Source organism: Oncorhynchus mykiss, chromosome 5 (genome assembly GCF_057628025.1).
Source record: "Oncorhynchus mykiss isolate SJ-2025 chromosome 5, ASM5762802v1, whole genome shotgun sequence".
NCBI lineage: Eukaryota > Metazoa > Chordata > Actinopteri > Salmoniformes > Salmonidae > Oncorhynchus > Oncorhynchus mykiss.
Window position 1 is genome coordinate 80,641,607 of NC_143026.1, and position 60,948 is coordinate 80,702,554.

Here is a 60,948-nt window from a genome sequence, read left to right on the forward strand (position 1 = left end):
TGGCCCGTCATGTCCCCAGGGAGCCCAGTGAGATGAGGATCCTCAACCCTTACTTCATCCAGGAGGCTGCCTTCAGGTTCATCGGCCTGCCTCACAACAACGGACAGATGGGGAGAGGGGTGAGAGAATGGGAATCTCACTGCTGTTTTCCGTCATAGGAAATTATGGCGGAATCATTATGTTTAAAAAAATTACGATCAGCATAGAAAAACACACAAAACAGGTCAGGAGCCCGTAAAATGGCTGCTATCCATATCTGCATCCTAAAACAAGAAGAAGTACATAATACAAGAAAGTATAAAGACTTCTTGCTTGAACGATTTCAGTTACATATTTGATATTTCATGATATTAAGAAAACATGATGTTCAGTCTGCCTTCGAGTCAAAAGGGGCCTATGTTAAACAATAAATATGTTAATATGTTTTCACTATGGCTTGAAAACATACCTAAATTCAGGGATGGAAGGTGTCGCTGTACTCCTAATTATCCCATTATCGAAGCCGCGAAATAGAGAAGATTGAAATACTGCTCGTTTTTCATTAAACTGCCTTTTTTCATCAGCATGCTAGGCTAGCTAATGCTAAAGCATCCCATTAAATTCTACAACACTTCCAGCAGGAACTTTAGATTAGGATTGGCTGTGTCAGGTAGGAAACCTGAGCCAACTCCTCGTGCTTACTGTGGGGAGCGTGTAACTGGTCAGGCACCGTGTTATGTAGAGACGCGCACGGTGTCTCCAGTGCGCTATTCTAGCCTGGAGCGCTCTATTCCAGCTCCTCGCATTTGCCGGGCTAGAATGGGGCATCCAGCCAGGACACATTGTGCCAGCTCTATGTTCTGGATCTCCAATGCATCTCCACGGTCCAGTTTATCCTGCGCCTCCTCCCCGCACTCGCCCTAAGGTGTGTGTCACCAGCCCAGTACCACCAGTGCCAACACCACGCACCAGGCTTCCCGTGCTCCTCCAGAGCCCAGTACGCCCTGTTCCTGCTCCTCGCACTTGCCCTGAGGTGCGTGTCCCCAGCCCGGTACCACCAGTGTCGGCACCACACACCAGGCCTACAGTGCGCCTCGACAGTACCCAGTCCCGAGCGTCCGGCGACAGTACCCAGTCCAGAGCGTCCGGCTACAGTACCCAGTCCCGAGCGTCCGGCGACAGTACCCAGTCCAGAGCGTCCAGCTACAGTACCCAGTCCCGAGCGTCCGGCGACAGTACCCAGTCCAGAGCGTCCGGCGACAGTTCACAGACCGGAACCTCAAACGACGGGCCACAGTCCAGAACCTCAAACGACAGGCCACAGTCCGGAACCTCAAACGACAGGCCACAGTCTGGAACCTCAAACGACGGGCCATAGTCCGGAACCTCAAACGACAGGCCACAGTCCGGAACCTCAAACGACGGGCCACAGTCCGGAACCTCAAACGACAGGCCACAGTCCGGAACCTCAAACGACGGGCCATAGTCCGGAACCTCAAACGATGGTCCCCAGTCCGGGGTCTCCAGTGACGGTCCCCAGTCCAGAACATCCGGCGATGATCCACGCAGCGAGGGTACCCAGCCCGGGGCCTACGGCGAGGATCTGCAGTCCAGAACCTCCGACGATGATCCACGGGTCGGTGCTACAAGAGCGGCTCAGAGCCGCCACCGAGGTTAGATGCCCACCCAGACCCGCCACCGAGGCGGGATGCCCACCCAGACACGCCACAGAGCCGCCACCGAGGTTAGATACCCACCCAGATACGCCACAGAGCTGCCACCGAGGTTAGATGCCCACCCAGATACGCCACAGAGCTGCCACCAAGGTTAGATGCCCACCCAGATACGCCACAGATCTGCCACCAAGGTTAGATGCCCAACCAGACCCTCCCATATAGGTTTAGGTTTGCGGCCCCCACCTTTGGGGGGGGGGGGTGTACTGTCACGCCCTGACCTTAGTTATCTTTGTGTTCCTTATTATTTTGTTTAGGTCAGGGTGTGACGAGGGTGATATATGTGTTTTCCACCTGTCTATGGTTTTTGTATGTTTATGTGGTTTATCCAGTCTAGGTGTTTTTATGTCTATGGTTGCCTTGGTTGGTTCTCAATCAGAGGCAGCTGTTTATCGTTGTCTCTGATTGGGGACCATATTTTGGCAGCCATATGCCTTGGATAGTTTGTGGGTTATTGTCTGTGTAGTTGCCTGTGTCTGCACTCGTTGTTCATAGTTTCACGTTCGTTTTGGTTAGTTTGTTTAAGTGTTCTTCCTTCATTAAAAGAAGAATGTATTCTAATCACGCTGCGCTTTCTTCTCCTCTTTACGACGAACATGACAAATCACTCATTACATTTTTTAAAATAATATTATGAGTTTACAATAACTCCTTTACAACAGGTTTATAAGTACATTATTAATAATTTACAAATTGTGAACATTCTATGATCAAACACCTTATTAATGATCTTATAAATACTTGAAAATAGTGTTCTAAATGTGTATTTAGAGATTGCTTATTGACATTTACAAATGTAGGAATAATTATTAATAAATTGTAAGTAAACTCTTTACAAACTGTTTTGAAATTGTTTATTTTAAGGGACCTTAATATAAAGTGTTACCAGTCCAAGTAACAGATTGGAATAGTTTCTATGTTATTTATATGTGACCCACCACTTGGATTCGTTTCTATGTAGCAACATTTGAAATTCTATTTTTTACATTGGATAAAAGTAGAGACTGCAATTGAGGAACAATGGGAAAGTAATTCTGCTTTGAAAGTTGATAAACTTGTAACCCCACTTATGTGAAAATGGACGTGAATGTTTTGATACATGTACTGGAGAGCTCTTCTTTGTCAACACCCGTTCAGCATTGTTCACACCCACTTAAGCCTTAGCCCCACCCATCTCTTTAATCACAGTGTAGTAAACAACCAAAGATTTCAAGACTAAAAGTGGTGAAAGTTGTTGTAAAAATACACTTTACCTAGACCTTGGCCTATATCCTAATCTGACTGGTGCACGTCATGTTGTACTTCACATTTCCGTCTCTGGTAAACACACACTATATCCAATAAAATCAAAGTTTATTTGTTACTTGCATAGTGGCGTCTTTTGTTTAGACATGTAGCTAGCTAGGTAGCTAAACAATAAACCATAATCCCAACTCTAATGCCCCGTTCAATACAACTGGGAACTCTGAAAAGAACTAGCTCTGGCTGGGAAAAATTGATTTGAACAGTTATCCAACTCAAGGAATTCCACTCGGGCTTCTTTCTAGAACTCTGACTTTCTGACCTGAAGATCACTGTCACGATTTGACCTCGTATTTTGCAGAGTTCCTAATTGTTTTGAACGCAGCAATAATACCATGCTTGAATCTGCTGGTAGCTAAAGCTAACCAACTAGGTTCAATGTTACCTAGCTAATATAAAGCTATAACTAGCAATGCAAATGGCTTTCTGAGCTACGAATAATATTACTACACAGATCATTCATGTAACCTTAGCTAGCGAGCCAGCCAGCTAACTTTAGCTAGCTAGCTAACAGTACGCTTTAACTTGCAATGAAAACGACTTTCTGACCAAATTAGAAATGTATAATATCTGAAAATGTAGCTAGACTCTTACTCGTATACATGGATGAACGCTTCTCCCTACTTGTCTTGGATACCATGGTTGCCCTTAGTTTGAAGATGTCATCCAGAGACAGGTGTTTTATACAACAGCCTCCTGTTCTCTTTTGGACTCTCTCCTTATTTGGCAATCACCTCTCTGCTTCCACCGGGCATTCAACTGATTTCAAAACTCGGTCAACTTCTTCCATGACAACGACACCGTTATCAGAGGACTACAATTTCTGGTTCAATGAAAATGTTTTTACCTAAATCAGGGATTTCCTCATTGTCTGATTCATTTTCAGAGTCAGAGAGAGTCAGCATGGCACGATCATCCTCCAGAAAGTAGTCCATCATAGCTTTTCCCCACTGATAGCGCTATTAACTTCAGGGCAGCAATGTTGAGCGGAGTAGCAAAACCTTTTCCGTTTTTTTAAAACAAAGGTTGAAAGGATTATCCACACATACTGAGCAGCTCATGTTATAGACTGCTACATGGCAAACCCAATCCGAAATCATCTCTCGGCATGTCCAGCCCATCCATTATCTCAGCCAATCATGGCTAGTGGGAAGGTTCCTGTATTTTTCTGTGGCTTAACCAACTAGGCTCATAATTTAACAATGTTATTCGTATTTACAGATGGCATACACATTTCTTATTAAGGCACACATGTTCCAGAAGGCATTTCTGCCAAGAAACACATTTTGATTAAAAAAAGAAAACGTTCAAATGCCTCTCCTGTGAGGTAGTGACATACGCCTGCCTACCTTCTTGAAACGGGTCACATATTTGAGTAGCATAAGATTAATTAATTGATCAATGTACCTGCAAATACATAGATATTGAAACAAACAATTCAGAAGATCAACCTGTATTAGAGCATGTTGGGAAATATGATAATGATGGGCGTGGTTTTCGGTTCAACTCTGATAACTTAACACCAACATTGGGGTTATTTTACACCACTGAGTGTTAATTTAACTCTTCAATCAACACTAGAAATGTTACACTGAAAAATCAGCACAAGTAACACTGACCAGTTTGCTGTGTGCTATGAAAGGGACCCATCTGCAAGCTTCCATACATTCAAGAACCTTTTAGAATTCTGTAGAACCGTAGATGCCACGTCAAGAACACCCCACTGAACTGAAAGGTTCTTTATCGTGCAAGAGTTCTCCAAGAGCTCAGGAATAACCATTTCAGAACCAGAACCCTTCTGTCCTGTTTTTAGTGTACCCTAACACACTACAGACATACAACAGCCCCTCCAGGTGCCTTAGTTGGCTCTGCTCTGCTCTGGGCGCTCCAGATGTCTCAGCAGCAATGAGTCAGAACACAAACTAATACTGTTTACTGTTAAAGTCCCGTTTGGATGTCAGCACTACTGGAACTAATATGGACCAATGCCATGCCTCCAATCTCAGGAATTCAAAGATAATGTACACAAATTGTGTTCATTGATGTCCTTAAATCTTTAAGAGCTATGCTGCAAGGGGGCATCAAAATCAAGCTCAGAATTGTGTAGTTTGTGATACCCCCTCCTGACGGAATGTTGTGAATTGAGGCATTAATAATCAAGACGCGAATACTAGTGAACAGCAGAACAGTGTGTACACAATACAGTCCTGTTCATCCACACCCAGTAGAGAGACGTGGCTGAGAGCCGTGGAGAGAGCAAGGACTTGAGAAGCATCGACCTGAGCTGGAGATGTACTGTAGAGGCTAGAGCTAGTTGGACCTTTTTATCAACCAGTAGCTTTTCAATAGCTGCTAGAGAAGATACCCTTCCTTGTTGTAACATCCACACCTATAGAGGGCCATGGAGGGAGCATGGACCTAGGCTGGAGATGTACTGTAGAGACTAGAGGTGGTTGGTTTTAATCAGCCACCATGCAGTACGCCCACTGCTATGCTAGCAGGATTAGCCATGTCTGTCATACACAGAGCTACACTGATAAGCCTTTCGGTAGTAGCCTGCCTGGCCACAGGGCTGTTGCCTACAGTCTGGAACAGGGTCTGCCACAGTGTGTCTGTCAGAGGGAGAGTGGAGACCTTCAGCACCACAGATACACCTGCAGCAACTCCCTCAAACACCCAGACAGCTGATAAGTTCACTTCGTTCCTACCGGGATGTCCAGCTATCTCAAGCAGCAGAAGTTCAAGCAGCACAGAGAGCAGGAGAGAGGGGGAGAGTGAGAGAGTGACGGGGGAAGAGAGAGAGGACGTTTTCCTTTATCTCACCAGCTCTGTTAACAAAATAAATTGCCATTGTTTCCTTAATCTAAATGTGCCATGACTAGGTCTTTCAAAGTTCCATTCCATGTGTTCTGTTTTAGTAACCTTTTACATTTCCCTTTAGTTACCCCATGTTCTATTCCTCCAATAGTTCTACTGTCATTCTGTCCTGTTTCAGGGAATATTTGTCTTCTCTTCTGTGTTTTCCAGAATATTCCGACCCTGGGGACGGTTGCCATAACAATGGCCCTCCATAACTGTGATGAGGTAGCCGTGGCTGGATTTGGCTATGACATGAGCACCCCTCACGCCCCCCTACACTACTACGAGAAGATCAGGATGGCGGCCATCAAAGAGGTACCACTGACGCCAGCCATTTACCACTCTTAAGGTTCAGATTGGGGCCTTGACACACATCATGGAACAAAAATGTCATGTAAATTGTAAAACAATGCCTTCATCTGACCATGAGGTCACACTGATCTAAAGCAGAAGGTTTGTTTAGGTTTTTAGCAGAGCCCTGTTCAAATAATGGAAGCTGAAAGAGGGGCATGTGTACTGTATGCTGTCAGTCTGATGGGTAACTATGGATGAGGTTTGTGTCATCCTTACCCAGCAACTCACCGCTCACCTACATGTTCACACACACGCGCACACACACACACTCCATACTGCATCAAAGTGAGAAGAACTGATGGCTTCGTTTGGTGCCAATGTCAAAATAACTCCATTAAGAGAAGTGTTTATAAACGTCTTGTAAAACAGGAGGGACATTTAGAGACAAACTGAACTGAATATTTGAACCATGCACTGTAATTCTAAACTATTTCCAATGAAACCCGAGTCATTCTTTCTAGAGACTTTACTGTGTAGTGAACAGGTGTCGGATGGATGCTTGGCTATATCTAGAGAGACTCAGATCTGCTTTAAGTCCCCTCACTCAGACATAGACTTGTGTGAGGTGAGGTGTTAGTCTCTGTGAAAGGGGTAGGTTGACCTGAAAGATACAGAAAAGACAACCTTGTAGGGAATCACAGTTGTTCATGTCATGAATACTATAAAGATCTTTATCTCATCCTTGGTTGCAGTGATTCATTCCTGAAGTGAGTCATTCAATCCCTCATTCCAGAAGGCTATCCTACTAAGTTTGTGAAAGCGTTATGACAAGTTTAGATTTTGAAAGGGTTAAGTTGTGAAAGGGATGGTTTATGAAAGAGTTAGGTTGATCTGAAGGAGACACAGACAACCTTGTATGTCACCTGACTGTGTGTTGCCGTGGTATCGTCTGTTCTCTGAACCCTTAGTTACTGGAACAGAACAGGAACATCCATCCATCCATCCGCCCACTCAAAGTCAACAGCTATGAACCATACAGCCAGGGCTCTGTTGGTATGTTAGCATTCCCTGCTAAGCGTGTGTCTCTGTCTCCCTTTAAACTGTCTACCAACATCCTCTCTGTTTAGCTTGGCTAGTTTACTTCTCTGCAGGGGAAGTTTACACTGACCTTTCTCTCCTTATTTAATACCCTTCTCCAAGAGTCCTGTGGTTTCTCTCTAATGTTCATCGTGTTACTTCCCAGTTCCCACCACCACACGGGAGGCGAGATGTGGAGTAGGATGTGGAGTAGCATGTGGAGTAGCGTGTGGAGTAGGATGTGGAGTACCGTGTGGAGTAGGATGTGGAGTAGGGTGTGGAGTAGGATGTGCAGTAGAGTGTTGAGTAGGATGTGGAGTAGGGTGTTGAGTAGAATGTGGAGTAGGGTGTTGAGTAGGGTGTTGAGTAGTGTGTGGAGTAGGATGTGGAGTAGGATGTGGAGTAGGATGTGGAGTAGGGTGTTGAGTAGGATGTGGAGTAAGATGTGGAGTAGGGTGTGGAGTAGGGTGTGGAGTAAGATGTGGAGTAAGATGTGGAGTAAGATGGGTAGTGTGTGGAGTGAGATGTGGAGTAAGATGGGTAGTGTGTGGAGTAAGATGTGGAGTAGGATGTGGAGTAAGATGTGGAGTAGGGTGTGGGGTAAGATGTGGAGTAAGATGTGTAGTATGTGGAGTAAGATGTGGAGTAAGATGGGTAGTGTGTTGAGTAAGATGTGGAGTAGGATGTGGAGTAAGATGTGGAGAAGGGTGTGGAGTAAGATGTGTAGTGTGTGGAGTAAGAGGTGGAGTAAGATGGGTAGTTTGTGGAGTAAAATGTGGAGTAAGATGGGTAGTGTGTGGAGTAAGATGTGGAGTAAGATGTGGAGTAGGGTGTGGAGTAAGATGTGGAGTAAGATGTGGAGTAAGATGGGTAGTGTGTGGAGTAAGATGTGGAGTAGGATGTGGAGTAAGATGTGGAGTAGGGTGTGGAGTAAGATGTGGAGTAAGATGTGGAGTAGGGTGTGGAGTAGTGTGTGGAGTAAGATGTGGAGTAAGATGTGGAGTAGGGTGTGGAGTAGGGTGTGGAGTAAGATGTGGAGTAAGATGTGGAGTAAGATGGGTAGTGTGTGGAGTAGGATGTGGAGTAAGATGTGGAGTAGGGTGTGGAGTAAGATGTGGAGTAAGATGTGTAGTGTGTGGAGTAAGATGTGGAGTAGGATGTGGAGTAAGATGTGGAGTAGGGTGTGGAGTAAGATGGGTAGTGTGTGGAGTAAGATGTGGAGTAGGATGTGGAGTAAGATGTGGAGTAAGATAGGTAGTGTGTGGAGTAAGATGTGGAGTAGGATGTGGAGTAAGATGTGGAGTAGGGTGTGGAGTAAGATGTGTAGTGTGTGGAGTAAGAGGTGGAGTAACATGGGTAGTGTGTGGAGTAAGATGTGGAGTAAGATGGGTAGTGTGTGGAGTAAGATGTGGAGTAGGGTGTGGATTAAGATGTGGAGTAAGATGTGAAGTAAGATGGGTAGTGTGTGGAGTAAGATGTGGAGTAGGATGTGGAGTAGGGTGTGGAGTAAGATGTGGAGTAAGATGTGTAGTGTGTGGAGTAAGATGTGGAGTAAGATGTGGAGTAAGATAGGTAGTGTGTGGAGTAAGATGTGGAGTAGGATGTGGAGTAAGATGTGGAGTAGGGTGTGGAGTAAGATGTGTAGTGTGTGGAGTAAGAGGTGGAGTAACATGGGTAGTGTGTGGAGTAAGATGTGGAGTAAGATGGGTAGTGTGTGGAGTAAGATGTGGAGTAGGGTGTGGATTAAGATGTGGAGTAAGATGTGAAGTAAGATGGGTAGTGTGTGGAGTAAGATGTGGAGTAGGATGTGGAGTAGGGTGTGGAGTAAGATGTGGAGTAAGATGTGTAGTGTGTGGAGTAAGATGTGGAGTAAGATGTGGAGTAAGATAGGTAGTGTGTGGAGTAAGATGTGGAGTAGGATGTGGAGTAAGATGTGGAGTAGGGTGTGGAGTAAGATGTGTAGTGTGTGGAGTAAGAGGTGGAGTAACATGGGTAGTGTGTGGAGTAAGATGTGGAGTAAGATGTGGAGTAGGGTGTGGAGTAAGATGTGGAGTAGGGTGTGGATTAAGATGTGGAGTAAGATGTGAAGTAAGATGGGTAGTGTGTGGAGTAAGATGTGGAGTAGGGTGTGGAGTAAGATGTGGAGTAAGATGTGTAGTGTGTGGAGTAAGATGTGGAGTAAGATGGGTAGTGTATGGAGTAAGATGTGGAGTAGGATGTGGAGTAAGATGTGGAGTAGGGTGTGGAGTAAGATGTGTAGTGTGTGGAGTAAGAGGTGGAGTAAGATGGGTAGTGTGTGGAGTAAGATGGGTAGTGTGTGGAGTAAGATGTGGAGTAAGATGTGGAGTAGGGTGTGGAGTAAGATGTGGAATAAGATGTGTAGTGTGTGGAGTAAGATGTAGAGTAAGATGGGTAGTGTGTGGAGTAAGATGTGGAGTAGGGTGTGGAGTAAAATGTGTAGTGTGTAGAGTAAGAGGTTGAGTAAGATGGGTAGTGTGTGGAGTAAGTGGTGGAGTAAGATGGGTAGTGTGTGGAGTAAGATGAGGAGGTAGATGGGTAACGGAAGTCTGTTGTAGTGGAGCCTGTGGGTGCTGGTGTTTGAAGAGGGGGCAGGACCACAAGCACAATAGCAAGTGTGTCCCAAGTGGCACCCTATTCCCTACAGTACACTACTTTTTACCAGACCCCTAAGGGCCCTGCTCAAAAGTAGTGCACTATATTGGGAATTTAGTGCCACTTGGGACACAGACACTTGTCCCAGTGTCTGGAAGGTCCATCTGATCCCTTCATTATGTACACAGCACTCTGCCTGGTCATAAATCACTCTTTACTAAGGTATGTCAGAGCCCAGAAGGGCTGGTCTGGTCCCTCCATGGCTGACATGTGATCACCCCCAGCACATACACATGACTCCCCAACCAGGTGTCAGTGTGCGCTCTCTTCCATTTGCAGTGACACAAACCTGTCTCAGCCCCTCCTCCAACCCCCTTGCATGCATAATTGAGAGCTGTGGTAGTACAGTATTCTCTCTCTGGGTGACCCAGTCCAGGGCCAGTGTGAAGCTGTCAATCCAAGACGACCGCTGGGCCTCACACTCAAAGACCTTTGGGTCTGTGCCTGTAGAACGGCTCGGTCCAGCAGGCTAAGCTCCCTCTGAATGGATCACACACAGCCATGTCCTGAACAGATACAATTGTTCAATCATCTATCACTGTAGTCTCCTCATAATGATACCAGCATTAGTCACTAAGACCAAATGAAGCAAGACTGAACAAATATCCTATAGATATTATTGAGAAATCAAGTGCCTGGAATCCTGCATTCTTCTAACATATTATGCTTAGGTGTGTTTTGTTCCGTCTGTCTAATCTCTGCCTGAAGGATTTCCTAACTCTTTAGAGGGAAGCCCTGGGTGGGGAGGAGGGAGTGTGAAGCGCTGAGAGAGAGAGAGAGAGAGAGAGAGAGAGAGAGGGTGGGGAGGAGGGAGTGTGAAGCGCTGAGAGAGCGAGAGAGAGAGAGAGAGAGAGAGAGAGAGGGTGGGGAGGAGGGAGTGTGAAGCGCTGAGAGAGCGAGAGAGAGAGAGAGAGAGAGAAAGGGTGGGGAGGAGGTAGTGTGAAGCGCTGAGAGAGCGAGAGAGAGAGAGAGAGAGAGAAAGGGTGGGGAGGAGGTAGTGTGAAGCGCTGAGAGAGAGAGAGAGAGAGAGAGAGAGAGAGGGGGTGGGGAGGAGGGAGTGTGAAGCGCTGAGAGATAGAAAGAGAGAGAGTCAGAGGAGCAGGTGAAAGCATGTGGAGCCCTAGTCAATCCCCTCCTCGCTCTTCTGAGCTGTCAGTCACTCAGCTGTCCCTACAGGCTCCAAACATGAACCAACTCTACAGGAGATAGCCAGTCTAGCCTACAGCACTCTCTTTTAAGCATGGTTCTACAGATAACGTGACCTGTAAACAATGGAACACGTATGGCAGTTATATAGGATAGTAAGGTAAAGGGTGGGGTTTGAGACCAGACACGCTATAGATATTGCCTTTGAACTGCATGACAACAGCTCTTAGGGATGGGTCGCTCCTGTAAAGCAGTGGTCGTGGTTGATACTACAGGTGTTTTGAACAAGTCTGTAATGACACTAGTTTCCCCACCATAAATTTCTGTCATATACAGGCATCCCCAACCTCAGATCTTTGACCACAGACGTTGCTATTTTGAGCGGTGAATGGTTTTCACATTTTGCTTGTAAAGCCATGACAAGAAAGCAGTTATCTCTTTCTGTCTCTTATCTTTTGTATCCAACAGCCCACAATAAAGTGGTTTACACCCCACGTTTAGTGTCCCACTTTGTACAGTCAGTCGTCTGGTATTGTCTGTCCCTCTCATCCCCTGTATTTAAGGGGCAACTCCGTAAGTGAAGAAAGCTCCTTTAAAAAGACAATAGTTTCACTGTCAACCTCAATAGTCTGTTTACTTTAGGTCTTCTTTTATGTTACTATTGTACCTCTGGCATTTACCTCCACTGATCTCTGTGATCAAAAGTTGAAAGTAAAGAAATGTGGACGCAACAGCTTTGACATCCTCCCTGCCTCCCTTCCCAAAGAATGTGACTTTTTACCTGCATCTCCTGTAAAGTACCTACCGTTTTCCTCTGTTCCTCTGTCCACTCCCACTCCTGTTATTCTGCATCTCCTCTCCTCTACCATTCTCTCCTTTGTACTCCTCTATCCTCCCTCCATCCCCCTCTCTCCACACCTCTCCTCCCTGTCTGTCTCCTATTCACAGTCCTGGACTCACAACATTTCTAAGGAGAAGGAGTTCCTGATTAAGCTGGTGAAGGCTGGGGTTATACAGGACTTGACCAATGGGATCTGTGGCTCAGGATGCTGATGACATCATCCAGCCAATCCTAGGTCACAGAGAGAGAGATAGAGGAGAAACACGGAAGCAGCATTGTGAAGTCCTGCTCTGTTCCCCCAACCTAACCCTAAACCTGGCTGAGCCAAAACTGTATTCAGGAAAGAAGGCTGGTGATGGGTTCTGAAGGGTTTCTCGCTCTGACAGAGGAGAACTGTGGTAAATGGCATAATCCCTGCACTACACTGGAGAGATAGGACTACAACATTCTAGAATTCTCTAGAAAACCGAGAGCTAGAACTCTCTAGAACACTGAGAGCTACACACTATTCTGTTTCAGGGTTTGCTGCAGTGTGACATTACAGTTTGATGAAAAGATGGACTGACAATCTGGACATAATGGGTTGTGCCAAGAATACCTCTGGAGAAGGATAGAGGACATGCCTCTACTCATACTTCTACAGTATACCTGAATGTATTCTGTCACCACGTACGCATCACTGTTATATATTTATTTTCATCTCTTGTAATGGCAGCATTGCCCTCTATCTGGGCTCAGTCGAATAGGTTTCCAGACAGGTAGCAAATAATGCACATACATATTCTGCTTCTAATGTATCTGGAAGTGGACGGAAGGGCCGGTGCTCATGGTTTAGAAGCCCTCCACACCTTCCTTCCCCCCTTTAAGATATGTTTTTAAATGATTTACCTTGAGAGATTACTTTGTTCCCCTCTGTCTTTTTTAAAATGCAAAGAACAAAGGAAAAAAATGGGGGGTGAGGAGTGACCGACCCCCCCTCACTGGATAAACATGTTTTATTTTCACAGAAGCACTGGGCTTTGTGTCGTCTTCAGTTCATCAGTGTGCTTCCCAAACACTCATCTGTCCTGGATCACGTTTCAGACTGTTACTCTGGTCTTAATGCTGTTGTATTTGTCTATAGGGCTCTGGTCAAACATTGTGCACTATATAGGGAATAGGGTGCCATTTGGGGTGCATACTTTATTTCAAGTCTGCATGGCCTGCAAACATAATCAGTGTTACTACTTACTACTGTCAGTTGTTGTTTAAACAATTGAGGTTTATCCATTTTAAATGTCTTGTTTTATTTCTTTGTTCATTTTTGCCAAAATGGATTGTATTTTGTTAAGCAATAATATATGGTGTCTTAATTGCCGTTCTCTGTTCAGCCACATATTATCTTATTTTCTACTCATATGCACAAGCCAAAGCACTTGAATTTCTCATCGCTCATACACAGCAGTGGAGGCTGCTGAGGGGAGGACGGCTCATAGTAATGACTGAATTGAGTCAATGGAATTGTTTCAACCACATGGAAACCATATGCCTGATACAATTCCATTGACTCAATTCAGTCATTACTATGAGCCGTCCTCCCCTCAGCAGCCTCCACTGATACACAGTCACTACACTATGGAGCGTTGTGCATCAAGATGGTTTGACAAATGAAATAAAGCAGATTATAACTCTGTCCCTTGTCATTTTATGAAATGCAAACAACTGGAGAGAGGTAATGAAATGTGTTTATATATTCCTGTTTTTTATGTTTAATTGAATATTATATCTACTGTTGTCTTCCCTAAACTTTTTTTTGTTGCATTTAAAAAGCATCTATTTCATATTGCAACACAGCAATGTCTAACAGTGTTGTTGTCTAATGCCATGTTGTTTAGATACAGTATATGTTTGTGTTTTCCACCCACCCATCCATGTATTCCAGTAGTGGATACACCTTATCAGAAAGATCATCTCAGCTTTTCTTGTCCTACTAAGTGGCATCAACAAACAGTCAGTGTTTATGAGAGAGTGCTGGTAAACATGGTCAATGTAACTGGTGGGGCTGAGTCATCATTGTGTTGTGAGCTGGGTTCAAATACTATTAGAAATCGTTCAGTCTATCAGCGTTTGCTCTAGCTTCCCTGGAGTGCCAGTTCGGTAGGTTTTGCAGATTTTTTGACTATTCTATTGGTCCATTAAGTCAGGGAAGATCAATCAAGCATGATAAAATAGTTGAGATGGTTTCGAATAGCATCTGAACCCAGGTCTGCTGCTTTCTTGTGTGGGTTCTTGCAGGATTTTTTATGGGGAAAAGGTCAAGGACAGGGAATGTTCTATGTTCCACACGTTGGAGACTGCCAACAACAGAACAGTATCCTGGGAACAGATTACTGACCATCTTAACTCTTTGAGACTAACCACTGGTGTGTGTGTGTGTGTGTGTGTGTGTGTGTGTGTGTGTGTGTGTGTGTGTGTGTGTGTGTGTGTGTGTGTGTGTGTGTGTGTGTGTGTGTGTGTGTGTGTGTGCAAGCGGAAATTTGTTTTGCCATGGTTACTATTGCGTTGTAACTATAGCTTTTTTGTAATGAGTCAGAGGTGTTACCAAGCTTGTATTGCCTTCAGCCAGGAGGGAGAGTCCAACCCAACCATTTGGTCTGCAAGTTAGATCAGGTTAGTTAGAGAGAGCTGTGGCTCAGACAGGTTAGACAGCTGTGGCACCATAACACCAGTCCAACAGGGACTCAATTTATCTCACCTCTGTAGAGAGAAACAGGAGAAGCCGGGAGAGGCTGAAGTCTGCTGAAAGCTGGAGTTTGCTATTCCAAAAGGAATGTCTGTTCACTTCTGTTGGACTTAATGGCTGCCTTAATGGCTAAAATAGTTATCGAGGGCCACCCTTACACAACACTAGGGCTGCGTCCCAAATGGCACCCTTTTCCTTATATAGTGCACTGCTTTTGACCAGAGCCTATGGGTGCCGTTTGAGACAGAGACGACTTCAGTTTATTAAAGTGATTTCACCTCGTATGACATTCTTCTGCTGTGAGTCATGAAAGAGAGACTTCAAAGATTTCAAATGGATAGAGAAATCAATGTAGTGTGTGGCTGTTTATCTCATTACAGACTTGGCTCTAAGGCTATGGTTGTAGTTTGAGTCCACGCTTAGAAGACTGTCAAAGGTGCAAGGTGACTGGGGTCAATGTCAGGATTATTGTAGCTCTGGTCCAGAGCGTTACATGCGTCTTAAAGAAGGCATGTAAACGCCCTGGACCAAAGCTAGGGATATTGCTGCTAGTAAAAAGGTTGTTTTGGGTCCAAGCCTGAGCTACAGTATATGGATAAGATCAGGGATAGGTGTTACATATACAGTGCATCCGGAAAGTATTCAGACCCCTTGACTTGTTCTATATTTTGTTACATTACAGCCTTATTCTAAAATGTATTAAATAGTTTTTTTCCCCCCTCATCAATCTACACATAATACCCCATAATGACAAAGCAAAAACAGGTTTTTAGAAATGTGCACAAATATCACATTTACATAAGTATTCAGACCCTTTACTCAGTACTTTGTTGAAGCACCTTTGGCAGCGATTACAGCCTCGAGTCTTCTTGGGTATGACGCTACAAGCTTGACACACCTTTATTTGGGGAGTTTCTCCCAATCTTCTCTGCAGATCCTCTCAAGCTCTGTCAGATTGGATGAGGAGAGTAGGAGCACATCTATTTTCAGGTCTCTTCAGAGATGTTAGCTGCTTTGGGGATCCATAATAAATTAAAATATAAAGGACATACAGAGACTTGTCCCAAAGCCCCTCCTGCGTTGTCTTGGCTGTGTGCTCTGGGTCATTTTCCTGTTGGAAAGTGAACCTTCGCCCCAGTCTGAGGTCCTAAGTGCTCTGGAGCAGGTTTTCATCAAGGATCTCTCTGTTCTTTGCTCCGTTCCTCTTTCCCTCGATCCTGACTAGTCTCCCGGTCCCTGCCGCTGAAAAACATCCCCACAGCATGATGCTGCCACCAAATGTATTTATATAGCCCTTCATACATCAGCTGATATCTCAAAGTGCTGTACAGAAACCCAGCCTAAAACCCCAAACAGCAAGCAATGCAGGTGTAGAAGCACGGTGGCTAGGAAAAACTCCCTAGAAAGGCCAAAACCTAGGAAGAAACCTAGAGAGGAACCAGGCTATGTGGGGTGGCCAGTCCTCTTCTGGCTGTGCCTGCTTCAACGTAGGGATGGTGCCAGGTTTTCTCTAGACGTGACGCTTGACATTTAGACCAAAGAGTTCAACTTGGTTTCATCAGACCAGAGAATCTTGTTTCTCATGGTCTGAGTCGTTTAGATGCCTTTTGGCTAACTCTAAGCGAGCTGTCATGTGCCTTTTACTGAGGAGTGGCTTCTGTCTGGCCACTCTACCATAATGGCCTGATTGGTAGAGTGCTACAGAGATGGTTGTCCGATCTGGAAGATTCTCTCATCTCCACAGAGGAACTCTGGAGTTCAGTCAGAGGGACCATCTGGTTCTTGGTCACCTCCCTGACCAAGGCCCTTCACCCCGATAGCTCAGTTTGGCCCAGCAGCCAGCTCTAGGAAGAGTCTTAAGTGTTCCAAACATTCCATTTAAGAATGATGGAGGCCACTGTGTTTGTGGGGACCTTCAATGCTGCAGAAATGTTTTGGTACCCTTCCCCAGATCTGTGCCTTGACATAATCCTGTCTTGGAGCTCTAAGGACAATTCCTTCTAAATCATGGCTTGGTTTTTGTTCTGACATGCACTGTCAACTGTGGGAGCTTATATAGACAGGTGTGTGTTTTCCAAATCATGTCCAACCAATTGAATTTACCACATGTGTACTCCAATCAGGTTGTAGAAACATCTTAAGGATGATCAAGGGAAACAGGATGCACCTCAGCTCAATTTACAGTATCATAGCAAAGGGTCTGAATACTGTAAATAAGGTATTTCTGTTTTTTATTTTAATACATTTGCAAAAATGTCCAAAAACCTGTTTTCACTTTGTCATTATTTTAGAATAAGGCTGTAATGTAACAAAATGTGGAAAAAGTCAAGGGGTCTGAATACTTTCCGAATGCACTGTATACTGAACAAAAATGTAAACGCAACATACAACAATTTGATAGATTTTTACCGAGTTACAGTTCATATGAGGAAATCAGACAATTGAAATAAATTCATTAGGCCCTAATCTATGGATTTTATATGACTGGGAATACAGATATGCATCTGTTGGTCAGAGATACCATTACAAAAATGGGCCTCACAATGGGCCTCGGGCACATTTTAGAGTGGCCTTTTATTGTTAACAGCACAAGGTGCACCTGTGCAATGGTCATTATGTTTAATATGCTTCTTGATATGCCACACCTGTCAGGTGTATGGATTACCTTGGTAATGGAGAAATGCAAACTAACAGGGGTGTAAACACATTTGTGCACAACATTTTAGAGAAATAAGCTTTTTGTGCATATGGAACATTTCTGGGATCTTTTATTTCAGCTCATGAAACACTTTACATGTTGCGTTTATATTTTTGTTCAGTATAGTTATGGCTGAGATTTGTATTCTTGTCTTGTCTTGGATGCAGTCCCTATGGTTGTGTCCCAAATGGCACCCTGTTCCCTATATAGTGCACTATTTTTGACCAATACCCTATAGGCCCTGGTCAACAGTAGTGCACTACATACAGTCTATAAGGAATAGGTTGTCATTTGTGATGCAGGCTATAAGTATGCTTTCATGAGATTATTTGGAGCCTGCTACAGTATAAATTGGCTTGTTAACAGTGTGCACCATGTAATGGACACTGTTTGGCTGAAGGATCCTAGCGCCAACATATCACAATTATTCTGCTAATAAATGTTATGAGATCTTAAAAACATTGCACTCTACTTCAGAACATGTTACAAGCTGTGTTTAGTGGACCACATTTGTGTTTTCTTCTCTTTTACTTTGAAGTAGAATGGATGTCCTAGATCAGTACTCTCCAACTCTGTGCCTGGAGAGCCCACCCTCCTGTAGGTGTTTACTCCAACCCTGTTCCTGGAGAGCCCACCCTCCTGTAGGTTTTTACTCCAGCCCTGTTCCTGGAGAGCCCACCCTCCTGTAGGTGTTTACTCCAACCCTGTTCCTGGAGAGCCCACCCTCCTGTAGGTTTTTACTCCAACCCTGTTCCCAGAGAGCCCACCCTCCTGTAGGTTTTTACTCCAACCCTGTTCCTGGAGAGCTCACCCTCCTGTATGTTTTTATTCCAACCCTGTTCCTGGGGAGCCCACCCTCCTGTAGGTTTTTACTCCAACCCTGTTCCTGGAGAGACCACCCTCCTGTAGGTTTTTACTCCAAAACTGTTCCTGGAGAGCCCACCCTCCTGTAGGTTTTTACTCCAACCCTGTTCCTGGAGAGCCCACCCTCCTGTAGGTTTTTACTCCAAAACTGTTGCTGGAGAGCCCACCCTCCTGTAGGTTTTTACTCCAGCCCTGTTCCTGGAGAGCCCACCCTCGTGTAAGGTTTTTACTCCAACCCTGTTCCTGGAGAGCCCACCCTCGTGTAGGTTTTTACTCCAACCCTGTTCCTGGAGAGCCCACCCTCCTGTAGGTTTTTACTCCAACCCTGTTCCTGGAGAGCCCACCCTCCTGTAGGTTTTTACTCCAACCCTGTTCCTGGAGAGCCCACCCTCCTGTAGGTATTTACTCCAACCCTGTTCCTGGAGAGCCCACCCTCAAGTAGGTTTTTACTCCAACCCTGTTCCTGGAGAGCCCACCCTCCTGTAGGTTTTTACTCCAAAACTGTTGCTGGAGAGCCCACCCTCCTGTAGGTTTTTACTCCAGCCCTGTTCCTGGAGAGCCCACCCTCCTGTAGGTTTTTACTCCAACCCTGTTCCTGGAGAGCCCACCCTCCTGTAGGTTTTTACTCCAGCCCTGTTCCTGGAGAGCCCACCCTCCTGTAGGTTTTTACTCCAGCCCTGTTCCTGGAGAGCCCACCCTCCTGTAGGTTTTTACTCCAACCCTGTTCCTGGAGAGCCCACCCTCCTGTAGGTTTTTACTCCAGCCCTGTTCCTGGAGAGCCCACCCTCCTGTAGGTTTTTACTCCAACCCTGTTCCTGGAGAGCCCACCCTCCTGTAGGTTTTTACTCCAACCCTGTTCCTGGAGAGCCCACCCTCCTGTAGGTTTTTACTCCAACCCTGTTCCTGGAGAGCCCACCCTCCTGTAGGTTTTTACTCCAACCTTGTTCCTGGAGAGCCCACCCTCCTGTAGGTTTTTACTCCAGCCCTGTCCCCTGAGAGCCAACCCTCCTGTAGGTTTTTACTCTAGCCCTGTTCCCGGAGAACTACCGTCCTGTAGGTTTTCACTCCAGCCCTGTTCCCGGAGAGCCCACCCTCCTGTAGGTTTTTACTCTAGCCCTGTCCCCTGAGAGCCCACCCTCCTGTAGGTTTTTACTCTAGCCCTGTTCCCGGAGAGCTACCATCCTGTAGGTTTTCACTCCAGCCCTGTTCCTGGAGAACTACCGTCCTGAAGGTTTTTACTCCAGCCCTGTTCCCGGAGAGCCCACCCTCCTGTAGGTTTTAATGACAATCCTGTTCCCGGAGAGCCCACCCTCCTGTAGGTTTTCACTCCAACCCTGTTCTTAGAGTGCTACCCTCCTGTAAGTTTTCACTCCCACCCTGTACCTGGAGAGCTACCCTCCAGTAGATTTTCACTCTAACCCTGTTCCTGGAGAGTGAACCTCCAGAAGGTTTTAACGCCAACCCTGTTCCGAGAGAACCCACCCTCTTGTAGGTTTTAACTCCAACCCTGTTCCAGGAGAGCCCACCCTCCTGTAGGTTTTAACTCCAACCCTGTTCCAGGAGAGCCACCCGGTTCCTGTAGGTTTTAACTCCAACCCTGTTTCTGGAGAGCCACCCTCCTGTAGGTTTTAATGCCAACCCTGTTCCTGGAGAGCAACCCTCCTTTAGGTTTTAACACCAATCCTGTTCCTGGAGAGCAACCCTCCTGTAGGTTTTAACACCAATCCTGTTCCTGGAGAGCCCACCCTCCTGTAGGTTTTAACACCAATCCTGTTCCTGGAGAGCCCACCCTCCTGTAGGTTTTAACACCAATCCTGTTCCTGGAGAGCCCACCCTCCTGTAGGTTTTCACTCCAACCCTGTTCTTGGAGAGCCCACCCTCCTGTAGGTTTTAACACCAATCCTGTTCCTGGAGAGCCCACCCTCCTGTAGGTTTTAATGCCAACCCTGTTCCTGGAGAGGCACCCTCATGCATAACCTAAAGGAGGGTAGCTCTCCAGGAACAGGGTTGGAGAGCCCTGTCCTAGACAGTAGATGATCAGATAAATCACACACAAGGTCTGCTGTGTTGTTTTCTATTCAGAAACACCATGGTAACTACAGTAATAAAATATACGATTTCTCGTTAGTGGTTTACTGTAATGGTCATAAAAGAAGACTAGTGATCTTAGATTGGAATAGATTAGATATATTTAGATGTGATGATCTACACACCAATATACTGCAGATTTATCTTGAAAATATATGGATTCAATATAGACAACCAAAAAACTCAACTAGAATCCAAACCAGCAGCTACAGTACTAGACAACAACCCAACAACAGCATGCAACTCTCTAAGAATGCTGGCAGCCAGATCTTCCAATGGTTTTAATATGCTTGTAGCATCTGCTGTAAATAGTACCCAGATTTAGAAAGTGTGTGAGATCACAGACAGCTCTGCTATGGACACAACAGGCAGGTGTACACTATTTAAAGAGCTGGATCCTTGACCTGGACATGGTCTGTCACTGTGTGCGTGCGTGCATGTGTGTGCACATGTGTTCTGGGGTGGGGTGCTGGGGCTTGGTAGAGTGCACACAGACAGGTGGTCTGCTCTTCTCTACTCTATGTAGGTGGCCTCTGGTCTGAGCTGGGGGGGGACACCGGGGGACAGCTCTCACATACCACCAGCAGGCCAGACGGGGTTCTGTTGCTGCTCCCAAGCCTTTTGATCTTCTTTTGATTCCTTCTTCTGTCTGACCTGAAATACGAGCCCTGGTTCTTGTCGGTGGTTCCCATCATTTTGTTTTAATTAGACCCTGCGTGAGGCAGGGTTTTGGTCTGCCCCTGCACTGTTTTCCAGTGGAGTGTGTCTGTGCAGTCTCAGGTTCCACACCCTTTTATTTTAACTGACACTGCATCTGCACTGGATATGCCCATGGCTGCTGCAACGCTGACCAAAAAAACAGTTTACTCAAAAATGGGAGACGTGGGAACACTTGCGATGGAAAACATGTTGCTCCTTTTTCCTTTTCTCTGCCTCCCTCCATCTCCCTCCTCTCTCTTTCTCTCCATAACGATCTCTCTCTGTCCCCGATGCATGCATGGGAAATGTCTGGGACTGAGGCTGGGATGCTGGAGAGGTTTATTTTCTAGTCCCCTTCTTTGTCATTTCACAGCTGTGGTTTTTCATGTCATCTTGGGTCTCCTTGTCCCTTCTACAGCCTAAGGGGAGGCGTGCTCCTTCTCACTCCCCAGGTACAATGTTTATTGAATTAATGTTATTACACATTTTACTCTGTGAAACATCGGCATCCCAAAGCCAGCACTCACTCAGTTGTGTTCCAGAGAAGAGTGTTTACGTTAGCAGACCCAGCAGGCCCACAGCAAACCACAAGGGGATTTTAAGAGACCCATGAGCACACATACCCAGTTCACATCTGCAATAGAGACAGAAGACAGACAGAGAAACAGGTGGTCTGGTCACTACACGTCTGTACTCCCATTGCTGTTATATAGCCGCCATGAGAAATAACATTCTGTTTTCTGATTATAATTTGTATTATACTTCAGGAACTGACAGAATAGATTCTAGAACATGATGTGTTCTAGAACAAATGATGCATGTAATCACTGAATGAAGATCTGATAGAAACTCATTAGTGGTGTATGTGTAATGTGGACCATGTTTGTTCAGCGATCCTCTTTTGCCACGCTGATCTACTGCTTGTTTTCTCAGGTTGCCAGGTGCTTTAGAGATATCTTCACATTTAGTATGCTCTCCAGAAATAGACGGAGTGGTTCACTGTGTGCCTAGCTCAGTGGAGTGGAATCACTACGCTACATCTAGGAGAGAGAGAGTTCCTGTCCATCATGCCTATTCACAAAGACTTCTCTCACGCTCCTCTTTCTCTCTCCCTCACTCCAGCAATGTGAGTAATAGGCATACAGTGTGTTTGTTTGTGCTTTCTGGGTTCTGTACTTAACCCACAGTATTTTACAAGGGCATGCTGTTATAATACAAGCAATGTGAAACGGTATATATGAATAACGAACAGGCTCGCAACCACCCATGCCTGGGAGAAATCCTCTGATCACCAACCCCTTCACAAGACCAGGATGCTGTGAATCAGCAGGAGAGCTGAAGAACCTGGAAGCTTTAGCAGCAGGAGATCCAGGGGGCCATGCCTGGCCACCCAGACACTCTGACCCCTGACCTCTAACCCCACCTCACCACAGGAACAGGCCAAGAGGCCACATTAGATTAAGCTCTAAATGTAGTCCTCCAATGCCATTGTGAGCCTTACTCAGATGCCAAAATTACAAGTTTCCTCATAGAGAGAAACCATGCTGGTATATGTGGATGGACACACATGCTTGGCACTGCAGGGGGCTTGACACTAAGGACCTTAGCCACAGGTTAATTCCAGTGTCATGTTGTGTTTTAGATGCAAAGAGTGTGGTCATTTTGGAGTGGAGGGATGATCAGTAAATATCAAGCTTTGTTAGATTAGATACAGTGCCTTGCGAAAGTATTCGGCCCCCTTGAACTTTGCGACCTTTTGCCACATTTCAGGCTTCAAACATAAAGATATAAAACTGTATTTTTTTGTGAAGAATCAACAACAAGTGGGACACAATCATGAAGTGGAACGACATTTATTGGATATTTCAAACTTTTTTAACAAATCAAAAACTGAAAAATTGGGCGTGCAAAATTATTCAGCCCCCTTAAGTTAATACTTTGTAGCGCCACCTTTTGCTGCGATTACAGCTGTAAGTCGCTTGGGGTATGTCTCTATCAGTTTTGCACATCGAGAGACTGAAATTTTTTCCCATTCCTCCTTGCAAAACAGCTCGAGCTCAGTGAGGTTGGATGGAGAGCATTTGTGAACAGCAGTTTTCAGTTCTTTCCACAGATTCTCGATTGGATTCAGGTCTGGACTTTGACTTGGCCATTCTAACACCTGGATATGTTTATTTTTGAACCATTCCATTGTAGATTTTGCTTTATGTTTTGGATCATTGTCTTGTTGGAAGACAAATCTCCGTCCCAGTCTCAGGTCTTTTGCAGACTCCATCAGGTTTTCTTCCAGAATGGTCCTGTATTTGGCTCCATCCATCTACCCATCAATTTTAACCATCTTCCCTGTCCCTGCTGAAGAAAAGCAGGCCCAAACCATGATGCTGCCACCACCATGTTTGACAGTGGGGATGGTGTGTTCAGCTGTGTTGCTTTTACGCCAAACATAACGTTTTGCATTGTTGCCAAAAAGTTCAATTTTGGTTTCATCTGACCAGAGCACCTTCTTCCACATGTTTGGTGTGTCTCCCAGGTGGCTTGTGGCAAACTTTAAACAACACTTTTTATGGATATCTTTAAGAAATGTCTTTCTTCTTGCCCCTCTTCCATAAAGGCCAGATTTGTGCAATACACGACTGATTGTTGTCCTATGGACAGAGTCTCCCACCTCAGCTGTAGATCTCTGCAGTTCATCCAGAGTGATCATGGGCCTCTTGGCTGCATCTCTGATCAGTCTTCTCCTTGTATGAGCTGAAAGTTTAGAGGGATGGCCAGGTCTTGGTAGATTTGCAGTGGTCTGATACTCCTTCCATTTCAATATTATCGCTTGCACAGTGCTCCTTGGGATGTTTAAAGCTTGGGAAATCTTTTTGTATCCAAATCCGGCTTTAAACTTCTTCACAACAGTATCTCGGACCTGCCTGGTGTGTTCCTTGTTCTTCATGATGCTCTCTGCGCTTTTGACGGACCTCTGAGACTATCACAGTGCAGGTGCATTTATACGGAGACTTGATTACACACAGGTGGATTATATTTATCATCATTAGTCATTTAGGTCAACATTGGATCATTCAGAGATCCTCACTGAACTTCTGGAGAGAGTTTGCTGCACTGAAAGTAAAGGGGCTGAATAATTTTGCACGCCCAATTTTTCAGTTTTTGATTTGTTAAAAAAGTTTGAAATATCCAATAAATGTCGTTCCACTTCATGATTGTGTCCCACTTGTTGTTGATTCTTCACAAAAAAATACAGTTTTATATCTTTATGTTTGAAGCCTGAAATGTGGCAAAAGGTCGCAAAGTTCAAGGGGGCCGAATACTTTCGCAAGGCACTGTATGTGTCATCAACCTATTAATACTGCTACTGTGACCTCTCTATCAGGATACAAAATCATTCTCTTCTCCTCAGTTTTAATTGGCCATGCCTAAAGATACATGTGTGGGTTAGCAGTGTGGCACTGTGCTCAACATGCTCGAAACAAACAGTCCCTGATTCGAGATTCATGAACACGTACCACGCTGCACCTTGGTCTCATTCCGACAACGATCGTTACAGAGATCAATATGTCTCTGCTGTTTTGTAATAGTTCCCTTGGTCTTAAAAGGAATGAAAAAGCATGCTGGATTAGGATTGGGGAAAGGTCTAAAAACAAACAACAACAAAATATTAAAAGAAAACTAGCTTTAAAAGAAAAGGACATCAAATAACTATCTCCCCATTTAAATACAAACCCAGGTCTCGGTTTGTGCACACACACCCGGTCGGGATCCTATTCCCCTCCTGCTATCCATCCAGAGTCAGTGAGTATATCCCAAATGGCACCCTATTTCCAGTATAGTGCACTACTTTTGACTAGGGCTTGGTCAAAAATAGGGCACTATGTAGGGAATATGGTTCCATTTGGGACAGTCTATGAGCTCTGTGTTGTTCCAGCTGAATTCCATACGCCTGAAAATACATCACTCTGACAGAGGCCAAATTGAGTTTAAATGGCTATTTGGAATAAAATTATTTCGGTCATCAATTTCTTTTGAAGGGTTCAGCCATAATTTCTGTAGAGAGGGAGGGAAGGTTAATTGTATCCATAGGGAAGTCCACTTGTGTTTTATGGCCTGGAAAGCACTGAGAACATTAATTAATGGTCATTGGTCCGTGTTAGAACATGTGAATTTAATCAGCAGGTTGCTCTTACAGTAGGAGGCTATAGGAGCAGAGAGAGGCTTGGGAAATGTTGGGAGGGAGATCTGAACTTCTGATGGAGGTGGATGGGAGGTGGGCTAGCTGAATGTCTGAAACTCCAGAGACGGAGCAGGTGGGCCCATGTTTGCTTAGTGCCTGGGCCAGGCCAGAGCAGGGAGGGCCTTTGTGGGCTGGGCAGGACCAGGCTCCCTGCTATGGGTCAGTGCAAGGCAGTATGGCCTCCTGGGTGCCTGGCTGGCTTTTAGGACTTTTAGGAGTGTCATCATTGCTGGAGGCCATCATTAATTTTCTCCCTATGAGCAGAGGTCAACTAGGTTCTCACACCTCTAAACCACTACCCAAGAACAATCCAGAGGTCAACTAGGTCCTCACACCTCTAAACCACTATACAAGTACAGTCCAGAGGTTAACTATGTCCTCATACCTCTAAATCACTACACAAAAACAGTCTAGCGGTCAACTATGTCCTCATACCTCTAAATCACTACACAAGAACAGTCCAGAGGTCAACTATGTCCTCATACCTCAAAATCACTACACAAGAACAGTCTAGCGGTCAACTAGGTCCTCATACCTCTAAACCACTACACAAGAACAGTCCAGAGGTCAACTAGGTCCTCATACCTCTAAACCACTACACAATAACAGTCCAGAGGTCAGATTTTCACCTTGTCAGCTCGGGGGATCCAATCTTGCAACCTTACAGTTAACTAGTCCAACGCAATAACAACCTGCATCTCTCTCATTGCATTCCACAAGGAGACTGTTACGCAAATGCAGTAAGCCAAGGTAAATTGCTAGCTGGCATTACATTTATCTTATAAAAAACAATCAATCATAATCACTAGTTAACTACACATGGTTGATGATATTACTAGATATTATCTAGCGTGTCCTGCGTTGCATATAATCTGACTGAGCGGTGGTAGGCAGAAGCAGGCGCGTAAACATTCATTGAAACACCACTTTCGTGCGTTTTGCCAGCAACTCTTCGTTGTGCGTGAAGCATTGCGCTGTTTATGACTTCAAGCCTATCAACTCCCGAGATGAGGCTCGTGTAACCGAAGTGAAATGGCGCTAATTGTAATTTTGTTGCTGGTTCGAGCCCAGGGAGGAGCGAGGAGAGGGACGGAAGCTATACTGTTACACTGGCAATACTAAAGTGCCTATAAGAACATCAAATAGTCAAAGGTTAAAGAAATACAAATGGTATAGATGGGAATAGTCCTATAATAACTACAACCTAAAACTTCTTACCTGGGAATATTGAAGACTCATGTTAAAAGGAACCACCAGCTTTCATATGTTCTCATGTTCTCAGCAAGGAACTGAAACGTTAGCTTTCTTACATGGCACATATTTTACATGGAACATATTGCACTTTTACTTTCTTCTCCAACACTTTATTTTTGCATTATTTAAACCAAATTGAACATGTTTCATTATTTACTTGAGGCTAAATTGATTTTATTTATGTATTATATGAAGTTAAAATAAGTGTTCATTCAGTATTGTTGTAATTGTCATTATTACAAATAAAACAATTGGCAGATTAATCAGTATTGGCTTTTATGGTCCTCCAATAATCGGTATCGGCGTTGAAAAATCATAATCTGTCGACCTCTAATTTGGACCACACCAGTCACAGTGTGTCCAGGGCCTTTTCTCAATTGGATTTGCTAAACTCCGTTGTCCTCTGTCCTCTCTCGCCTCCTTTTGAAAAAGGTCAAAAGGAATTAGAGGATAGGCGGCTAGGAAAGGGAACATGGATGAAAATGCGTTTGTATGAAATGAGACTCCTTCTCCAGATCAGGCAAATTAAATTTACAGGGTGGATCCCAAATTAAATGTGTAAAGTGATCAAAATTATTGAAGTTAGTTTCAGAAAACATTTTATTGTTTTTAAACGTGTGCATGCTTTTCTCCCCTGACAAAACAAAATCTGATTCCAAGGGCGTGTGGCAGATTTCAAAACTTTTCCACGAAGGACTCAGATAGGATACACCTGAATATCCTCAATGAAAGGCTATAAAGCAGGGGAGGACGCTCTTCCGTTCGCCTACACATGAAATGGCATCTCCTTGAACACATCGGTTTCGGGGTCATGGAGGAGAGAAGACGAAGGAGAGAGGGTGGAGAATGGACTTTTGACCAAATGAGAAAAGGCCCAGAGCTGCTGCCAGGTCTTCAGACCACAACACTACTCACTGGTCACAGTCCAGGACTGCTGCAGGGGTCAACTAGCTCCTCATGGCTCTATAGACCACAACACTACTCACTGGTCACAGTCCAGGACTGCTGCAGGGGTCAACTAGCTCCTCATGGCTCTATAGACCACAACACTAGTCTAAGACTCACAGTCCAGGACTGCTGCAGGGATCAACTAGCTCCTCATGGCTCTATAGACCACAACACTAGTCTAAGACTCACAGTCCAGGACTGCTGCAGGGGTCAACTAGCTCCTCATGGCTCTATAGACCACAACACTACTCACTGGTCAAAGTCCAGGACTGCTGCAGGGGTCAGCTAGCTCCTCATGGCTCTATAGACCACAACACTAGTCTAAGACTCACAGTCCAGGACTGCCTGCTGCCCCTGTCCAACCCCTCCACAGTCACATGTGACCCATAACCCACCACACAGTGAGGATACTGAATACAATTCAGGCTTTATAAATTTTTGGCTTGAGAGGTTGTTTTGGTCATGCTGATGCTGTTCTCTGGGCAATCCTGAATAAAGACCTGGCCTCAGAGTCAGCAGCGTGGCCTGGAGTCACTCCTCAGTGCCCCTGTGAGCCCTTCTGTCTCCTGCCCCAGTGCCCCAGTCAAGCACCAGTCAGCCTCCTGTCCTGTCTCCATGCCCTAGCTCCAGGCAGGATGGCACGTTGGTTGGTCTCACCCCGTCAGGCAGCCTCCCAGGCTGGCCAAAGCTCGGCCAGTGGAGTGTGGCTGGGTCAAGCACCAGCAGGACCCAGTGAGCCAGTCAGCATCCATCGCTGCCCAAAGAAGGCAACCCTCTGTGGGGCTTTAATCTGCTGTTTGGCACCGCCTGGATTGAAGATGCTATGGCTTCGTGCTCCTGAGGTGGAGAAGAGATCCACAATCTGGAAAAGAGGTTTAGTTTGTGTTCCAAATGGCCCCCTTCACCTCCTATTCCCTATATAGTGCACTACTTTTGATCAGAGACCTATGGGTTCTGGTTAAAAGTAGTGCAAAACATAGGAAATAGGGTGCCATTTGGGACAGACATGTAGAGTTCAGAGCTGGCTGGCCCTGGCCTTGTAGCCAGTCGGGTGGGTTGGATTCCAGGCCAATCTTGATAACACCTCTAAAGCTTGAGATTCAGATTGCACCCCAGTCGCTTGCGGGAAGTTTGGTCATGAAAGTTTCCATCCCAAATGCCACCTTATTCCCTTTTTAGTGCACTATTTTTGACCAGGGCCCATAGTGCACTATATAGGGAATAGGTTGCCATTTGGGACGTAGCCTGTCTCATTACTGAGGTTTGTTTTATCAATTGTTAAGTGTGTGACTGGTGGTTTGAATGGCCTTATCTCAGAAACAAGCATTGGGCCAATTGCGGTCACATAGAAAAGTGTGGGTATTGATTAGGCATCAAGTAATTGTGCATGGATTGTAAAAAAAAAAAAATAAACACTTGAAATTCAACCTATTTTAAAACAAAGTATCTTTGTTTAAGTTTATTATGTCAAGCAAGTAGGCTACTGATATGATAAACGATCACAAGGGTCATTCAACAGGCAAAACGAGAAGACAATTCCACAACAATTATACATGTTACTAGATGTCAAATTATGATTGTCGTGGGTCATTTGTCGGTTTCATTGTTTTCAAGAGATAACACATTATGCAAGTACTGCAGTGCAGTGTGTAAAGTTAATACCAGCAGTGTGGTTGCATTTGACGCTCATAAAATGGGTGTACAGCTCTCTCCTATAGGTTGCCTTCGAGTACTCATTTAACATGCGCAGTTAATAGACACCGCCGCACGCGCGCGATCCTTTGGAATCTAAATGGGACACGCCAACCATTCTAACTGAACCGGGTCAACTTTGGACGTAGAAAAACGATATACGGAATCAAGTTAATGTAGAGATTAAAATAAGGAACCGAAATAGTAAGTAGGCCTAATCATGAGCTTTTGTAAATTGAGTGTCATTTCACAGAAAGCAACCTGTGTAGGCTATTGTGGGCTGGGATCATGTGATAGACGATGGAATTTGACACCACCCCAGGCTTTAAAAAACCTGAGCCAACTCACATCTGTATTTGGAGCTACAATTTAACACTAACATCTGCAGTTTACAGTGAAGAAAGAGGGAGACTATTTCTATTCAATGAGAACGATACCTGTGACGCGGACCATAACGCATCTCGGGCGCATCCATTGTGGAACATACAGAGAATCCCATGATCAAGTGAAGTTCTGTATGGAACTCTTATCATAGCCTGTCTATCTGGAAGTTTTTCAGAAAACTTTGGCTGCATATTTTTAATAAAAATTAAGATTGCGCAAGTATGCCAGTGTATGTAAGAGAGGAAGCCAGAGAAATATTTCTAAGGAATAAAGTGCCATTGCATTTAGATTGTTTTGGTTTTATAAGGTTGATATTTGTCTGCTCACACACACGTCCATGATTGGGAAGGTTGTCGGAGTCGGTGAAGGTAAGATTAAAATAAACACTATTGTTTTGTTGGCTAATTGTATAATCTATGTTTAATGTTTGTTTTTGCTTACAGCAAAGTGTAATGTTTTAAATTACCACACACAAGCAAACAATGTCGATGTAGCCGATATAATATGTCAGTAATTGCAGACTAGTTATTGCAGTCATGTTCAAACTCCTGCGCGGCATGAATTGGACTCCCTTCAGCTGCGCTCTGTAATGATCATTTGACTTTGTGCCAAATGTGCCAAGTCCTTTGACTTGTAATCCAACCTATATTAGTTTATATTTATATGTATCTAACTCTGACAGAAATGCTAATCCTACTTCTTCTACATAATCATTGTAATTTATTACTACAACAAATGATAATGGTGGTCATAATAATGACAGTATTAGTAATATACCAATAATATTAACATAATAATAAAGTTATTGATAATAAACAATCAAACTTTAATTACATTCAGTACAGATTGTATAGCTGTGTTATTTTTCTGTATGCATGTTTGTGTTTCTAAAACATTTATCCACTTGGGTGCAAATATATATATATATATATATATATATATATACTCTTCTAATTTGAAATGCAGAGATTTCAAAGAATGTATACCAAGAAATCACTGTCAACGAAAGAGATGTTAAATTCCTACAAAGTCAAATGTTTATTTTATTAGATAGTTGGATAGTACAAGATACATCTACCACATATGCGTAAATGCATGGGAATCATGGAAGGATATTCGTTGGAGCGAGTGCAGGAGCGACTGGTGCATGGAGAAATTGTGATTTCAGGCTGTTTGTTTTATCCATCGTCAGGTCACTTTATTTTCCTGGTCGCAGATGTCAGTCTGTGTGGTGATATTGAACTCGACACCCTCTTAAGCGTTTTCCAAAGAGGGCGACAAACCACCTGCTACTTGTGTGATTAAATTGTTTAGCTCTGGGTCCGGAGCAGTATTTTAGTTCTAAAGAGGCAGTTTCATTGGTGTGGATGTTAATTTGTTCACCTTTGCCATTTTCATTTTAATGTTAGCTATTTTTTACTTGACATGTGTATCAAGTTGACAAGCTTGTTTTTCTTCTAACATGAGTGTTTTTACTGATGAATGAAACCAAGCTGAAAATTGCATTAGAAAAATAGGCTATTTTAAAGTTCAAAATGGGTTTACCCAGGTCCTAGGTGCGGACAGTGATTGTTATCTGCAGTTACTTGAGGCTGGAGCAAATCACCATCAAGCTTCTCTCTCTCTATCTATCTTGTTCTCTCCATCCATCTGTCCTTTCAAGGTATTTTTACAAATGTGTCTAGAATGTTGAATAGGTCCATTGTCTGCTCTCTCATGGAACTATGGCCTCTTCATGTAGGCAGTAAATTATATCGCTATCCTCTTACCAGATAAAATGCATTAATAATGGTGGGATTGTTTAATTTGAAATGAAAGGAAGGCAATTTGTTTGTAGTAGTAGTCTTTCCTCTGAATTTAAAATCTTGCAGTGTTGCAGTACATATCCTACTCTAAAGGATACACCAAAGCCCAACAGGGTCCATTTAGTAATCCATAAGGAAGGGGTAAGGCAAGGGATAGGGCATGGGTGCTCTGCTGTGTGATGCTGGGGAGAGTCATGGGCTTGAGTCAGGTTGTGACAGAATAACTTCAGTCTGCTTTATAGCAGTGAGGACTAATGAGAGGCCTGGTAGTAATGACAAACACCTTCAGTCCTTCAGTTTTCAGTCCCCTCTAAGGGTCAGGTCAGACCTCACCATTAACAACCAGTTAGAGTAGCAGCCCATACTCCAAATGCCATACCTCATACTCCATCCTTAACTGATAGCTTGGTCCCATACTGAATGTGCTGTAGGAAACTTTTGTATCGTTGGTTGTTGTGCCATACGTGACAACAATAGTGGAATTGTCTAGAGCGCATCGAGTATAGGCCCAGGCAATATCTGTGGGAGATACAGAGGGTGTGACATGCACCTTTCTTTCAGTCAGAACCCTTTCTCTCAGTCAGAACCCTTTCTCTCAGTCAGACCCCTTTCTCTCAGTCAGACCCCTTTCTCTCAGTGTCAGACCCCTTTCTCTCAGTGTCAGACCCCTTTCTCTCAGTTTCAGACCCCTTTCTCTCAGTCAGAACCCTTGCTCTCAGTCAGAACCCTTGCTCTCAGTCAGAACCCGTAAGGGTTAAGGTAAGGGTTAAGGTTAGTAGATAGTTTAAATGTTACTGAGTGTGTGTCTGCAATAGTGTGTACATTTATTAGTTGTCCTCTGATAGGGTCTCTGTTCACATGACCTCATACAGCATGACATGAGGTCATAACATGCCCTGCTCAGCTGATCACTGTTGCAGATATGGAAACGTACTTTGACACCAGACCACCCTTGACATTAAATGCTCACACCAGTAGAAATCCACTTTTTTGAGTTGAAAAGCGATGGCCAGAGCTTACCCATGATGTTGCACAACGATTTAAGTCCACAAGTCATTGTTTAAGTCAAAGTATGATATATTTCATATAATCCGAACTTCCCATTTCATGTTAATCCACGTGAATGCGGTGTATTTTCCTATGATATGACATACAAATTATTTTCAGCCTACGTTTCGTTTCAGGGCTGGGTTTTATTTGAATTTTACCATCCACCAGCATGGCATTGTTTATTAATAATACACAGCTGCAAAGTTAGCGCCAAAGATCATGGCTGACGTTTTACATTCTCCCAACCAATTGTGCTATTCTGTTAGTTTTTAAAAAAATCATATTTTTTAAACTTATTGTGTACATAATGATGCTGTCTCTTATGACCGAAAATAACTTCTGTTTAAATCAGATCAGCGATTATTCACGGCAGACTGGAAGAAACTTTTTCCTTTAACGAGTAGGATATTCTGCTTTCACTGGAACAGGCCCAGACCCCCGCCTTTTGCGTGAAGAAAAGACGCAGGAAAAGGGGCCGCAGATCAGGCAGCCTTCTGAGAATCCGTAGGCAAGCGAGTAAACTCCCACTACCATCCGTTCTTCTTGCTAACGTACAATCATTGGAAAATAAAATTGATGACCTACGATTAAGATTATCCTACCAACGGGACATCAAAAACTGTAACATCTTATGTTTCACCGAGACGTGGCTGAACGACGATACGGACAATATAGAGCAAGCGGGATTTTCCATGCACCGACAAAACAGACGCTACCTCTGTTAAGACGAGGGGTGGGGGTGTGTGTCTGTTTGTCAATAACACCTGGTGCGCAATGTCTAATATTAAAGAGGTTGAGGTATTGCTCGCCTGAGGTAGAGTATTTTATGATAAGCTGTAGACCACACTATCTACCAAGAGAGTTCTCATCTATATTATTCTTAGCCATCTATTTACCACCACAGAACGAAGCTGGCACTAAGACTGGTCTCAGCCAAATCTATAAGGCCATAAGCAAAGAAGAAAATGGTCACCCAGAAGCGGCACTCCTAGTGGCCGTGGAATTTAATGCAGGCAAACTTAAATCAGTTTTACCACATTTTTACCAGCATGTCACATATGCAACCAGAGAAGAAGAAACTCTTAGACCACCTTTACTCCACACACAGAGATGCATACAAAGCTCTCTCCGCCCTCCATTTGGCAAATCTGACCATAATTCTATCCTCCTAATTCCTGCTTACAAGCAAAAACTAAAGTAGGAAGTACAAGTGACTTGCTCAATACGAAAGTGGTCAGATGATGCGGATGCTACACTACAGGACTGTTTTGCTAGCACAGACTGGATATGTTCCGGTATTCATCCAATGGCATTGACGAGTACACCACCTCAGTCATCAGCTTCATCAATAAGTGCATGGACAACGTCGTTTCCACAGTGACTGTACGTACATATCCCAACCAGAAGCCATGGATTACAGGCAACATCCGCATCGAGCTAAAGGCTAGAGCTGCCGCTTTCAAGGAGCGGGAGACTAATCCGGACGTTTATAAGAAATCCCGCTGTGCCCTCAGATGAACCATCAAACAAGCAAAGTGTCAATACAGGATTAAGATTGAATCCTACTAAACCAGCTCTGACGCTCGTCAGATGTGGCACGGTTTGAAAACTATTACGGACTACAAAGGGAAACCCAGATGCGAGCTGCCCAGTGACGCAAGCCAACCAGACGAGCAAAATGCCTTTTATGCTTGCTTCGAGGAAAGCAACACTGAAGCATGCACGAGAGCACCAGGTGTTCTGGATGACTGTGTGATAACGCCCTCTGTAGCTGATGTAAACAAAACCTTTAAACAGGTCAACACTCACAAAGCCGCTGGGCCAGATGGATTACCAGGATGTGTACTCAAAGTATGCACGGACCAACTGGCAGGTGTCTTCACTGACATTTTCAAGCTCTCCCTGTCCGAGTCTGTAATACCAACATGTGTTAAGCAGACCACCATTGTGCCTGTGCCCAAGAACACTAAGGTAACCTGCCTAAATGACTACTGACCCGTAGCACTCACGTCTGTAGCCATGAAGTGTCTTGAAAGGCTGGTCATGGCTCAAATCAACACAATCATCCCAGAAACCCTAGACCCACTCCAATTTGCATACCGCCCCAACAGATCCACAGATTATGCAGTGTCTATTGCACTCCACACTGCCCTTTCCCACCTGGAAAAAAGGAACACCTATGTGAGAATGCTATTCATTGACTACAGCTCAGCGCTCAACACCATAGCGCCCTCAAAGCTCATCAATAAGCTAAAGACCCTGAAACTAAACACCTCCCTCTGCAACTGGATCCTGGACTTCCTGACGGGCTGCCCCCTGGTGGTAAGGGTAGGTAACAACACATCCGCCATGCTGATCCTCACCGCGGGCCCCTCAGGGGTGCGTGCTCAGCCCCTTCCTGTACGCACTGTTCACTCATGACTACACGGCCAGGCACGACTCCAACACCATCATTAAATTTGCAGATGACCCAACAGTGGTAGGCCTGATCACTGACAACAACGAGACAGCCTATAGGGAGGAGGTCAGAGACCTGGCAGTGTGGTGCCAGGACATCAACCTCTCCCTCAACGTGATCAAGACAAAGGAGATGATTGTGGACTTCAGGAAGAATTTGACCGAGCACGCCCCCATTCTCATCGACGGGGCTGCAGTGGAGCAGGTTGAGAGCATTAAGTTCCTTGGTGTCCACATCACCAACAAACTAACATGGTCCTAGCACACCATGACAGTCGTGAAGCAGGCACGACAAACCTATTCCCCTCAGGAGACTGAAAAGATTTGGCATGGGTCCTAAGATCCTCAAAAGGTTCTGCAGCTGCACTATCGAGAGCATGGTATGGCAACTGCTCGGCCTCTGACCGCAAGGCACTACAGAGGGTAGTGCGAATGGCCCAGTACATCACTGGGGCCAAGATTCCTGCCATCTAGGACCTCTATGCCAGGCGGTGTCAGAGGAAGGCCCTAAAATTGTCAAAGACTCCAGCCAACCTAGTCATAGACTGTTCTCTCTGCTAACTCATGGCAAGCGGGACCGGAGCGCCAAGTCTAGGTCCAAGAGGCTTCTAAACAGCTTCTACCCCCAAGCCATAAGACTGCTGAACATCTAGTCAAATGGCTACCCAGACTATTCACATTGTCCCCACCCTCCTTACCACTGCCACTCTCTGTTGTCATCTATTCATAGTCACATTAATTACCTGTACACACTTCCTCAACTAGTCGGTGCCCCCGCACATTGACTCTGTACCGGCACCCCCCTGTGTAAATTGTTATTTTTTTTACTGCTGCTCTTTAGTTACTTGTTACTTTCATCTCTTATTCTTATCCATATTTTTGGTAACTGCACTGTTGGTTAGGGGATCGTAAGTAAGCATTTCACTGTGGGGTTTACACCTGTTGTATATCAGCGCAGGTGACTGATAAAATTTGCTTTGATTTGTACCACAGCTGAAGCCTGCCAGCTAAGCCTGCCTACCTACCGAAGGTTGCACCGTGTCCATTACAATGAAAACATATTACTGGAGCTTCATCTTATTCTTTCAAACTATTTTTATGGTGGATTCTCTGACACAATTTATGGAAGATACCAACACTTTTGAGATGACAATAGATGGCGAAGTCAAAGATAAGCCAGTTGTTTCCATCTGTGGAAAACTTTTCCCTAAATCAATGCTTATGATAGATTTATCTCCAGAACCACCCACCTGGCTAATCTTTTGAATTCAGTATAGTAAAAAAAACTGCAACAACATAACATTAGCTAGATAGAAAAAGTTAACAAGAGGTTAGCAGTGCCCTATTTGTTTCTGTTTATTAATCTACGTGGATATTCCCACACCCAAATTGTGAATATGTGTGAGTAGCCTTCGTCATTCTTTGGCACTGGAACCTAAACAAGAATTTCCTCTCTAGGACGGGAAATTACGTTGAAATGGTGGCGCAACTTCCTCTGGGAGGTTCTTTAACATAGTGAACAGCTCAACTATAATTTTTCCAAATTCAAATGGCTTGGAGGAAACAAAACATGCAGTAGTATAACACCATGCCACCAAAGAAAGTGGGCAATCATGCTGCAATGCATGGATTTTTATAAGCAGAAATATGTCAAGTGAAAGTGGTCCCACCCTATTGAGAGTTCAAAATGCCTCATTAATTTTGTCTTGTTTTAACAGAGAAGTGCATACAAATACATGTTTCCCAAATGGCACCCTATTCCCTATTTAGTGCACTACTTTTGACCAGGGCCCATAGCACTCTGGTTAAAGGTAGTGCACTATATAGGGAATAGGGTGTCGTAGTCAGTGTTTTAAAATAGGAGACCCAGGATCCTGCTGGTTTTCTGCGGAGGGGAAGATGATTACTAGGAAAAGCTTTTGGAATTGAGTTGTCTACTCCAAACAGCTTGCTGTGGCAATGCAGTATATTGGCATGTGTGTAAACAGAGCTAACCTCTCCCAGAAAGCCTGAGTCACAGATGTGGATGTGATGTCCCCAGCAGTGGAGAGAGGACACCATGCCAGCTCCTTTTCTCTCCCCCCACACTTCTCTCTGACCCAGCTACTCTTTTTCTCTACCTATACTCACACCATAGCAAGTACAATTGTTGGCGCAAAGCACATTTTTAATTTGAAACTTTCACCCAAATTACTTGAGACAATGTTTAACTTATAAATGATTTGTAAAGCATTTATGAACTGCCAATGATGACTTTCTGAATGCTCTATAAAGCCTTTTATAAGTCATATTCCATTCAAAGTAAAGCCCATGTTTGAATAATGCTTGTATAGTAGGCTACAGACTCAGATAATCTCCATCGAGAGGGAGTCAGAGAGAGAGACTCTCTCTGACTCTCTCTCTCTGACTCTCTCTCTCTGACTCTCTCTCTCTGACTCTCTCTCTCTGACTCTCTCTCTGACTTGACTCTCTCTCTCTGACTCTCTGTGAAGCCAGAGATTCACAGGTGTAGCCTCACTAACAGCCCAACTTAACATCTGCTCCACACAAGTCACGCTCACACGGAAGGAGCATGTTGGGAATGCAAACAGCCTCCACTTAATTTGTAAAAGGCAAATGTAAAAAAATTCTTCCAGACGGGCTCATCCTTCAAGAGGCTTGGAGTGGTCCGCCACACACTAACACACATTAAATCATACTCACACACAGTATAGTGTTTGTTTCGCTGGTATACTGTTAAGGAAATTGAATAGTGTTTTGTTTGGACGGTTGGTGGTCTGAATTCCATGTTAGTCACAGTAGCTTTCTCCGCAATGGACAGTTATTTAGATTCTACCCTTACTGTATCGTCTGGATAAATGAATGGAGGTGATTACTCGCAGAGGGGATAAGGGGATCTTGATATATAACCTCTTTTAGTCATAATTCAAGTATTTTTCTCCTCTTTATTAGGGAAAGGGGGATACCTAGTCAGTTGTCCAACTGAATGTATTCAGCTGAAATGTGTATTCCGCATTTAACCCAACCCCTCTGAATCAGAGAGGTGCGGGAGGCTGCCTTAATCGACATCCATTTCTTCAGCGACCGGGGAACAGTGGGTTAACTGCCTTGCTCAGGAGCAGAACAACAGATTTTTACCTTGTCAGCTCAGGGGATTCGATCCAGCAACCTTTCAGTTACTGGCCCAACGCTCTAAATTACATCCTTATAATGTGTTAACGGTAAACTTAATGTGTAAGTGGAACAAGTCACTGTAACCTGGGATATAGGTAAACTGTATGCATCCATCTTTGAACACCTGCGCCCTAAAAAAGTAATATGATAATAAAATAAAAAAATGCTATATGCTAATTAAATTACTTAACGCATGCAGGGCTGTCACTTTGAATAAGGCGTGCTATTCCACCATACCTCCACGTCCTTCCATGACACGTGTTTTGCCATAGCTTCAATAGTGTTGACATAAAAGGGAGGTTCCTAGTACCTTCTAGAACCTTCCATCCTGTAACAGTACAGAAACTAACTGCATGGCTGTATATTTTTGAAAGGTAGTGAGCTGATTGTGTCATACTCAACATGCTTTAAATCTCTATTAAAGTGTAAATCATCTCTGTTTGGATATGTAAAGTATTTGCTGCAGATTTGTTCAGCATGAGTACTATCAAACATCATTAAGGTTACTCAGAAGCCTCCGTAGAGGTTATGGAAGCCTTAACTGAGTGTGCCCATTACTTAATGAAGGATTTCACCGGATTTAGACAGATTGTAACATGCAAAACAAGTGAGATGTGACCACGGGAAGTAGCATTTTGTACGCTGAACTAAACTGAACAGCTACTCCATTGGTGAACTCTCAAGGTCAGAAGTGACATCCCCTTTCTGTTATTGAGAACAACTCTTTAGAATATCGTAGTAGGTCACACACAAAGTTTGCCACTTGAGCATCATAAAGATGTAAAATACTCAGCAACTCTTGGGAGGGCAATAGAAGTTCACCTCAAACATACTTTATTGTTCAAAAAGTGAGGTAGCTGCAGTATTGTTGTTCCATCTGATTTGAGCATCACAACAGTCCTCAGGTATGTTTAGCGGTTGCTAGTGTTTTCCCTGCCAGTGGCTCTACTTTTCCCAGTCTGAAAGGAAACTGGCCCTCCGTGACAGTTCAGTCCAGGCAGCCAGGCTAAGGTCCTCGACGGCCCAGGGAGAAGGCCTGTTTTGACATGTCTCCATTCAGAGTGGCAGGCCAGATTAAGAATAGCCAGCTAATTGACATTCTAACCATAACAGGCCTAATCTGTGGTCAACCATGTCCAATCCGTTGTGAACCATGCCCAAACTCAAGCACCTCCCGTCAGCTTTGAATCATGTGCTGCCTGATAGTGTTACAATTTTTATATTCTGAAGGGTGCATAATCTGCGTATACTGTAGGCCTATGCATTGTAGCTACATTTCTATATTTAAATCTGAGGAAGACTTGCATATGTGTGTACATTTGCTGAAAAATAGGAGGTGGAGGAGTATGTGTACAGATGTACTATCTTAATTTGATCTCTGTTGTCACAGAGAATTTTCCTGCACAGCAGGAAATGCAAACTTGTAGCAGTTGTGGACTTGAGTCACATGATTTGGACTCGAGTCTGACTCAACTCACAAATGTGATGGCTTGAGACTCGACTTGTTATAAAATAAAATAAGACTTGACTTGTGACCGATGACTTGAAATTATCTGGACAGGTTTTGTAATGTTTCATCACTTATTTTGTGGCATAGATTCTTATTACCTTGGAAAAAAACATGCAACAGATTGGCTAGTGAAACGCATACTTGGCCCTTTGATTGGACCAGCAAACTGTCAATCAACACAGGTCAGGTGGATCAGCTCCCCAATTTTTTGGGGTGATCAAGAATATGAACTGTTTTTTGTGTCGTGGAACAAAGAGGAGACGCTACAGACGTTTTTGTGAGAAGACCAATTTTCGGGATGTCTCCTGGTCTGACAAACACCGCTGTAGCTCAGACACCTTCCACCGCAGATGTGGAAGGCCAACATAGGTGGATGCAGCCCATGCTAAAAAAAATGATATCTCTAGTTTAAACAGGGATTTTGATGGAGATTTTTTATTATGTTACTTAGACTGATGCACGGGTGCATCAATAGACTCTTAAGGATTAAACCTCAAATACTCTACAAGTTCAAAGTGTCCTGCATTGCAGGAACATTCTCCTGTAACTGGGTGATCAAATTAAGATCCAACATCTGTAGTAATGATGATGAATACTAGAGGATGAATCATAGAGCCCCCTGCCTGATAGCCTGGTCCCAGATCTGTTTGTGCTGTTTAGCCATGACCTTCATGTTTGGCATGACAATCACCATAGTAGTTGGAAAGACAGCAGAAATGGATCTGGGATCCAGGCTAGCAGTCTAGTGACGCAGCATCGCATTCCCCATAGTTGTTCTCAGCATACTTCACATTGTCTCTCTATCTAAGCTGTAAACACAGACATATTTTGTCAGAGAAACAATACAAGTTACATACGGGATCGTTCCTTCAGTAGGGTGATGGATTTTTACACTTGATTAAGTAATATCATGTCCTTCATTCATTCATTAATTTGTTTCCTTATAATTTTGACACTTTTGGAGATCCAAGGGTTCCCTGTTCTGGTTCCAACATCCTCAGAAAGGGTTAGTGTCTGTCTGTCTAAACAGATCTGAGGTAGACTATACCAAGTGACAGAGTGATGGGCTAAGGATGTGTAAGCAGTAGCAGCTGGAAGTGGAACAATTTAATCCATGTGTAATCGAATCCATGATAAGCTTCTCATTTTACAGGTGTGGACGTTGTGTAATCATTGACTGCAAGATTTCACGGTGTCATGGTTTAGTTTGTCTCCCTCCTTTCTCCTGCTCTATTGTGATGTTCTACCTCCTTTCTACTGTGATGGTCTCCCTCCTTTCTCCTGCTCTATTGTGATGTTCTACCTCCTTTCTCCTGCTCTATTGTAATGGTCTCCCTCCTTTCTCTTGCTCTATTGTGATGATCTCCCTCCTTTCTCCTGCTCTATTGTGATGGTCTCTTTTCTCCTATATTGTGGTCTCCCTCCTTTCTCCTGCTCTATTGTGATGGTCTCCCTCTTTTCTCCTGCTCTATTGTGATGTTCTACCTCCTTTATCCTGCTCTATTGTGATGGTCTCCCTCTTTCTCCTGCTATATTGTGATGGTCTCCTTTCTCCTGCTATATTGTGATGGTCTCCTTTCTCCTGCTCTTTTGTGATGGTCTCCCTCATTTCTCCTGCCCTATTGTGATGAATCTGAGGGTGTGAAGGGTTGTTGGGTCACAGTGCAGCAGTCCAACTTTTTCTTGACATCCAGTGGTCCGACCACAGCTCAGCCTGATGGAGCTTGGGCTGCGTTCCAAATTGCACCCTATTCCCTTTATAGTACACTACTTTTGACCATAGACCATGCTAGTTCTAGTGCACTACTGGTCAAAAGCAGTGCACTGTGTAGAGAATAGGGTGCCATTTGGGACGCACACTGGGTCTGGGATGGTGTGGCTTGGTCTGACTTGCTCACTGTGCCCATATGTGGTTGAGGAGCTCTCTCTGCTTCTCTCATGTAAGCCTGTGTAAATTCTCTATTGGTGTGTAATGCTACGAGCCTGACCTGACATCTGCACTGTTTGTGGGCAAAGACAATTAAAGTATTCTAATGAGCTCATCCACACCTCAGATATGGACTCGCATACAGGCAACACATACACACAGTTCCATCATGATGAGTCCATCAGTTTCAACTAAATCTTCCCCACTTGACTGTAACCTATGGATTCTATGCTCCCTTTATGGGCCAGAGTGTTAGACCAACACTTAACCACCAGGATTAAGTATGCACAGGGTTACGATGATCTAAAAGCCTGGCTTCCTCTTCCTGCCAGGATAAATAGTCACTGTACCATTTTAACTCTATTAGAAAACCTTTGACTACGTCCCAAATGCCATAGCGCATAGCGTTTTGGTCAAAAGTAGGGCACTATATAGGGAATAAGGTGCTATTGGGGACACATACCTTCTTGTTTGTCCTAGTCATGTAGCTTGTGGTTGTAATAGTAGTATCCCAGTTTACTGGGCAACTATTGATTAGCTGATTCCCTGGGTAAGGGTTGTGGCGGCCGGGCTGGCGAGGCTAACTGGTGTGGTGTAATGGGAGCCTGGTCTTCTCCTAACCTACCACGTCATGTCTGTCATCCAACCTGCAATCAGGAAGCACTGTCAAGGCTTTGTCTGCCAGGGAAGGCCAGTCAGGGATATTTTTAGAAACCTACAGTCATAACAGGGATTTTTTAAAACTGAGATAAAGCAGATACGGCTTTGTTGACTTATTTGGTTATTTACACTGTCGTCGGGGAAGAAAGGTGCTCCTTTAGATTCTTTATGGTTGTCACCTTTGTATCTGCCTTGCTAGGAAATTCAAGTCACACTTACGTGTTTAGTGTGAACCTTGTGGCTGTCTTCAAGTACTTTATTCTGTAATCTGATTATAGGACATAAATGGGATTGAAATTCAAGTCAGACTCACCAGTTGTTTTATTGATAAAACACATGGATGATTAAATCAAGGACCCTTTTAAGCAATTAAATGGTAAAGCAAATATTCCTGTTTTACAAGGTCTGTTTTATTGAGATTGAGTCCTATCCAGGACCTCATTGTTTTGAGCAAGCTAGGCTGTATGCAGGAACGACTGTCTTCTCAGAACTAGCTCCAGCCGTATCTTGTTCTGAACAGTGACAGCTGAAAATGAACAAGAACTCTTCCAGACAATACAGGCAAGAATTGAGAGAGGAGACACTGGACTAGAATGCAAGATCCCATGCTCACTAACCCAACCCTCAACCCTCAGCCACAACAACAACATATATTTTCTGTCCTGATTAAGCCCAGTGAGGCGCATCATGTACTCTTTAGAAGAAAAAGAAACGCACACCTATTAAGACGAGGTGCTGGCTAGCAGAGTAAACTTGAAAATAAGAGAGCTGCACACTCTAGGAGCTCCGATGCAAAAATGTAATTACCAACGTGTCGACAGCCAAGCTGTCCTCATCAGGGTATCATGAGGGCATCATGTACTCTTGCCTGGTCAAGCTGAGATAGGAACCAGCCCAGCGACACAAACTAGCTGTGAACGACAGCTCCAGCTCCTCTCCTTGGCAGACTGTCACAAACGTGTTGAGGTTGACAGCAGACCTCTTTCTCACCTCTCCACTTGACATCTCCTCTCTGTTTCTGGCTATGAACCTTGGCCCTGCAGCATGGGACAAGTGTCACGGCCGTTGAAATAACTGCACCAAGGTGTAGCGTGGTGAGCGTACATATTATTTTATTTAGAAAAGACGCCGAACAATAAACACTACAAAACAAACCGTGATGCTAAAGGCTATGTGCCATAAAGTCAACTACCCACAAAGACAGGTGGGAAAAGGGCTACCTAAGTATGGTTCTCAATCGGAGACAACGATAGACAGCTGTCTCTGATTGAGAACCCTACCCGGCCAAACATAGAAATACAAATAATAGAATACCCAACCCAAATCACACCCTGACCAAACCAAATAGAGACATAAAAAGGTTCTCTAAGGTCAGGGCGTGACAACAAGGCACTCCTATTGAGGGAAACAAAAATTCCATTAACTCACCACACTTTGTAATGCATCTGTGTGTAGCTGGTGAGATGAGTCAGGCACAGGTCAACAGATATGAGTAATGAAAGCAATTTTACTCAATAATATAACAATACACGTCGTATAAATACAAGGTCACAAATACGGACCGCAATACAATAAACAATTACTCACAAACAAACATGGGGAAACAGAGGGTTAAATAATGAACAAGTAATTGGGGAATTGAAACCAGGTGTGTAAGACAAAGACAAAACAAATGGAAAATTAAAATTGGATCTGCGATGGATAGAAGGCCAGTGATGTCGACCGCCGAACGCCGCCCGAACAAGGAGAGGGACCTACTTCGGCGGAAGTTGTGACAGTACCCCCCCTCCCCCCCCTGATGCGCGGCTCCAGCAGCACACCGACACCGACCTCGGGGATGACCTGGAGGACGAGGCGCAGGGCGATCCGGATGGAGACGGTGGAACTCCCGCAGCAACAAAGGTTCCAAGACGTCCTCCACCTGCACCCAGCATCTCTCCTCTGGACCGTACCCCTCCCACTCCACAAGATACTGAAGGGCCCTCGCCTGATGCCTCGAGTCCAGGATGGCTCGAACAGCATACCCCGGGGCCCCGGGGCGGAGGAACCTCCCTAATCTCAGACTCGTGGAGTGGACCAGCCACCACCGGCCTGAGGAGAGACACATAGAACGAGGGATTAATATGGTAATCTGGGGAAGCTGTAACCTGTAGCATACCTCGTTCAGTCTCCTCGGGACTTTGAATGGCCCCACAAACCGCGGACCCAGCTTCCGGCAGGGCAGGCTGAGGGGCAGGTTTCGGGTCGAGAGCCAGACCCAGTCCCCCGGTGCGAACACCGGGGCCTCACTGCGGTGGCGGTCGGTGCTCGCCTTCTGCCGCCTCACGGCCTGTTGCAGGAGCACATGGGTGGTGTCCCAGGTCTCCTCCGAGTGCTTAAACCATTTGTCCACCGCAGGAGCTTCGATCGGGCTCTGATGCCAAGGTGCCAGAACCGGCTGATACCCCAGTACGCACCGGAAAGGGGAGAGTTTAGTGGAGGAGTGGCGGAGTGAGTTTTGGGCCATCTCTGCCCGGTCCAGGCAATATGACCGCAGAAACCTACCCACATCCGTTACTCTTGGGGTGAAAACCTGAGGTGAGGCTGACCGAGACCCCCAGACACTCCATGAATGCTCTCCTGACCCTGGACCTGAACTGGGGACCCCGATCAGAGACTATGTCCTCAGGCACCTCGTAGTGCCGGAAGACGTGAGTGAACAGGGCCTCCGCAGTCTGTAGGGCTGTAGGGAGACCAGGCAAAGGGAGGAGACGGCAGGATTTAGAAAACCGATCCACAACGACCAGGATCGTGGTGTTGCCCTGTGAGGGAGGAAGATCCGTCAGGAAGTCCATGGACAGGTGCTACCACGGCCGTTGTGGAACGGGTAGGGGTTGTAACTTCCCTCTGGGCAGGTGCCTGGGAGCCTTGCACTAGGTGCACACCGAGCAGGAGGAAACATAAACCCTCACATCCTTGGCCAAGGTGGACCACCAGTACTTCCCTCTATGTCCGACCAATGCCAGGGTGACCAGAGGAGGGTGACGTGTGGGCCCAATAGCTCAAATGGTCACGGACAGCAGACGGAATGTACAGGCGCCCAGCTGGACACTGGGGGGGAGTGGGCTCTGTGCGTAACGCCTGATCGATGTCCGCGTCCAGCTACCACACCATCGGTGCCACCAGGCAAGAGGCCGGAAGTATGGGAGGGTGATCCATGGAGCGCTCCTCTGTTATACATCCGGGACAGTGCGTCTGCCTTAGCGTTCTGGGGACCTGGTTTGTAGGACCGAGTGAAAACAAAACGGGTAAAGAACATGGCCTACCTTGCCTGGCGAGGGTTCAGTCTCCTCGCCACCCAGATGTACTCCAGATTGCGCTGGTCAGTCCAGATGAGAAAAGGGTGTTTAGCCCCCTCAAGCCAATGTCTCTACGCCTTCAGGGCCTTGACAACAGCCAACAGCTCCCGGTCCCCCACATCATAGTTTCGCTCCGCCGGGCTGAGCCTCTTCGAAAAGAAAGCACAGGGGCGGTGCTTTGGTGGCGTGCCCGAGCGCTGAGAGAGCACGGCTCCCATCCCAGCCTCAGACGCGTCCACCTCCACTATGAACTCCAAAGAGGGATCCGGATGAGCCAGCACGGGAGCCGAGGTAAACAGAGCCTTCAGGTGACCAAATGCCCTGTCCGCCTCACCTGAACACTGCAGCCGCACAGGTCCCCCCTTCATCAGTGAGGTAATGGGAACTGCTAGCAAGCAATGCAGGTGCTTCTACACCTGCATTGCTTGCTGTTTGGGGTTTAGGCTGGGTTTCTGTACAGCGCTTTGAGATATCAGCTGTTGTACGAAGGGCTATATAAATACATTTGATTTGATTTGCTACCTGACCAAAACCCCGGATAAAACTCTGGTAGTAGTTTGCAAACCCTAGAAACCGCTGCACTTCCTTTACCGTGGTGGGAGTCGGCTAATTACGCACGGCTGAAATGTGGTCACTCTCCATCTCCACCCCTGAAGTGGAAATGCGGTACCCTAGGAAGGAGACGGACTGTTGGAAGAACAGACATTTCTCAGACTTGACGTACAGGTCATGCTCCAACACTCGCTCCAACACTCGACCAAGCACCCTGCGCACCAGGGACACATGCTCGGCGCGTGTAGCGGAGTATATCAGAATGTCGTTGATATACACCACTACACCCTGCCCGTACAGGTCCTGGAAAATCTTGTCAACAAAGGCCTGGAAGACTGATGGAGCATTCATCAACCCGTAACCCGTAAGGCATGATGGTACTCAAGGTACTCATTAGTGCCCTGAGGTGGCACTAAATGCCGTCTTCCACTCGTCCCCCTCCCGGACACGCACCAGGTTGTAAGCGCTCCTGAGATCCAATTTTGTAAAGAAGCACGCCCTGTGCATTGACTCGATCGCACTGGCGATGAGAGGCAGCGTGTAGCTGTACCTCACAGTGATCTGAATGATACCTCGATAGTCAATACACGGACGCAGACCCCCATCCTTCTTCTTCACAAAAAATAAACTCGGGGGGCAGGTGAAGTGGAGGGCCGAATGTATCCCTGCCCCAGGGATTCGGAGACATATGTTTCCATAGCCGCCGTCTCCTCCTGTGACAGAGGATACACGTGACTCCTGAGAAGTGCTGCGTCTACCAGGAGATTTATTGCACAATCCCCCCGTCGATAGGGTGGTAATTGAGTCGCCCTCTTCTTACAGAAGGAGAGAGCCAAATCGGCATATTCTGAGGGGATGTGCACGTTGGGGACCTGGTCTGGATTTTCCACCATAGTCGCACCGATGGAAACCCCTACACACCTCCCTGAGCACTCTCATGACCACCCCTTGAGCCCTCTGTTGCCACGAAATAGTGGGGTCATGACAGGCCAACCAGGGTAGGCCCAGCACCACGGGAAACGCAGGAGAATCAATAAGGAAGAGACAGTTTCTCTCCTCATGACTCTCCTGCGTAACCATGTCTAGTGGAGCGGTGGCCTCCCTAATCAGCCCTGACCCTAATGGTCGATTATCTAGGGCATGCACAGGGAAAAGCATATCCACAGGAACAAGGAGGGTCCCTAAACTATGGGCAAATGAACGGTCAATAAAATTCCCAGCCGCGCCTGAATCTACTAGCGCCTTATGCCTGGAATGCGGGGAAAACTCAGAAAATGTAATAAACACATACATGTGAGCAACAGGGGGCTCTGAGCCTGGTGCCGACTCACCTGGGGTGACACGATAGTGCCCTGCCTGCTGCCTCGACTCCCTGAGAAACCCCCCCAGCACCGACCAGCAGTGTGCCCTCTGTGGCCACAGATGGTGCAGGGAATGACCCTCCTCCTCCGGTCGCCCTAAGCGCAGCACCTCCCAGCTCCATGGGCGTCAGATTGGAGGTGCTGGGGGATGGAACTGACTGGCCCCGATCCGGATAATCCGCAGGTGGCCAGCAAGTTGTCCAGTCGGATGGACAGGTCCACCAGCTGGTCCAATGTGAGGGTGGTGTCTCGGCAGGCCAACTCCCGATGGACGTCCTCGCGCAGACTGCACCTGTAGTGATTGTTCAGGACCTTGTCGCTCCATCCCACGCTGGCGGTCAGGGTCCGGAAGTCCAAAGCGAAATCCTGCACGCTCCTCGTCCCCTGCCTCAGATGGAAAAGGCGTTCACCTTTTTTTGACCCCACGGGGTGAGATCTTGCGTTGAGCCCCAGATCGAGGGAGATTATCAGTGGTCTTGTATGTCTTCCATTTCCTAATAATTGCTCCCACAGGTGATTTCTTCAAACCTATTGCAGATTCAGTCTTCCCAGCCTGGTGCAGGTCTACAATTTTGTTTCTGGTGTCCTTTGACAGCTCTTTGGTCTTGGCCATAGTGGAGTTTGGAGTGTGACTGTTTGAGGTTGTGGACAGGTGTCTTTTATACTGATAACAAGTTCAAACAGGTGCTTTTAATACAGGTGGAGGACAGAGGAGCCTCTTAAAGAAGAAGTTACAGGTCTGTGAGAGCCAGAAATCTTGCTTGTTTGTAGGTGACCCAATACTTATTTTCCACCATAATTTGCAAATAAATTCATTAAAAATCCTACAATGTGATTTTCTGGATTTTTTTTTTCTCATTTTGTCTGTCATAGTTGAAGTGTACCTATGATGAATGAATTACAGGCCTCTCTCATCTTTTTAAGTGGGAGAACTTGCACAATTGGTGGCTGACTAAATACTTTTTTGCCCCACTGTACATATGAGATTAGTGATACAAGATATTATTATTATTATTATTATTAAAGTGACTAGTGATCCATTTATTAAAGTGGCCAATGATTTAAAGTCTGTATGTAGGTGATGGCTGTTAAACAGTCTGATGTCCCTGAGATAGAAGCTGTTTTTCAGTCTCTTGGTCCCAGCTTTGATGCACCTGTACTGACCTCGCCTTCTGGTGAGGAGGGTGAACAGGCAGTGGCTTGGGTGGTTGTTGTCTTTGATCTTTTTGGCCTTCCTGTGACATCGGGTGCTGTTGGTGTCCTGGAGGGCAGGTAGATTGCCCCCGGTGATGCGATGTGCAAACCGCATAGGGGTTCTTTCCTGAAGTCCACGATCATCTCCTTTGTTTTGTTGATGTTGAGTGAGAGGTTGTTTTCCTGACACCACACTCCGAGTGCCCTCACCTCCTCCCTGTAGGCTGTCTCGTCATTGTTGGTAATCAAGCCTCACTACTGTTGCGTTGTTTAGTTGGATACATGCATGGCCATGCAGTCATGGGTGAACAGGGAGGACAGGAGGGGGCTGAGCACGCATCCTTAAGGATCAGCGAAGTGGAGGTGTTGTTTCCTACCTTCACTATCTGGGGGCGGCCTGTCAGGAAGTCCAGGACCTAATTGTACAGGGCGGGGTTGAGACCCAGGGCCTGAAGCTTTATGATGAGCTTGAAGGGTACTATGGTGTTGAATGCTGAGCTATAGTCAATGAACATATTAGAGTGGTAAGCAAATTGAAGTGGGTCTAGGGTGACAAGTAAAGTGGAGGTGATATGATCCTTGACTAGTCTCTCAAAGCACTTCATGACAGAAGTGAGTGCTACAGGGCGATAGTCATTTAGTTCAGTTACCTTTGCTTTCTTGGATACAGGAACAATGGTGGACGTCTTGAAACATATGGGGACAGCAGGATAGGGAGCAATTGAATTTGTCCGTAAACACTCCAGCCAGCTGGTCTGCTCTGAGGACGCGGCTAAGGATGCCTTCTGGGCTGGCAGCCTTGCGAAGGATAACACGTTTAAATGTCTTACTCACGTCGGCCATGGAGAACGAGAGCCCACAGACCTTGGTAGCGGGCTGCGACGGTGGCACTGTATTATCATCCAAACGGTCAAAGAAGGTGTTAAGTTTGTCTGAAAGCAAGACGTCGGTGTCCATGACGTGGCTGGATTTCCTTTTGTAGTCCCTGATTGTCTGTAGACCCTGCCACATACATCTAGTGTCTGAGCCGTTGAATTGCGACTCTACTTTACTTTGTCTCTATACTGACATTTCGCTTGTTTGATTGCCTTGCGAAGGGAGTCACTACACTGTTTGTATTTGGCCATATTCCTAGTCACCTTTCCAAGGTTAAATGCTGTTGTTCGCGCTTTCAGTTTTGTGCGAATGCCACCATCTATCCACTGTTTTTGGTTAGGGTAGGTTTTAATTGTCACAGTTGGTACAACATCTCCAATACACTTCCTTATAAACTCACTCACCGAATCAGCGTATACGTCAATATTATTCTCTGAGGCTACCCGGAACATGTCCCTGTCCACGTGATCAAAACAATCTTGAAGCGTGGTTTCAGAACAGCGTTGACTAGGACTAATAGTTTAATAGTCCTTAGCATGGGTATATCCTACACATTTCAGTGTCAAGTGTCAATTATAGAGATAAACAGAGGACTCTAGATGTAAATAGCTAATTTTGGTATAGACATTGCCATCGAGGGCTTCCGCCATTTAAAAGTAGTCAACTGGGTGGGGATTCCTATGGGTTGGGGTGTGATCAGCCAATCATCAGAGAGCTTTGTCTTCTTCAAATTTGGTTGCCTATGGTTTGTAATTCAAAGACTAACATAATATCCATGACCAAGACTAAGATTTATACCATGACATTGGTCCCAAGATCCAGACCCATTGAGTTGAGACCATGACAAGTTAAAGACCAAATTTATGTGATCATGAATGATCTCAAGACCATGTGCTCCTTTCTTCAATAGTGTCACATCCTGTCTCTTAGATGGTGACAGGCAAGGGAGTCCATATATTGGCAGTTAAGGAGTAACAAAAAATATGTATTAAATAACTGACAAAGTATAAAACTACAAAGGAAAACTAACCTGTGAAGTGTGAAAGTAGGCATGTGAAGGGGGGTAACGGAAATGTATTACCCAAAAAACGTAATGTAGTGATTGTTCAACAGACAATATTTTATTTTTACAGATGGAAAAATGTGGAAGAGGCAGGAAGTGTCAACTGCCAAATATCACCTGAGGAACTGGAAGGTGAGTGTACCATTATAACAACAATATCAACAAACAAACAGCAACACATCACCTTAAAATCTCAACAGCCATTAACATGTCTAAAACCTTGTCAATGAAATAATGAAAAGCGGGCAGAGGGTTTGCTTGCTTCCTGACAGCCTGTTTTGTTGTCAGACTCCAGCTACCCTAGTCATAGACTGTTCTCTCTGCTACCGCACGGCAAGCGGTACCGGACCGCCAAGTCTAGGTCCAAGAGGCTTCTAAACAGCTTCTACCCCCAAGCCATAAGACGCCTGAACAGCTAATCAAATGGCTAACCGGACTATCCCCCCCCCCCCCCCCCCCCCCCCACCCACGCTGCTACTACTCTCTGTTATCATCTATGCATAGTCACTTTAATAACTCTACCTACATGTAGATACTGTACTCCGACACCTGTGCCCCCACACATTTACTATGTACCAGTACCCCCTGTATATAGTCTCACTATTGTTATTTATTGCTGCTCTTTAATTATTTGTTATTCTTATCTTTTACTTTTTAATTTTTGTATTTTCTTAAAACTGCATTGTTGGGGAAGGGCTTATAAGCAAGCATTTCACTGTAAGGTCTACTGACACCTGTTGTATTCAGCGCATGTGACAAATTGGATTTGATTTAACCGTAGTGTAGTCTGTAGTGGTATATGTTTCAGCCTTGCCAGTTTCCACTACACAGCCAATCTGATCTGGGCCTTTGTACTGGCCTGACAGACATACAGCTGCTGCCTCCAGAGAAACTCATTTTATAAGTGCCTTTGAAACATTATCCTCGCTGGGCCCTGGAGGGGTGTCGGCTGTCAATTAAGTAATTAAAGAGGTAGGTGTTGGCCACAGCCGACCCACAGGCCTGTCAGTGGACTGTCCAGCAAATACTATTTAAAATATTTTTGAGCTGTTGGTTAGCCTACCTGGAGTGCGAAGTGGGCAAGGTTTTCACTTTTATGACTTTACAATTGGTTCCATTGCAACAGGTAAGCTCAATCAAGTACAGCTGAAGTATTCAAAATAATTTCAAATAGTATTTGAATCCAGGGCTGTTCCAGTGGGCCCTAGGCCTGGTTAGTGAGGCCTGACCAGGGAGGGAGTGTCTCCATGTCAGACTAGGGGGCTGGCGGCTATGTGCTAGAGGCTGGGGGCTTGATGGTGATGGGACAGTAAGGATAGGCATCCGGATCACCTTACCTACAACAGCTTGGAGTCCCACAACCTCACAGGGATTATGTAACATACAACGACCAAATCAAATGCAAATGGACAACAGGCAGGGCATGCCTTGACAGGGCAGGGGCCACCACCCACCACGGCGTTGTATTCTGTAACCAACTCAATTCAATAAGTGGTATTCATTCCCAAGAGCCAATTATTGCTGTGCATACAAGGAGTCAAGAACAAAACAACAAAATGATGACAGGAGAGATGTGTTTGGTAACCAGCGAAGCAACTTTGTTGTGGTTGTTGCCTGCTGTCATAGAGATAAACATGCCTTCTGTGACTTGCAAGCCAGATAAATCCATATACAAAGTATCTCTTTCTCAAAAATGTTAGACTGAGTGTTGGCCTTGCTGTGAGTTGTTTTGCTTGTGGTGACATTACATTATCACCAGCTGTGGTCGGTATGGCTCACAGGTTTTATATTTTGCAGCCACTGTTTTATCTCTGTTGTTATGTTTACAGAATGATTCTGTGTTTATGTTTGTATGTTTATTTATGCTATATTTAATTTGTCTGCTCTATGTTGATTATTTTACGATGTTTATTTATTCAACATCATGTATGTGTCATTTCTATATTTCTCTGCCTTTGTTGAACTTCAATCAGTCAGTTTGTTGAATATTTTGAAATGGCTCTAGTAACTGCAGTAAGTTCTGTAGTGCCTTGTAACCTTGTCTGTCCTATATATGATGCTGTGGGTGAATGTGTTGTAATGGGAGTAGTAGTTCTAATGATGCAGTATATACTGTATCCCTGCTCCTCTTAATGCTGTGGATGAATGTGTTGTAATGGGTGTAATACTACAGATGTAGGATCTTAATTTGATCACTCTTTTGTTGCTGAGAATTTATAGTATTCAATGTTTAAAAATACTAGACTTGATTTGCCCTGTCTGTGGATGAATGTGTTGTAATGGGTGTAGTAATTCTAATGTTGTAGTGAAATGTACTCTCTCCCTCCCCTTCCCAGATGATGCTGTGGGTGGTAGCCTCTCTGCTGACCCTGATAGAGGGGGTGTTCTCTGAGGAGGACCCAAAGGAGGCCCACACTGAGCAGCACCGAGCCCAGGAGAGGACCACCACCGCTGGGACCTGGCTCCCAGACCACCACCCAGAGGTCCACGAGCTGGAAGAGAAGAGGGGTGGCCATGGCCAGGCCTCCTGGCCTAGTCTTTTCGGTTAGTACTTCCTCAGAACACTCCACGACCTCAGACAGGGGTCAAATACTGGATGCTGTCACACAAACCACATCACATAAAAAGGCAATGGGCCCTGGTCAAAAAGCGTGCACTACAGTAGGGAAAGGGTGTTATTTGGGATGCAGCCAAATTATCTGGAGCAGAGGACTCCCCAGTGCACCATGGGAAAGCATGTAACATTACTGTATATCAAGGTCTCTGATTGCTGTGTGGGAGCCATCTAACAGTACATACCCAGCCCTGCATGTTAATCTCTGTCTAGAGTTTTTATTAGATGGAGAGGCACATTCTTTATCCTATTCTACATCATTCTGTGTACTGTAACCATAATCAAGTCAGTTTTAGAGCTGTCAAGCTGTCTCTCTGAGGACAACAATTAATACATCTGAAGTTAATGCCTTGAAAGGTAATGGCCATAAAACAAGAGAATGTCTGTGTCCCATATGGCACCCAATTCCCTGTATAGTGCAATACTTGTAACCAGAGCCCTGTAGGAATACCTATGGGGCCTGGTAAAAAGTAGTGCACTACATAGGGAATAGGGTGCCCTTTGGGAGGCAGTCCATCACTCCCTTATGGCTACTAGAACTTCTGGTAGTTTTCAATGCAGCAGGTTGCTGTACATGTAATGTCCTGGGTCTGTGTGGATGGATCTCCATCCACACAGACCAATCTCAGGGCTATCGCAGCCAACCCTGAGGCTACGGCTGAGGACACAAACGCGTACAGCAAATTCCACTACGACCTCTGCAGAGACATCAAACAGGCAAAAGGACCATATTGGAACAAGGTGGAATCCTATTATACCAGCTCCGATGCTTGGCGCATGTGGCAGGGGCTACAGTACATTACGGACTACAAAGGAAGCCCTAGCTGTGATCTGCCCAACTATGCTTTCTACCAGACGAACTCTATGCTTTTTATGCACGCTTCGACAAAAACAACACAGAGCCCTGCGTGAGGGCCTCCGCTAATCCGGAGGACTGGGCGATCTCTCTCGCCAAGGCTGACGTGAGTAAGATTTTTGAGCGGGTCAACACTCGTAAGGCCGCAGGGCCAGACAGTATTCCAGGATGTGTCCTCGAGGCATGTGCAAACCAGCTGGCAGGCATCTTCACTGACATTTTCAACCATCTCCTTGTCCCGGTCTGTAACACTCACATGCTTCAAGCTGACTATCATTATTCCTGTTCCCAAAAACTCTGCCAAGGTCTCCTGCCACAATGATTACCGCCCAGTAGCACTCACATCTCTAATAATGAAGTGCTTCGAAAGGCTGGTCATGGCACACATCAATACCATCATCCCAAACACCTTGAACCCACTCCAATTTGCACACCACCCGAACGAATCCAGACTACCCAATTTCAATTACACTCCACTGGATCCTGGACTTCCTGACAGGCCGACCCCAGGTGGTAAGAGTAGGCAACAACATCTCCTCCACGCTGACCATCAACACTGGGGTCTCTCAGGGGTGTGTGCTTAGTCCCCTCTTGTACTCCTTGGTCACCCATGACTGCGTGGCCACACACTACTCCAACTCCATCATTAAGTTTGCTGATGACGCGATAGTGGTCGGCCTGATCACCAGCAGTGATGAGACTTGGAAGTGTGGTGCTAGGACAACAACCTCACCCTCAACTTCAGCAAGACCAAGAGTGTGCAAAGCTGTCATCAAGGTCAAAGGGTGGCTACTTTGATGAATCTGAAATGTTATTTGTTTAACACTTTTTTGGTTACTACATGATTCCATGTGTTATTTCATAGTTTTGATGTCTTCACAATTCTACAATGTAGAAAATAGTAAAATAAAGAAAACCCTGGAATGAGTAGGTGTGTGCAAACTTTTGACTGGTACTGTAAGCATTTCAATGTACTTGTGCACATGTGACAATAAAACTTGAACTCTGTCAAGAATACACAGGTGTCAGAGGGCAAGATCGTATCAAGATATTGTATATGAGTACATATCTTTATATTATTTGTGCTTCTTTATTGACTCTTTGTATACACATTCCCCCCCCCCCCCCCAAAAAAAAAAACACAAACATGCGAAATCACTTGTGAAGCCGATTTTTAGAGAGTCTTTGAAGCAACAGTGTCGGAAGTGGTTCCCTAAAGCTTGTGGAATATTTCTATAATTGTATGAAATTATTTAAAACCCTTGTGGCGTGTTTTAACATGGCTAGACTACCAGCTCCCTTGTTCTTGTTTTGCCGGAGGAACATTTTTATTCAAATTCAATTTTTTCATTTTCGTAAACAACACTACATGACCTGACTTGTGTTATTGTAATTCTCTATGCATCAGCTCAAACAATGAAAGATAACTTTCTCCCCAGAAAACCCATTACCCAAGACATATGAGCGCATTAGGGACTCGGAGTAGACGTACAAAACTTAAACTGTGCAGTGCATAACCATTCTCAGGTCAGAAGAATGTTAAAACCGCTCTAATGCCGGTGCTGTGTTACGCCTATGAAGTAAAAACCTTCAATGTGTTCATGCATCATACATACTGATGGGCTTCAGTAAGTTTATGGAAGGTAAATCTCCCTTTGAAATAACGAATAACTAATAACTCACACAGAGCAACATTACTTCTCCTGTTGGAGACCAGCCAGCCGCTCCTACTCTCCCTCCTCTCCTCCGGTGGTAATCACCCTACATTGTTACAGTACACTTTGCACCATTCAGCTGATAACAGGAGGAATTCCACTCCCGGTTTCAACACCAGCCCTATCTGCTTTTAATTTAACCACACATGCTCTGTTCTAGCTCCCCCACTAGACTATTCATGTGCACACATGTACACACACACATGTTATGTTCTTCTATCCTGGAGAGGACCTAAACTGTATTTCCATTCAAATACTGTCACGCCCTGACCTGAAAGATCTCTGTTTTCTTTATATTTTGTTTAGGTCAGGATGTGACGGGTGGGTACGCTCGTTTTGTATTGTCTAGGGTTTTCGTATTGTCTAGGGTTTTGTAGGTCTAGGGGTTTTTGTAATTCTATGTTGGCCTGATATGGTTCCCAATCAGACAGCTGTTTATCGTTTTCTCTGATTGGAGATCATATTTAGGTAGCCATTTCCCTGTGGTGTTTGTGGGATCTTGTCTATGTGTAGTTGCCTGTCAGCACTCGTTTGTATAGCTTCACGGTTCGTTTTGTTAGTTTGTTCAGTGTTCATTCAGTTAATAAATAAGAATGTACGCATACCACGCTGCGCCTTGGTCTGATCCTTATAACGAACGTGACAGAAGATCCCACCAACAAAGGACCAAGCAGCGTGTTCAGGAGGAATGGACCTGGGAAGAGATCCTGGCTGGAGCAGGACCCTGGACGCAGGCGGGGGAGTATCGCCGTCCTTAGGAAGAAATTGAGGCAGCGAAAGCGGAACGGCGACGTTACGAGGGGTTATACAAATGAGGCAAGCACGAGAGGCAACCCCAATTTTTTGGGGGGGGGCACACGGGGAGATTGGCTGAGTCAGGTTGGAGACCTGAGCCAACTCCTTATGCTTACCGTGGGGAGCGTGTGACTGGTCAGACACCGTGTTACGCAGTGATGCGCACGGTGTCTCCAGTTCGCATTCATAGCCCGGTGCGCTCTATTCCAGCTCCTCGCATTTGCCGGTCTAGAATGGGCATCCAGCCAGGACAGATGGTGCCGGCTCAGCGCTCCTGGTCTCCAGTACACCTCCTCCACAGTCCAGTAAGTCCTGTGCCTCCTCTCCGCACTCGCCCTGAGGTGCGTGTCACCAGCCCGGTACCACCAGTGCCGGCACCACGCATCAGACCTCCAGTGCGACTCCACAGTCCAGAGCTTCCGGTGACCATTCCCAGTCCAGAGTTTCCGGTGACCATTGCCAGTCCAGAGCTTCTGGCGACAGTTCCCAGTCCAGAGCTTCTGGCGACAGTTCCCAGTCCAGAGCTTCTGGCGACAGTTCCCAGTCCAGAGCTTCTGGCGACAGTTCCCAGTCCAGAGCTTCTGGCGACAGTTCCCAGTCCAGAGCTTCTGGCGACAGTTCCCAGTCCAGAGCTTCTGGCGACAGTTCCCAGTCCAGAGCTTCTGGCGACAGTTCCCAGTCCAGAGCTTCTGGCGACAGTTCCCAGTCCAGAGCTTCTGGCGACAGTTCCCAGTCCAGAGCTTCTGGCGACAGTTCCCAGTCCAGAGCTTCTGGCGACAGTTCCCAGTCCAGAGCTTCCGGCGACAGTTCCCAGTCCAGAGCTTCCGGCGACAGTTCCCAGTCCAGAGCTTCCGGCGACGTTTCACAGTCCGGAACCTCCACCGACGGTCCACAGACTGGAACCTGTTTTTAAAAATATTTTGGTTAGGTCAGGGTGTGATTAGGGTGGGTACGCTAGTTTTGTATTGTCTAGGGTTTTGTAGGTCTAGGGGGTTTTATAATTCTATGTTGGCCTGATATGGTTCCCAATCAGAGACAGCAGTTTATCGTTGTCTCTGATTGGGGATCATATTTAGGTAGCCATTTCCCTTTGGTGTTTGTGGGATCTTGTCTATGTGTAGTTGCCTGTCAGCACTCGTTTGTATAGCTTCACAGTTCGTTTTGTTATTTTGTTAGTTTGTTCAGTGTTCATTCAGTTAATAAATAAGAATGTACGCATACCACGCTGCGCCTTGGTCCAATCCTTATAACGAACGTGAAAAATACCTATTTTTTCCTCATCTTAACCTGTAACCCTAACCTAAACCTAACTCCTAACCCTAACCACTAACCCTTACCTTAAGCCTAATTGTAACCCCAACCCTAAACCTAACCCCTAAGCTTAAAATAGCCTTTGTCCTCATGGGGATGTGTGAAATGTCAACCATGTGGGAAAATGTTCCTTGTTTTACTATCCTTGTGGGGACTTTTGGGGATTTTTGGTCCCCACAAGGATAGAAGAACCAACACACACACACACACACACACACACACACACCTCAAGCTACAGCACAGACACACACAACAGGCTGCAGCAGTACCTACCCTACACTGTACTCAGTGGCCCTCAACCAGCGAGACTGTGAGAAGTTCACAGATTATGGTTGCTTTATCCAGGCACCATTTTTTGGATCTACTTGCGGAGTTCACAGGTTTAGAGATATTACTTGCTTTCGGTATTATGTCACTCACCTACACCAAAATCCAAAGGGCTAATTTCATACTCTCTCATTGACTTATATTTCCTTAAGTTCTCACACAAGAAACACTTTGTACCTATGAATGTTGTGGAAAATGTTAGTAATTCAAACAAACACATAAAGTGCTATATAGAGAGGTCATTGCATCACCATTTCATTCACCTAGCCTCTGTCTGTCTCATGTGTCTCCTTGTGTCCTGTCTCCTGTAGAGAACCCAGGTCTTGAGGGTGACGGAGAGGGCTATCCGAGCAGGTGGCAACGCTCACCTCCTGACCCAGACCCCGAACCCTCCCGTAGAGGCTCTCGCAAGAAAAGCAAAAAGCCCAAGAACAGCAGCCGGGACTGCCGCATGGAGAAGAAGGAGATGCGTGTCAGAGACCTGGGCCTGGGCTTTGACTCGGATGAGATCATCCTGTTTAAGTACTGTGTGGGGACGTGCTCGAGCTCCCGTAAGAACTACGACCTGGCCCTTAAGGCCCTGATGGAGAACGAGAGTATCCCCAGCAGGAAGGTGAGCGCCCACCCCTGCTGCCGGCCCACCCGCTACGAGACTGTCTCCTTCATGGATGCCCAGACTATATGGCAGACCATCAAGTGGCTGTCAGCGGCTAACTGTAGCTGTGTGGGGTGACGGCCAGGGAGTAAAAGGAAGTCTACCTGCAGAACACACATGCATAAAGAAACTCCAGGGTGAAGAGAGGAAGTGGCTAAGATGCCTTCACTGTGGGCGTGTTGGGCATAAATGGTGGATCAGAGCCTGGACCGAAGCCTTGGCCCAACGGCTGGGTTTCAACCTGACGTGGATCCACTTTGGATTAACCAGTCTTCTCGGGTAGGGAAAGCGCGGATGCAAGATAGAGATACAGCCTATCAAATCCCTATGTTTAACAGAGGAGTTACATCCTCGGTCAGAGCCCAGGATTCACGGCTCTGGAGACTGGTGAGGAATGGAGTTCCTGGGCAGGGACTGGGGTGGTTAGGACTGGTTGTCTCCCTCCCTGTGCTGACAGCAAGGTGCCTTTTGGTTATGTCAAAAAAGAGGAGATGGTGAAGCAAAAGCCTTGGACCATTGGACCTTAACTCTGAACCAGAAGAGGAGCATTTTGGGTTACATGTCACCTGACCGTAAAGAGGGCAAACAGTTTGAAGAACAAATACTTGTGAAGAAATATTAAGAAGTTAAGTTTTTTGGTTTCGAAGGCTATCCAATAAGACCAAAATAACTATGAGATGTAATGCATTTTTATGTTTCCTTCTTCAATGGCAGCTCATCCACATAGGGATTGGTCATAGCAAGGTAGCTTTGAGCCAACCGTAGTACATCTCCCATCTCCAAGTGTTTCATCATGGCATTCAGTTGATTCCTATCACTAAGCACACATCTACTCTTACTTTAGTAACTCATGCATGCTTTGAGAACAATACCAAAACGGTATCAACTGTACCTACTTAGATTAACTGTAAAGTCTAGCAGAATCTGAAGCACTTGTTTGTAGCTTGACCCAACTTCTTTACTGTACATGTCTATAAACAGTGTGTTGTAGGATGCCATCACAGGGCCAAGGTCAGTCATGGCCCAGCCATACCTCATGCTGCCTGACACACAGCTTTCATCACATGGTTTATTTTCAGCGCTGAACGTGGCACTTCACCGCTGTCAATTTAACTTTTTGGATTACAAAGATAATTGAGCATATTGACAACGGTTATTCAGAATGTGCTTATCATACTTTGTACCATGATAGTATACTGTTAATATCTCATTTTGCATAATTTATCTATGTTATGTTTCTTATGGACAAACAGAACTCTTCATTGACACCACTCTGTTGCATCTGTGTTGAAGGAAAGTTTGAGTGGACCCCATATGTACATAATGTATTCTGATTGGCTGCCTCTCCACACCTGACCATTTGAAATGGATACATACAGCAGAGATAATAAGACATAATGTACTGTAGATACAGTATATCAAAACAAGGGGAAAGTTTACAAACTAATGTATCCCACATATTGCATTATAGTATATTTATGTATTTATAAAGTATTGTATAAACTGTAGCTCCCTCTCTCTGTGTTCTTTAGATTGTTGATGGTTAAGCGACAGTGTAGGTGTTGAGAAACATATATTCATATCAAGTGGTGTTAAGAAAATAAAAGTGAAGCATTATTTTTGTTCAACTGTTGGAGTTTGTACAGTAGATTGTCATAAAGAAATGTCCATCTGTTTGTAGTAGGCTATGTACATTGTGTACATTGTGCCTAGTTCTCAGGATCAAGCTGTTATGTTTTACATTTGCTGAAAGACATATCTCCTCAATCTCTTTATAGTTAGATATCATCTGGAGAACTATTGTTTATTATAGAAATGTTATGGTCAATCTTTCAAGAAGTGTTTGTATTGACAATAATCAACAATCAAGAGTCTATTGAAAGATGTATCCATACATTGTTATTATATCCATGATGTCATTCATTGTCTCAATCTGTGTTTCCTACCCAGATCCCACCACCAATGGTAGGCCTACTAAAGTTTAACCAAAACATGTACTGAGAGAGGTTTCTATTCCATTTTAACCATGTGCTTCAACTGTAACACGTACAGAGATTTTGTGTTATCTAGTTGTTCACAGAAATATGTTTAGGGACTGGCAAAGTGTGAACACAGATGATAACTGGTCTTTATTCTGCCTTCAGTATATGTACGGTTTGTGGTTATATTAAGCTGCAGCATCTTGTGTGCATTTAATCTACAAACATGGGGCCTTCAC

At 45.2% G+C, this 60,948-nt stretch overlaps 2 protein-coding genes across 9 annotated transcripts in view; both read left to right on the forward strand.

The window, feature by feature from the left end:
• Window positions 1–13,576, forward strand: part of st3gal3a (ST3 beta-galactoside alpha-2,3-sialyltransferase 3a) — a 79,472-nt gene extending 65,896 nt beyond the window's left edge. For 6 of the 7 annotated variants that reach the window (XM_036978484.2, XM_021604472.3, XM_021604470.3 and 3 more), the window contains 3 exons: window positions 1–119; window positions 6,042–6,188; window positions 12,012–13,576. The exon at window positions 1–119 is cut by the window's left edge and continues 28 nt beyond it. In XM_036978484.2, the coding sequence (XP_036834379.2) occupies window positions 1–119; window positions 6,042–6,188; window positions 12,012–12,116 (371 nt within the window). In that variant the 3' untranslated portion in view covers window positions 12,117–13,576. Of the gene's footprint in view, window positions 2,552–6,041; window positions 6,189–12,011 lie in introns of those variants that run through there. The other variant, XM_090236102.1, reaches the window with a different exon arrangement.
• A 15,579-nt stretch (window positions 13,577–29,155) lies between these two features.
• Window positions 29,156–60,347, forward strand: artn (artemin). 2 transcript variants are annotated; one of them, XM_036978486.2, is made up of 4 exons: window positions 29,156–29,858; window positions 50,528–50,589; window positions 52,794–53,001; window positions 58,387–60,347. In XM_036978486.2, the coding sequence occupies exons 1-4, from the start codon at window positions 29,828–29,830 to the stop codon at window positions 58,806–58,808; spliced, it is 723 nt and encodes a 240-aa protein (XP_036834381.2). In that variant the 5' UTR covers window positions 29,156–29,827; the 3' UTR covers window positions 58,809–60,347. The 2 variants fall into 2 exon arrangements, with proteins under 2 accessions (XP_036834381.2, XP_021460150.3); XM_021604475.3 differs by having other exon boundaries at window positions 29,156–29,310.
• The last annotated feature ends 601 nt before the right edge of the window (window positions 60,348–60,948 follow it).

Coding starts and splice junctions, on each gene's coding strand:
- artn (XM_036978486.2), top strand. CDS start 29,828: ATGATTGGGAAGGTTGTCGGAGTCGGTGAAG. Junction 50,590..52,793: donor ATCACCTGAGGAACTGGAAG/GTGAGTGTACCA, acceptor TCCCCTTCCCAG/ATGATGCTGTGGGTGGTAGC. Junction 53,002..58,386: donor CTCCTGGCCTAGTCTTTTCG/GTTAGTACTTCC, acceptor TGTCTCCTGTAG/AGAACCCAGGTCTTGAGGGT.